The sequence below is a fragment of the Leptodactylus fuscus genome, chromosome 9 (genome assembly GCF_031893055.1).
Source record: "Leptodactylus fuscus isolate aLepFus1 chromosome 9, aLepFus1.hap2, whole genome shotgun sequence".
Classification (NCBI taxonomy): domain Eukaryota; kingdom Metazoa; phylum Chordata; class Amphibia; order Anura; family Leptodactylidae; genus Leptodactylus; species Leptodactylus fuscus.
The window spans coordinates 17,227,121-17,298,655 of record NC_134273.1 but is presented as its reverse complement, the minus strand read 5'-3'; the positions used below and the strand labels follow the sequence as shown (position 1 = coordinate 17,298,655).

At 45.6% G+C, this 71,535-nt stretch overlaps 5 protein-coding genes across 5 annotated transcripts; 2 read left to right on the top strand and 3 right to left on the bottom strand.

Moving 5' to 3' along the window:
* Positions 1–5,679: 5,679 nt before the first annotated feature.
* Positions 5,680–12,594, top strand: SAMD13 (sterile alpha motif domain containing 13). Its single transcript, XM_075287636.1, has 4 exons — positions 5,680–5,760; positions 10,226–10,310; positions 10,746–10,857; positions 12,007–12,594. The coding sequence occupies exons 1-4, from the start codon at positions 5,751–5,753 to the stop codon at positions 12,148–12,150; spliced, it is 351 nt and encodes a 116-aa protein (XP_075143737.1). The 5' UTR covers positions 5,680–5,750; the 3' UTR covers positions 12,151–12,594.
* A 6,318-nt stretch (positions 12,595–18,912) lies between these two features.
* On the bottom strand, positions 18,913–31,564 carry LOC142218359 (uncharacterized). Its single transcript, XM_075287057.1, has 6 exons — positions 30,505–31,564; positions 24,198–24,347; positions 22,308–22,413; positions 20,376–20,527; positions 19,842–20,016; positions 18,913–19,074 (listed from the first exon to the last, which is right to left on the bottom strand). The coding sequence occupies exons 1-5, from the start codon at positions 31,458–31,460 to the stop codon at positions 19,872–19,874; spliced, it is 1,509 nt and encodes a 502-aa protein (XP_075143158.1). The 5' UTR covers positions 31,461–31,564; the 3' UTR covers positions 18,913–19,074; positions 19,842–19,871.
* Positions 31,565–32,883: 1,319 nt separating this feature from the next.
* LOC142218474 (uricase-like) lies at positions 32,884–41,707 on the bottom strand. Its single transcript, XM_075287225.1, has 8 exons — positions 41,678–41,707; positions 38,999–39,217; positions 37,592–37,708; positions 37,130–37,208; positions 36,821–37,007; positions 35,425–35,548; positions 34,465–34,548; positions 32,884–32,958 (listed from the first exon to the last, which is right to left on the bottom strand). The coding sequence occupies exons 1-8, from the start codon at positions 41,705–41,707 to the stop codon at positions 32,884–32,886; spliced, it is 915 nt and encodes a 304-aa protein (XP_075143326.1).
* A 1,632-nt stretch (positions 41,708–43,339) lies between these two features.
* On the top strand, positions 43,340–57,462 carry DNASE2B (deoxyribonuclease 2 beta). Its single transcript, XM_075287058.1, has 6 exons — positions 43,340–43,441; positions 49,856–50,027; positions 51,199–51,280; positions 54,768–54,929; positions 56,022–56,219; positions 57,055–57,462. Exons 1-6 carry the CDS (start codon positions 43,341–43,343, stop codon positions 57,402–57,404), a joined length of 1,065 nt encoding a protein of 354 aa, XP_075143159.1. The 5' UTR covers position 43,340; the 3' UTR covers positions 57,405–57,462.
* PPIL1 (peptidylprolyl isomerase like 1) lies at positions 45,496–46,184 on the bottom strand. Its single transcript, XM_075287065.1, has one exon. The coding sequence runs from the start codon at positions 46,132–46,134 to the stop codon at positions 45,631–45,633; it is 504 nt and encodes a 167-aa protein (XP_075143166.1). The 5' UTR covers positions 46,135–46,184; the 3' UTR covers positions 45,496–45,630.
* Positions 57,463–71,535: the final 14,073 nt, after the last annotated feature.

The window sequence follows — 71,535 nt, the reverse complement described above, 5'->3', positions numbered from 1 at the left end:
AGCCTTAGAATGTTACACTACAAATATACTAACGCTCATCTTTTTTACATCGCACAGAAAATTCTCAGATCTTTGTGACTACAGATGAAGGGGTGCAGGTACTTGTCAGTATATACAGTATACCCGACAGCTGATCTCCAGGAATCCAGCCTGTTCCGAATTCTAACATCCCTGTCGGTATCTAGGCAACAAGCCGTCATGTACAGTCACTGTTGCTCTGTATACTCGGTGCTCATGTAAGACATCGGATATAATAGGACATTTAGATTATAGGGCCGATCCGATCCCTGATAAGAGGACAGGTTACACTTGTCATACACATTCTCCATATAACGTGCTGGCAGATCCCATCCTCCATGACATGTGTAATGTTAGGCAGGATTCACACACTGCAGACTTCTCCGAGGCCAATCTGTGCGGACATCTGTTGCATACAAACTTTGGCTTGGATTTCCCGCTGTTTCGCGAAGAGTAAACTCCATGATAGAATGGGACAGAATATTTTTTTTCTACACAAGGAGGTTTTCTAAATTCCATGTATAGTTTTGTATTATAAATTACTGCTTATTATGGGATGTCAGAGGACATTGCAAGGGGAGCATGAAAGGAGCGAAACCGTACAAGGAGAGAACTACAACTCTCAGCATTGCCTTGGCGCTCAACCTAAGAAGAACAAAACACTGAATTCAGGATCAGTTTTCTCTCCTCCTCCATACATAGCACACACAAGCTCCGCCTCTTCACTGGTCCTTCACTCACATCTCCACCACTTAGCCCCACCCCGTCACTGGTCCTTCACTCACATCTCCACCACTTAGCCCCAACCCCTCACTGGTCCTTCACTCACATCTCCACCACCTAGCCCCACCCCCTCACTGGTCCTTCACACACATCTCCACCACTTAGCCCCACCCTGTCACTGGTCCTTCACTCACATCTCCACCACTTAGCCCCAACCTCTCACTGGTCCTTCACTCACATCTCCACCACTTAGCCCCACCCCCTCACTGGTCCTTCACTCAAAACTCCACCACTTAGCCCCACCCCCTCACTGGTCCTTCACACACATCTCCACCACTTAGCCCCACCCCGTCACTGGTCCTTCACTCACATCTCCACCACTTAGCCCCAACCCCTCACTGGTCCTTCACTCACATCTCCACCACTTAGCCCCACCCCCTCACTGGTCCTTCACTCACATCTCCACCACTTAGCCCCACACCGTCACTGGTCCTTCACTCACATCTCCACCACTTAGCTCCGCCCCCTCACTGGTCCTTCAGCATCCAGTTCACCCCTCCACTGCTTGGCGACCTTCTCACTGGTCCTCCGGCCATGTCTAATTACACTCAGCATACAAGCCAAGAGGTACTGTGCACTGGCCATATATACAGAATAATATAAGATACTGAGAATTACACTCAGCATACAGGCCAAGAGATGTGGTAATGTGCAGCGTCCATACATACAAAATAAGGGAAGATACTGAGAATTACATCAGTTACAATTAATTGTAATTAATGATAACTATGGATAAGGTTGGGAAATATGCAGGGGCGGATCCAGGGCCGGGCGAGCCGGGCAACCGCCCGGGGCCCCGCGGCGCGGCCTGGACCTAACAAAATGGTCCCGGTCGGCATGCCCCGATTTCAACTCATCGGTGTCCGTAGGACGCCGATGAGCTGAAAACATAGGCATTTAAAGCGGGAGCTGTCACAGCTCAGCTCCTGCTTTAACGCTGAGCTCCGGCATTTGTAGCCGCGATGTGATGACATCATCATATCGCGGCTACAATATATGTTAGAGGGAGAGAGAGGAGAGAGCTGCGGGGGAACGAGGAAAGGTGAGCGTGTGTGAGAACAGCATTACACTGGGGCAGATGGAGGAGGAGAGAACAGTATGACTCTGGGGCAGATGAACGGAGGGAGAACGGTGTGACACTAGGGCAAATGAAGGGGGAGAGAACAGCATGACACTGGGGCAGATGGAGGGGGACAGAACAGCATGACACAAGGGCAGATGAAGGGGGAGAGAACAGTATGACGCTGGGGCAGATAGAGGGGGGAGAACAGCATGACACTGGGGCAGATGGAGGGGGAAGAACAACATGACACTGGGGCAGATGAAGGGGGGGAGAACGGCATGACACTGGGGCAAATGAAGAGGGGGAGAACGGTATGACACTGGGGCAAATGAAGGGGGGGGAGAACAGCATGACACTGGGGCAAATGAAGGGGGGGAGAACGGCATGACACTGAGGCAGATGAAGGGGGGAGAATGGCATGATACTGGGGCAGATGAGGGGGGGGATGGCATGACACTGGGGCAGATGAAGGGGGGGAGAACGGTATGACACTGAGGCAGATGAAGGGGGGGAGAACGGCATGATACTGGGGCAGATGAAGGGGGTGGATGGCATGACACTGGGGCAGATGAAGGGGGTGGATGGCATGACACTGGGGCAGATGAAGGGGGGGAGAACGGTATGACACTGAGGCAGATGAAGGGGGGGAGAACGGCATGATACTGGGGCAGATGAAGGGGGGGATGGCATGACACTGAGGCAGATGAAGGAGGGGAGAATGACATGACACTGGGGCAGATGAAGGGGGGAGAACGGTATGACACTCAGGCAGATGAAGGGGGGAGAATGGCATGATACTGGGGCAGATGAAGGGGGGGAGAATGGCATGACACTGGGGCAAATGAAGGGGGAGAGAACGGCATGACACTGGGGCAAAATGAAGGGGGGGAGAACGGCATGACACTGGGGCAGATGAAGGGGGGGAGAACGGCATGACACTGGGGCAGAGATGGGGGGGACATGAAACTGTGGGCAGATAAAGGGGGAGAATGGCATGAAACTGGGGACAGAGATAGAGGGGGGACATGAATCTGGGGGCAGATGAAGGGTGTATGTGAAAATGGGGGAGAGATGTAGGGGGGATATATAATTTACGGGTGACTGTAGGAGGATTATACTGTGTGGAATCACATGAAAAATGAATGAGAATGGGCGGAGTCAACATAAAAGTGGGCGGGGCCTAATTTGCTGCGGCGCGCCGCACGTTTTATTCCCTCTTTCTGGTCTTCAACAGTTGGGAAGTACAGGTTAGAAGTGTGAGACCCCCAGTAAGTAGGGCCCCGCCAAAGTCAATTGCCCAGGGCCCCGCAAACCCTGGATCCGCCACTGGAAATATGGAAAACTGACTGCCCCTGCATTACTTTACTGCAACATCATAACTCCTGGATATGTGTTCATTATTATTACTTATATCCTGTGATGTCACTGTGTGTATTATCTCTGTACTGTGACATCACTGTGTGTATTATCACTGTACTGTGACATCACTGTGTGTATTATCTCTGTACTGTGACATCACTGTGTGTATTATCTCTGTACTGTGACATCACTGTGTGTATTATCCCTGTGCTGTGACATCACTGTGTGTATTATCCTTGTACTGTGACATCACTGTGTGTATTATCTCTGTACTTTGACATCACTGTGTGTATTATCCTGTACTGTGACATCACTATGTGTATTATCCTGTACTGTGACATCACTGTGTGTATTATCCCTGTACTGTGACATCACTGTGTGTATTATCTCTGTACTGTGACATCGCTGTGTGTATTATCCTGTACTGTGACATCACTGTGTGTATTATCCCTGTACTGTGACATCACTGTGTGTATTATCCTTGTACTGTGACATCACTGTGTGTATTATCTCTGTACTGTGACATCACTGTGTGTATTATCCTGTACTGTGACATCACTGTGTGTATTATCCTGTACTGTGACATCACTGTGTGTATTATCCCTGTACTGTGACATCACTGTGTGTATTATCTCTGTACTGTGACATCACTGTGTGTATTATCCCTGTACTGTGACATCACTGTGTGTATTATCCCTGTACTGTGACATCACTGTGTGTATTATCTCTGTACTGTGACATCACTGTGTGTATTATCTCTGTACTGTGACATCACTGTGTTTATTATCTCTGTACTGTGACATCACTGTGTGTATTATCCCTGTACTGTGACATCACTGTGTGTATTATCCTGTACTGTGACATCACTGTGTGTATTATCCCTGTACTGTGACATCACTGTGTGTATTATCTCTGTACTGTGACATCACTGTGTGTATTATCTCTGTACTGTGACATCACTGTGTGTATTATCTCTGTACTGTGACATCACTGTGTGTATTATCTCTGTACTGTGACATCACTGTGTGTATTATCTCTGTACTGTGACATCACTGTGTGTATTATCCTGTACTGTGACATCACTGTGTGTATTATCTCTGTACTGTGACATCACTGTGTGTATTATCCTGTACTGTGACATCACTGTGTGTATTATCCCTGTACTGTGACATCACTATGTGTATTATCCTGTACTGTGACATCACTGTGTGTATTATCCCTGTACTGTGACATCACTGTGTGTATTATCTCTGTAATGTGACATCACTGTGTGTATTATCCCTGTACTGTGACATCACTGTGTGTATTATCCATGTACTGTGACATCACTGTGTGTATTATCCCTGTACTGTGACATCACTGTGTGTATTATCTCTGTACTGTTACATCACTGTGTGTATTATCCTGTACTGTGACATCACTGTGTGTATTATCTCTGTACTGTGACATCACTGTGTGTATTATCCCTGTACTGTGACATCACTGTGTGTATTATCCCTGTACTGTGACATCACTGTGTATTATCTCTGTACTGTGACATCACTGTGTGTATTATCCCTGTACTGTGACATCACTGTGTGTATTATCCCTGTACTGTGACATCACTGTGTGTATTATCTCTGTACTGTGACATCACTGTGTGTATTATCCCTGTACTGTGACATCACTGTGTGTATTATCTCTGTACTGTGACATCACTGTGTGTATTATCCCTGTACTGTGACATCACTGTGTGTATTATCCTGTACTGTGACATCACTGTGTGTATTATCCCTGTACTGTGACATCACTGTGTGTATTATCTCTGTACTGTGACATCACTGTGTGTATTATCTCTGTACTGTGACATCACTGTGTGTATTATCCTGTACTGTGACATCACTGTGTGTATTATCCTGTACTGTGACATCACTGTGTGTATTATCCCTGTACTGTGACATCACTGTGTGTATTATCCCTCCTGTTCCTGGTATAGTGGGGCCCATAGTTACTTGTTATGCCCCTGATATCAGTAACCTATGGCACACTACTATAGTGAGTACAGTGATCTGTAACCTGCAGTGAAACTACAACTCCCAGCATGCTCTGACAGTGTAGTGACCTTGTAATCTGTACAGCTGCTATCACTACATCTCCCAGCATCCCCTGACCCCGCCAGACCTTGCTAGTTGTTGTAGTTTCACAACTGTTGCCTGTGCACATAGTAATGTAGCGCCAGCTGGAGCCCCCAGGTACAGACCCCTGCCCTGTATTATATAATGAGAGCAGACAGTGGTTACAATGTGTCCGGGGCTGCTGGCTATCACCGGGGCTGTATACTGGACTCTGCACCGCTGTGTGAGGGGTCTCAGGTGAAGCTCTGAGCTGGAAATACACAACATTCCTCTAAATCCACCAGAATCCCCCTCCATGGAGAAAACTACAGCTCCCAGCATGCTCTCCGGCTGCGGCCGCTTCTGATTGGTCGGAGAGCTGCTTCTATTTGGACTGTGCATGTGAGGGAGGAAGCCGAGGCTGACATGCAGCTATGAAGAGGGGTGAGTGCCTGTATTGGGGGGCACTGTCCTCTCATGACTGCTCTGTATACTGACTACTGCTATATATACTGTTGTGTATACTGACTACTGCTATATATACTGCTGTGTATACTGACTACTGCTGTGTATACTGACTACTGCTATATATACTGCTATGTATCCTGACTACTGCTATATATACTGCTGTGTATACTGACTACTGCTATATATACTGTTGTGTATACTGACTACTGCTATATATACTGCTGTGTATACTGACTACTGCTGTGTATACTGACTACTGCTATATATACTGCTATGTATCCTGACTACTGCTATATATACTGCTGTGTATACTGACTACTGCTATATATACTGCTGTGTATACTGACTACTGCTATATATACTGCTGTGTATACTGACTACTGCTATGTATACTGCTGTGTATCCTGACTACTGCTATATATACTGCTATGTATCCTGACTACTGCTATATATACTGCTATGTATCCTGACTACTGCTATATATACTGCTATGTATCCTGACTACTGCTATATATACTGCTATGTATCCTGACTACTGCTATATATACTGCTATGTATCCTGACTACTGCTATATATACTGCTGTGTATACTGACTACTGCTATATATACTGCTGTGTATAGTTTCTACTGCTGTGTGTACTGCTGTATATACTGACTACTTCTTTGTATACTGACTACTGCTATATATACTGCTGTGTACAGTGACCGTGCTGCTACGTGTGCTGTGCACTTTATGCTGTGACACTTGTGTGCTATGTGCTGCTCATATACTGGAGGTTCTGCTGACTGGCCCCGAGCAGGGTGCAAATTGGGTGCTGACTATTACTGATGGCATTTCTATCTATCTATCTATCTATCTATCTATCTATCTATCTATCTATCTATCATCTATCAGTCTAGTATATATGTATCTGTTATGTATCAATCATCTATTATATGTCTGTCTTATGTATCTCTTATCTATGTATCTATCTTCCTATGTATTATCTTGTATCTGTCTATCCAACAATAATTTATTGTCTGTCTGATGTATCCCTTATCAAATCTCTACTATCAAAAAGAGGCAGCACTCCAAAATAGTGAAGAAGACCCGATATTAATTTATTCCAAGCACAATAACTTCACATCAGGTCTTCTTCACTATTTTGGAGTGCTGCCTCTTTTTGATTGTTACTGAAGGGATAAACTGGCAGACTCTATGGATTTACACCCACGTTAGAATTTTTACATGGTGCTGCTCCAAATACTATGTGTTTTCTATCTCCTATCTATCTATCTATCTATCTATCTATCTATCTATCTCTCTATTCATTCCACTTTCTTACTGACATATTGTGATCCTCTCATTGTCGATTTGCTTGAGGTCTGATTTGCAATATCTATCTATCTATCTATCTATCTATCTATCTATCTATCTATCTATCTCCTATCTATCTATCTCCTATCTATCTATCTATCTATCTCTCTATCCATTCATTCCACTTTCTTACTGACTGTTTTCCTATCACAGACATATTGTGATCCTCTCATTGTTGATTTGCTTGAGGTCCGACCTCAGGAACCTTCATTTTTGTCTTCAGTAAGCAGTAGTCTTTGCCGGGTCTGTTCACACTTGTGGATTTCAACACAAAATCTGCATCAAATCTATGTCAGGGTACCCTTGTGTGTGAACGAGGTTCTTATAACCCTGTTCAGATGTGGAGAAGAAGAAAAAAAAAAAAAAACTGTTCTATTTTTGATAGCACTGGAAAATATCACCTGCAGCCATGAGTGTCCTGGATTATTATTATTATTTTTCTTTCTTGTATAGCGCCCACATATTCCACAGTGCAGCACACACATTGTCCGTCACTGTCCCATATGGAGGATTAGTCCCTAGTCTTACACTGAACATGTTGCACATCGGTGATAGTTGTTATGCTGAATGTGACCTATTTTTATTTTTTGTGCAAAAAATTTAAACTTTTTTTTATACTTTGCACAAAACTCCACTGCAGAAATCCTGAAAGTCGGTGGAGAGAACAGTCCTGCACGGATGACCTTTCTCGCTGCCAGTTTCAGTTATAGTCTATGGGGTCTATGGAGTCCGCAGGTAACCGCTGTTTTAGTGGATGGGCCCTGCACAGAGGACAAGGACTTTTCTCTCTGCCAATTTTTGGCAACTCCAATGTGAACCTAGCCTTACCCTTATGGATTCATCCCTGAATGTCTTACACAGGACCTATACAGTACCAGCTAAATTGCACCTTATATACCCCGCGATTAACCCTATGTGTATAGAGGCTGTGAAACTAGAGGGGATATCCTTCATATATGGCGGACTTGTCCCATTGTCCACCACTTCTGGCTGTCCAGTCACAGGTTAGTTCACAGACTCCTAGGTCATACAATTCCACTAGGGGCCCCAAGTTTCCATCTGGGCCTCACACCGGCCAGTATCCGTTACACTCCCCATATCGTACCTCAATATGTCCTGCTGTTTGCCAGAATCGGAAGTCATGAAATGCATTGACTCAGATATGCTTCTTGATAAGATTATTGCTACCATATCTGATACTTGGACGCACTTTGATAAGGTGTGGGCTCTTTGGATCTGTCCTAATATCTCGGGTCTGTCCTACTGTCTTCAATGTGAGAGCTTGGCACCCACGGCTTGGGCCCCTATAAGTTACGGAGCCTTCCCCCTTTTTATTTTGTTCAATTTTCTTTTGTTGGGCTCTATTCACATCATGCTTTTTGCATCCGTTTACATAGACTTCATTGTTAAAAAAAAAAAAAAATCCTTTGCTGTCCATTTTTTATTTAATTTTATTTTTTAGACGGACACAAAAGTATAATATACTACATATTTGTGTCATTAAAAATGGCAAAAACGGACAGACATTTTTTTTAAATTCTTTTAAGAGCACAAAAATCTAGAATATCATGTCCAAAAATCCCCACAGAAACAGATCTGATATCTACGTAAGCAATCATCAGTAAAACACGTGATCTGAATAGAGCCTTAATATTATATTACATATTTGATATTCTTACCATATATACTCGAGTATAAGCCGAGTTTTTCAGCACAGTTTTTCCTGCTGAAAAAGCCCCCCTCAGCTTATACTCGAGTCAGCAAAAAAAAAATAAATATATATATATATATATATATATATATATATATATATATATATGTGTGTGTGTTTTTTTGTTTGTTTTTTTTTGGGGGGGAGGGGCACAATAGTAATGTATAGAATCTCCCATAAAATAGTGAAAAAAAGAGCAGCTTTAAAAAAAAATTCATAAAAAAATTAAATAAAAGTTGTAAATCCCTCCTTTCCCTGGAATACATACAAAAGTAGAAAATTACCATGAAATACATACACATTAGTTATCCCTGTGTCTGACAGTGCCCGGTCTACTGACTATAGGGGATCTGCAGTGCTCCTGTTCCATCGGGAAGGGGTTAATAGGAGCACTGCAGATACCCTATAGTCAGCCAGACTGAATTCCAAGTGGGGGAAGAAAAACTCAGTCCTCAAGCTCAGGGAAGGGGCAGACAGACAACCAAAACACCCCCTCCCCTTCCCCAGCAACTACTGCACCCAAAAACTCCGACCATTTTAATTTTTGAAATTTTCCAGTAGCTGCTGCATCCCCCCCCCCCCCCCCCTCGGCTTATACTCGAGTCAATAAGTCTTCCCAGTTTTTTATTGGTAAAATTAGGGGCCTCGGCTTATATTCGGGTCGGCTTATACTCGAGTATGTACGGTATATACTATAATCATATATTCCTGTATACTGTAGTGCTATATACTTTGTATTCCTATGATCCAAAAGAAATATAACGAACCAAGCGTGGCCGCGCTAATTAGGTGAGTGAGACCTTGTATATTTCACAGTTACCTTGTCTTACGCCTGTATGATACGTAATCGGGTATTAGTCACTGAATTTGTAGGGCAGCGTCTTCGGCTTACGACTCTTGGGTCGAACGGTATAAATGCAACTTATTCTGAGGGATATAGCCTCAAAATGGAGGAATCGGTTGCGCGCTCCTTTCGATGGAATGAAATGCTGGTACACTGATGTAACAACAATGTGATTTATTTAAGATAACGCGTTTCGGGGTCCTTTGGTACTCCACAGGCAGTATATACACTTCTGAACGTCGAACACTAAAGATTTGATGAAGGGGTGGTGCCTGTGGAGGACCAAAGGACCCCGAAACGCGTTAACTTAAATAAATCACATTGTTGTTACATCAGCGTACCAGCATTTCATTCCACCGAAAGGAGTGCGCAACTGGTGGGGATTGGTGGCGATCAAAACACTGGAGCCCCCACCTATTACCAGAACAGTGCCCCCTCCCCTCCGGAAAAGGTCACTATCCTGACCATAGATCCAGTGGCTCGATCGCAGCACATCATAGTAATCTTGTGATCTATTCTCTCGATCAGTTATAGAAACCAAAGAACTTGCCAGCCTTCCCCCGGACACGGAGAGTATGGAGAGCAAAGAGAACGGCTCCACGGACTCTAAAAGGTAAAGTCCTCCAGGTACAGGTCATGGTCCTCCACATCAATAGGCGAGGTTATAGAAAACGGAAAAGTGGAGAGGTGGGGGCGGAATCCACAAGATCCAATAACCAATGTTAATAGATAGGTGCTGTTCCTGGTTGGATTTCATGCTGTGTAATTTATTCTTATGGAGATAAGCGGCGACAGGGATGTTTGGCAGCTCCTTATACCCTGCACAATATTGTGTTATGGCTATCCGTGTTACACTGGCAGGCAGCCTATTAGGTCCTGCCATAGGCAGTGTCTAATAGGTGCAGCACATGGCTGACTAATGACATGGAAACCCAATAGCGCCCTGCTATCCTGTCCAGGGGTGCTGGATTATTCAGGTTGTATAACTTTGTTATTGTGATCGTTTCCCTGTAGTCATTTCATTATGTTCCCACCTCGTATCTTTCAGCTCCATAGAGAATGGGCGACCACCAGATCCTGCGCACTGGGCCATCGATGACGTCGTCAATTACTTCAAAGCGGCCGGATTTGAAGAACAAGCCACCGCGTTTAAAGATCAGGTACAATAACATTGCTAAAGGAAAATGTCCATCAAATATTCGTGAGAAATCATCTTTCAGGCTGAGGCCCCACGTTGCGGAAACGCAACAAAATCTGCAACAAAAAAAGCTGCGTTTCTGCAACGTGGGGCTTCAGCCTTATAAGGTATTTCTTTGTATTCCATACGGTTGTGTTCACAAGTACAGGAAAAACTTGTGGATTTTGCTGTTCTCCTCCTTCTCTTCATTCAGACTGTTTATTTATATAGAATCTGTCTCTGTACTCAGCTTGCACAGAAGTCTATGGAGGGGGGAGGGAGGGGGAGGAGTCTGTTAATTAGTTTATTGCCTCTTCTGCAGTGTTATGTAAAAATATATAACCACGAAGGAGTTCTCTTATTAACAGTATAGAATTTAACAGCTGCTGTTACTTGTGCGCCAACTTTCCCTTCCCCTCTCCATAGACTTCTATGTAAAATATAGCTAAACCTCATAAATGGAGAAGGAAGTAGATTTCTTTAATAAGATATATTACAAAGTTTCTTATATTCACCTGCACTAGTCATCCTCAATATGTAAATTAGTTGTATAAATTCAGGGGGTGGAGACTTAGCATTTAAGGTAACCCCGCCTTTATGTCTTCCCCTTTTCTGTGAAGGAGCCTGCCCAGCCTCTATGATGTCAGCTCAATGGCCCTCACACAGTCAGCACAGGCGCGTGGGAGAACGTTCATTGCCAAAGGGCATCCCAGCGCATGCATCGGAGACACGGACGTGGCTTGACTGTATCTAACACTATGTTCACCTCTGCGCTCATTGCGAATCCATTAAAATAAAAATGCATGCCATAATCCGTCTTTTTTGACGGATCCGGCAATGGCTAATGTGAACCCAGCCTAAGTATAAAGCGTATATGCAGATGGGAATTTACATTCTGCTGCCGGATCTAATATAGAAAATAGGTGTGATGTTACATTTTGGTTTGCTGTAACACCATTTAACCTCTAGATGGCGCCGTCACTCCACGCGTTAACCTGTAAGGGACGTCTCCGTAATATTCAACCCCAGTGAAGGACAATACAGAACCGTTTATGATAAGAATTCGCCATTTCTTACATTGTATTTTCGCGCGTCTTCTGAACGTCTTTCTCTCTTTCTGCCTCCGTCTCAGGAAATCGATGGTAAATCTCTCCTCCTCATGACCAGAAACGACGTATTAACCGGACTTTCGCTAAAACTGGGCCCAGCGCTGAAAATCTACGAATATCACGTGAAACCGCTGCAGACGCAGCACCTCAAGAGCGGCTCACCGTAAGACGTGGCCTGTTACGTGGCTGCAATGTCTGCAAACCTGAAGCCAAATATGAACTGTCCCTAAGGATACGTGAACGGGAGATGGACGCGGGAACCTGCAACGTTTTCCTTGATCCTTAGGAAGTAACTGTGTGTTGTGATTCTCCAAAAAAAAAAAAATTCGGGAACTTGTTTAGTAGGTGACACTGCATGGAAAACTCCAATTATTTGTACGGATGTGTCCCCCGTCGTGTCACGTGACTTTCTGCCTGTCGGACGGGATTTCTGTGTGTTTTGGATCGCGTTTTTTATTAATGGCCCTTGTAGTTTTATGGTGCATCTCAAGGGCAAATGAAGGGCAGGGGGTAAGAAAACAGCGCCCCTGCTGCTCAGATTGAGTAAATGAATTTTTATCCACATAGAAAATGAAATGTACATATAGGGATATATAATGGGAATAGGGCCCAGATGAATGCAAGCCCACCCTGATTTATAGATGGGACTTAGCCCATATTTAGTACAAGTGCCTATTGCTCTTGGTATCGCCAGCCCCTGGGGAATCATTCACATGAGTAATTCGGTCCTGACACTGGTTACCGGATCCTAGATGATTCCATAAACCGGTGTTCTCTTAAAGGGGATATCTAGTTTTTCAAAACGGATGTCCTATATATATAAAATAAGTCATTAACATTGGGGGACTGTCAGGACCCACGCTGATCAGATGTTTTGCCCATGATTGTGTAAGCTGCAGTGTTTTTCATAGTACTGCAGCCGTTGTCCTTTGGAGTTGAGTGCAGCTTCCGCACGCACATGGAAAAAGGCTGATCTGTGGGGGTCCTGACAATCATTCCCCCTCTGATCTAAAATTGATAGCCTATCCTATGGATAAGACATCAGTTTTGCAAAAAGTAGATAACCCCTGTATGTCCTAGTGTGCAATAGTAAAGTAGGTATAATCCGGATTGGGACAGATAGGCGATCGACTCATCAGCCTAGGAGGTGGGGTCTAAATTCCCATATTGAGAGTAGGTCCTCAAATCTGCGAGGAACCTGAAACAAAATCTGCTTTATGATTTTGCTTTGTGTGGGTGTCACGTCTGATTCATTAAAAGAAGCAGAAATTGGCATGCTATGGTGTTACCCTTAAAGAGGCCCGGTCACATATCCTAACACATATATTGGCCAATAGTACCATAACCATATTTATAATTCTAATAGCATTCACAATTCTGGAACATCTTTTTTTATGACTATGAGTTGCGTTGTCCCTCGGTTATTCCTCCTGGAAATATAGTAATAAATGTGAAAGCTGGGTGTTCCCATTTATGGGTGCGCCCCTGCCAACTCTGACATTGACCAGTCAGAGCTGACTATGTCAAACTTTGTAGGTCTCAACCCCTTTGACAAGGAGAATGAAAACTCCCATTTACATTTCCAGGAGGAAGGAAAGAGGAACAGCACAGTTATGCGAAACCATGTTCCTTAATTGTTAAGTATTTACTAAGCGAGACGTGTCAGGGAAAATAACAGGTTTAATAAGTGTAATTCCTGACCTATAGGAAGATTCCTCTGCCATATACAATTCATATATTTGTCAATAGGGGGCAGTATTATAATAGCGGTGCTAAGGATATGTAGCTTGGTTACCATAGTAATGGTACAGTGGGCTTCAAAAATTACAAAATGACAATCAGTTGTCTCTTCCATCCCTACAAAATGCAGTGCTCCGCGGGGGAGGGACTATCTGCTGGGGGAGGGACTATCTGCAGGGGAGGGACTATCTGCAGGGGAGGATTTAAAAATGCAAAATGCAGCAGAATTTTTAAAGTATATTTTTATGTTTTGACAAGACCTATGAAATGTGACTGGAATTGCTCTTTGATTTGAGATCTCCGTGGCCAAATCTGGAGAGTCTATCATTCTGACTCCGATTCACAAAAAACTGCACCAGCAATTGCATGTGTGGTTAAATCCTTAAAGTGTACGTCTAGTAATCAGTCCACTTATAAATGAATAGTACATAGGAGTAGAGGAAATTTTGTAATATATCTTAGTAAAGAAATTTGCTTCCTTCTTCACTTACCAGACTGAGTTCCGTTTTACCTAGAAGTCTATGGAGAGGGGAGGGGAAGGAGGACGCTGGTAAAGACATACAAATAGCTGCAGCTGCTACATTCTGCTATACTGTAAGTGAGAATCTTTCAAGATGGAACTCTACCACTTCACTGAAGACAATAATTCAGTGAACAACCTCCTCCCCCCCCCCCCCCCCCTCCATAGACTTGTGTGGATGAGCAAAGTACAGAGACAGATTCTATATAGATACCCAGTCTGGGCGAATATAAGGAGGAGAAGTGGAGAAGGAAACAGATATCTATAATAGGATATATGACAAAGTTTCTTATATTCACCTGTACGATTCATGTATGACAAGTGGTTTTATAATCGGAGGTACACTTTAAGATTAGGTCCTTACTAAAGGAGGGTATATAGAGATCCTCCTACTCCTGTCTGTACAGCAGGCCTGTATAAAGGCCTCCATGGGGATGAAATCTCAGATTTCAGATGTCAGACTGTACTTGAAGCTAGAGCTACACTTTATATCTAAGAACGTTCCATGACAATCGTGTGATGTATATTTCTAGAGTTATAAGGGCAGTGTTACATCCAGCAGATTATCTATCCTTACAGACACTTTATAGAAGAATGTATTGGGAAATTGCAAAATGGCGACCCCCTAGTGTAATGTTACTAGTCTACAGGGTAAGTATTGGGTGGGGGCTCGAGGAGGTGCACAGTTCTGCAAAGTGGTAGGAAAAGTCTCCTATGGCTAGAAGGGGAGATACAGATACATAAGGGAATTGCCTGGTCTATTTTTGTAAAAAATTTCCATGATAGAATTACTTTGGATTTTGACAATCTTGATGTATTCGGAAATTCTATGAAGATTCTCTCAATATTATTTTGGAATGTAAAGGGTAATTTAGGGGTCACTGCCGGCTGCACATAGCCAAGGGGCCAGAACCAAATTATAGGGAGTCTGTCACTAGCTGAATCTTTTAGGCATTTATAACATGCCTTTAAGGGAGCCTGTCATCAGACCCCAGCATATCAATCCAGCCCAGAAGATAGATAGATTAGTGTCACAAGTCCCCAGCATATCACCCCAGCCCTGCAGATAGATAGGTTACTGTCACCAGTTCCCAGCATATCACCGCAGCCCTGCAGATAGATAGGTTAGTGTCACCAGAACCAGCATATCACCCCAGTCCTGCAGATAGATAGGTTAGTGTCACCAGAACCAGCATATCACCCCAGTCCTGCAGATAGATAGGTTAGTGTCACCAGAACCAGCATATCACCCCAGCCCTGCAGATAGATAGGTTAGTGTCACCAGAACCAGCATATCACCCCAGTCCTGCAGACAGATAGGTTAGTGTCACCAGAACCAGCATATCACCCCAGTCCTGCAGATAGATAGGTTAGTGTCACCAGAACCAGCATATCACCGCAGCCCTGCAGATAGATAGGTTAGTGTCACCAGAACCAGCATATCACCCCAGTCCTGCAGATAGATAGGTTAGTGTCACCAGAACCAGCATATCACCCCAGCCCTGCAGATAGATAGGTTAGTGTCATCAGAACCAGCATATCACCCCAGCCCTGCAGATAGATAGGTTAGTGTCACCAGAACCAGCATATCACCCCAGTCCCGCAGATAGATAGGTTAGTGTCACCAGAACCAGCATATCACCCCAGTCCCGCAGATAGATAGGTTAGTGTCACCAGAACCAGCATATCACCCCAGTCCTGCAGATAGATAGGTTAGTGCCACCAGTTCCCAGCATATCAATCCAGCCCTGCAGATAGATAGGTTAGTGTCACCAGTTCCCAGCATATCACCGCAGCCCTGCAGATAGATAGGTTAGTGTCACCAGAACCAGCATATCACCCCAGCCCCGCAGATAGATAGGTTAGTGTCACCAGAACCAGCATATCACCCCAGTCCCGCAGATAGATAGGTTAGTGTCACCAGAACCAGCATATCACCCCAGTCCCGCAGATAGATAGGTTACTGTCACCAGAACCAGCATATCACCCCAGCCCTGCAGATAGATAGGTTACTGTCACCAGAACCAGCATATCACCCCAGCTCTGCAGATAGATAGGTTAGTGTCACCAGAACCAGCATATCACCCCAACCCTGCAGACAGATAGGTTAGTGTCACTAGTCCCCAGCATATCAACCTGACTCAGCAGATGGATAGGTTACTGTCACCTCAAACAGTGTTTGGTTCAGATTGCCCCCATGTGCCCCTAATACCTCTTAGGCACACACTAGTCCATAATATACATGGGCTGTTTACACTTTATCACCGCCATTTTTAATATAATTTAAATTATAGATTTTAAGGGGAGGGGCTGTGACAACCCAGAACTGCTCCTATGCCACATGAATCACATACAGTATTATTGATTTGGAGGGAGTTGTCTTGACTCATTGACTAGTTCATAGGAGGCCATCCGACAATGGGCTGCCTGAGCACTGACAGGAAGAGTTGTCATGAGGACGCACATTTAGAAATTCTTCTTGTGTGTGACCTGTAACCTACTAAATTAATGAAATTAACATTTGTCAGAGCTTTAATATAGATCTTGTACTTCCCCTTTAAGTATATTTTATCATCATCTTTAACCAAAACCATAAACCCATGGAGTCAGCATAAGACGCTAGCCACAAGTTCTTTACTTCCTTCACTCCGAGCTCTATTTTTATAGATAGAGAAAACTTCTGGTGTTATATCGATAAAGCTGGAATCTTAAAGGGGACCTCTACTCTATAAATTATACAGCTGTCAGTGTACAGGTCCATTGCAGCCTTATAAATGATGGGAGTCGTAGTTTGGGACAACTGGAGAGCCACTGGTAGGGGGACATTGTTATATGGGCTCAGATAATATCCATGGTGACAATGGTTATACTAACCACCGCCTGTACTCATTTAAAGGGGAGTGTTACCAGAATCCAGCCTATCACCCAAGTACCACAGCTAGATAGGTTACGGTCACCTGAATCTAATGGCGTTTTCCCCTAGTGAATCCGTGCCTCCATTGCCGAGATATCGCTGTTTTTCTAGTATGCAAATAAGCTCTTTGAAAAAATGGCCACACCCTCATTGCTCCAGAACTCATTTGCATATGAACAAAAACAGCAATATCTTGGCAACGGAGGCACCGATTCACACGGGGAAAACACAGTTACATTCAGGTGACCGTAACCTATCTATCTGTGGGACTGGGTTATATTTTTGGTTCTGATGACTGACCCCTTTAAGGGGGCCTGCCTCATGTGAAATCAAACACATGGTAGTATACATGGGGCTCTGCTCGGCCAGGGGTGACCGTAACATTAGGAATGATGTATTCTGGTGAATTTGCAAGCTACTCTCCACTTTTTTTTTTTTTTTTTTAAATGTAGATTGTGAGCCCCACATAGAGCTCACAATGTACATTTTTTCCCTATCAGTAGGTCTTTGGAATATGGGATGGAAATCCATGCAAACACGGGGAGAACATACAAACTCCATGCAGATGGTTTTTATGCCCTTGGCGGGATTTGAACACCAGGACTCCAGCGCTGCAAGGCTGCAGTGCTAACCACTGAGCCACCGTGTGGCCCCTCTGACTGCACTTTTGTTCCCGCTCTCTTGTCATCCTTCCGCTCGCTCTGATGTTTGTTCCGTTATGTGATGTATATGAAATCAGAATTATTAATTTTATTCTAATTTGATTTGCTTTACTTCTCTTATAGCATGTGCATCAGCCTTGGCTTGTACTATGTGCTTGTACATTGTAGGGTTTATAAGCGCCAGATGAAATTTGTATAGGTTTTTCTATAAGGGTCATGGATGATGTATAATTTTTATGAACGTCTATGGAAATGAGATTAAAAAAAAACAAGAATACCTGGTGACCTGTAGATATGTACATGATACCTGGTCTTCTATAGATGCAGATGGATACAGATATGTGTATAATACCTGGTGACCTATAGATACAGATATCTGTATAATACCTGGTGACCTATAGATACAGATGTCTGTATAATACCTCCATCCTTCAATACATGCCGCTCCACTGATTCTGATACAATTGGAATTTTTTCTCTAGCCCCCATCATTCCAGGGAATTCATTGCTGCTAGTTTCAGCACCAATATACACTCTACAGTCAGGTGGGCGGTCCCTGTCTGTTTGTTCCAGCCCAGGACCGCCCACTTGACAGTAGAGAGCATGATTGCTCTAAAACTAACAGCAATGATTGCTCGCAAATGGTGGTGGCTAGAGAAAAAATTCCAACTGTACTGGAATCAGTGGAGGGCACCTCCCATTTGTTACAATGTTTTGGGGAAGGTCCTTGTTCCAGCATTGCTTTTCCAAAGTGCTCAAAACAGGGTCCATAAAGACAAGAGGCTGCCACAAAGCCCTGACCTCAGCCGGCATTGGGCGACTAGAAGTCTTACTATGACACGTTGTCCAGCACCAGTGACTCCACAAATGCTCCAGCGTCCTCCCATAAGAGGGCTGTTGTTCCAAAATGGGTCCCAGCTCCTTACGATGGTGATGATGTCGTGTGATTGGTCGTCCGCTCCTTCTAGAGGCCGTAACAGAGGTGCGACAGGTCGGGATGACTCCATACATTTTATTTTAATGGGCTATAGGAGAAATGGCGGTATTATCTTGGATCCATGATGATGACGATGCTCGGAGTGAACGCACCATGTGACCAGAACATATATATATATTTATTTAAAAATAAAAGCTTCTCTTTATACTTTGTGTCCTTTCATCAGGACAGAACGGAGGCAAACAGACACCTTGGCAAGTGCACAGGCGGCCTTAAGGTGGCTCTGTCTTCTTGTGTGAAGATCCACGCTCATGAAATCTGCGCATAGAAAAGAAGATGAGATCACGGATTGCTATTATAAGACTCATCGCTTAAGTATAAGGACCCTGGCACATAGATGGGTAATGGAGACTTTAGTGGAAGCTCCAGAAAATGTCGAGTGTGAGTGTGAATTGTGTTTATAGTAACATGGAGTGGACATGAAGTACCGGACCATGGCTGCTAGTCACATGTGGCTGTCACTAATGTCCGGGGCTATTTATAGGCACAATATTTTATAGGTTTTGCAATGTTAAAGGGAAATGACTGCAAAAATTGAGTATTGCACTGAAATGACTCTTACAGGAACCTGTGCAGGCACTGAATGCTCCATGGACGGGTGCATGTGCAAATCTGTGTTTTCAGGGCCACCTCATTCCTTCTCCAGTGCTACACCGGCCCTGGAGCTATGGGACCATCTGTAGTGCTATAGGGGGATGACAACGCCTTGAAACTGACATGCTGGGCAGGGATAAGCTGCATTAGGCAGCAATTCAGACTGATGCTAGGTTCACACTAACGTTCAACTTGCAGGGCTGATATACTGGTTGTGGTGACACTAACCTATCTATCTGCAGGGCTGGGGTGATATGCTGGGTCTGGTGACTATAACCTATCTATCTGCAGGACTGGGATTATTTGCTGGGTTATGGTGACACTCCCTTTAAGTGATTAACCATTAAGTGGAGGAGCTTCATTTTTGTATGTTACATTGTGGAATATAATAAATGCAGTTATATAATGTACTAGAGCAGACATGTCCTTACCGTTTATGTATCTGTACGTCTTTGGTAGACTCAGGCTTTCTTGGTTTTCACTAGACCTTTAGCTACCAGACTGCGATATAACTCTTGCACGTAGGTGTAAACACATTTAGAGTCGGGGACCTTCATTCGAACCATGTCCTCTACATCCAGAAGTGGGGGGCAGTCTGCATACTTCCTGCACGGAAATAAAGCAAAGGGAGTTGTCCAGGATGGAAGAAGGATGCAAGACAAATATCAACGTAAGTAAAGTAACGACAGGTAAGTGCTAATTCACACTAACACACATGGTGCAGAAAATCAGGACAGATACATTTGTATCATTCAATTCAGCTTGACTCCCCGACAATTCATTATAGTTACATGGGGATATTTTATCCTCATAATAAAATATGGAGGGGCCAAACTGTGCACGGCCCGACCTGCCATTGGGGTGCACAACCCCTCAGTCTCATGATCGCTGCTACCGGAATACCCCTTTAAGACATGCAGCATGCTCCTGCTTATCTTCATCTATACAGGCTCTATAACCCTTACTCGGCTGCATTGAACGCCAGCTGAAAGTTCTCTCTTCTGTTCTTTGGGTCGAGAGAGTCGTAATCGAATGCATCAGGGAAGAAGGCCAAGATCAGGGCGCAGAAGGCGAGGCCGCTGCTCCAACTGCTCGAGAAATTCTCAATTTCCACTCCCTTTTATAAAGAAAGACAGAAAAAAAATAGCAAACCATAAATACATCTAGAAGATGGCGACGTCCCCTGGCCCCTCCTCTGACATCTCGCACAGATCTCCAGATCCACTTTGCTTTGCTCTTTTGGCACATCGCCAGATTTCAGAAGGGGGGCTATCAGGGGTGTAGCTATAGGGGGTGCGGAAGTCGTAGGTATAGGTACAGATTTTGCAATGGGGTCCAGGAATTTGACGTTACGTCTCAGGGGCCATGACACTACCCTGGTCGGGATAGTGGGATATCAAAGGCAGATAGACATGTCCTACCATCCACTGAAATGATAGACTCCCTCCAAGCTGTTATAGAGGGTCACCATAGGACGAAACCCCTGGAGTACAATTTTGCAACCTGATCAATTGATAGGATATTTTGGCAAACAGATTATACTGATTATATTCTATAGACAGCAATGTAACGGACACGTGTGATGTGACAGACATTGACCCCTGTAAGCAGCTTATAATACAGTCACCAGGCCAAGGTTTAATGAAAAGACGTTCTTGTTGCTTTATCTCTAAATCACTTCCCGTTCCTGTCCCCGTTTAGTCCCTCATTGCTAAGCCACGTTATATTTAGCTGCCTCCTCCGCTGAATTGTTCTCTCTATCGCTATCTATAGGGGGATTAGGGGGGCACTTTCTTTCTTTCTGGAGTCGGACTACATTTCTAGGCTCCCTGCACCACAAAGAGTCCCCAAAGAATTTAGGATCGACACAAGTCAACAGTCCTTGTCATGGATCAAGTAAATTTTTAAGCCGGTCTTGATAAATTCCCCCTTTTGTCTCTAGTTTGGGCAAAAGGGTCATCTGCAAGTTCCTGTTCATCAAAACTTCAAGGAGTTGGTGAAGGTCTAGAGATCCCCTTAGACCTGAGGCTTCCTTTCCTTTCCATGCAATAAGGTCAGTTTCCATTCCATGACCATGGGTTTCCACAATCTGAAGCTTGCAGGTATCTCAAGGAACAAGCAAAGACACTTGGTGTATTGTTCCTGTACACTTCTACTTTGGCGACCTACGTCAAAGAAGCTTTCGAGAAGCTTTACTTGGGAACCTCCTTCTCGTGCCAGGGCTGGAGTCCTCTATGTCAAAAAGAAGGATGGTTCCTTGAGACTCTACATTCACTTAATAAGATCACTGTGGAAACTAAGTATCCAGGTTTGTTTATCTCTGAGTTATTTATTCGCCCATTTGGTGCAGACCTCTCAACTTCTCAAGCAACGTCTTCAAGCAGGTGTGAATTTCCATCAAGATAACTTGTCCAAGCTGTTATCAGGTGTGGAATATGCCAACAAAATCCAGTAGATCACAATTCAAGATATTCAAGACTATGGGCGAAACCTGAGTGTTCGTCTACCGACCTCTGCACTGCCTCATGTTCTTGCTGTTGTGGATGTTTGCCAAAATGTCCAAGACCTTTAATCCAGGGTCGAACACAGATTTATAGGCACGTTCACAAGAATTTGGAGGTTGTTGCTGCTAAGGCCAAAAGTAGTGCGGAGAGGATCTCGGTGGAGACCACAAGCGTCCGTAGACTCAGCGCCAAATTCTGGTGGCTTAGAGAATCCACTTCTTCATGTCATGACTACGACAGACATTTGGTCACCACACCCTATCAGTAGATAGATCACAAGGAGCCTTGATGGCAGTAAGTGAAGCATTGCAGGACATACAGGCTGCACATACTATATGGCTGCTTTTGCATAAACCTTCTCCATGTATAGACACAAGCCTGGCTAATTCTTACCTCCCGCCCCCGCGTCTTTGCCTGGCACCATTGTAGCAGCATGTTCTTCACAGCACCTGCACCGCAGCTTGTCGACCGCTGAACACGAATCCCTGAAGTGGCAACCCTGCAAGAGAAGTCTTAATACGTAACTTCATACTGTATATATCTGGGCACCAATTCAGCTTTTGCCATATTTAAGCACTTTCCTCCTCTCCTTTGTCAGTACATGACTGGGGTCACATCGCACCCACATAGCAGAGAATCTCTGCTCAAATCAGGCCTGGGCTGTACAGGACCCTAGAAACTAGCACATTCACTCTACCAGGACAGGAAGGACAGTTCACGACTATCTATCTATCTATCTATCTATCTATCTATCTATCTATCTATCTATCTCCTATCTATCTATCTATCTATCTATCTATCTATCTATCTATCTCCTATCTATCTATCTATCTATCTCCTATCTATCTATCTATCTATCTATCTATCTATCTATCTATCTATCTGTTTGTTTGAGAAAGGTCCATTGGCCTGGAATAAACTTCCACTAATACCTTTTCATACTAAACTGGTATGCTGCCAATTTTTGGATTTTTGCATGTTTATGTGGGGTCAAAGCCAGACCTCTGTGGACTTGTGCCCATGTCTTAATATGGATTATAAGGTGCGATGCTGCTCTTTTTCTTTCTTTCTTTCTTTCTTTCTTTCTTTCTTTCTTTCTTTCTTTCTTTCTATTTATCTATCTATCTATTTATCTATCTATCTCCTATCTATCTATCTATCTATCTATCTATCTATCTATCTATCTATCTATCTATCTATCTATCTATCTCCTATCTATCTATCTATCTATCTATCTATCTCCTATCTATCTATTATCTATCTATCTATCTATCTATCTATCTCTCTATCTCCTATCTATCAATCTATCTATCTATCTATCTATCTATCTATCTATCTCTCTATCTCCTATCTATCAATCTATCTATCTATCTATCTATCTATCTATCTATCTATCTATCTATCTATCTATCTATCTATCCATCCATCCATCAAACCTATCTGCTCCAACAGCTGACAATAGCAGGGAGAAAGTAAAGGGCCGCAGTACTATAACTCTACATTATAATCTTAACTTAAAGATTGTATACCCCAAGGCTGTGTGACGGACATCTTCAAGAACAATGGAAGACACATTCACACATCATGTTATTGCACCAGGAATCCTGGCCATGAATGAACAGGACATGTCTTAGTTTTGGCCGTTTTCATGAATCCCTGAACAGACTCCAGACTATGAGGAATTGTGACAATGGGGGCAGCACAGGTGCAACATGGAGGTTAAAAATGGCCCATTTTGTCTGTTTATCACAGCTGTTTTTAGCATGGTCGTGTTCATGTAGCCTGTGAATAACTGGAACTGCCATAGCCACAGATTCTAGAAGATCTTAGATATGTTTGGTATGCATGGCACAAATGCCAAAAATATTCCCCCCCCCAAAAAAAAAAAAAAAAAAAACACATTTGATTCTGTTGTTAATGGCACAAACAACCCTCTGCTGGGCCCATTGACTTAGAATGGGGTCTATTGGGGTACATTATGGTTTCTTCCAAAAAAAAAAGAAAAAAGTGGTTATCAAGACACTCTCCGCTGACGGACATTTGTCTGATATTTTATGGTGGCATTAAGGGCTGGATGTAGCTGCTGACTTGTCATGTTACTATATGATGTAAAATTAGATTCTTCCTTCCCCAGACGTCTTCTATCGGGAGGCCATTATACACTTAAGATGGTCGGTCGCTTCCCCCAAAATTGGCAGATTTGTCAGACCTTGATCTATTGTGTATGGTCAACTCTAAGTTCCTCTTTGATTTCTAGCATTTTGTGACAACTATTATACTCACCCTCCAAACTTTTCAGCAATGTCTTTCTTTGTGGCTCTTCCATATGATTTTGGCATGGTCCTAGCACGGGGGATTTCCGATTTTTTATCCCGTTCTTTGTCATGTGCGGCTTCTTTACTTGTAGTTGCAGCAACACCAGCCTTTGCAGAACTGATGGTAAGGAGACAATGTTAGAGGGTCGTGTAAAGTCAGAATTTTATGGATTATAAAACAGGTCCCTTTAAAAGGGGTTGTCCAAAAATTTCTAAAAAGTCTGCTTTTCTAGCAAGTGCATGGGATCCGGTATTGCAGCTGAGCCCTGTTCGGTTACAAGTGTGATACCCATAGCTGATAGACCAATGTCTGTGCCACAGTCTCTAGGGAAAAAAATCTAATCCTGCAAACCATTATAGTCCCATTCATATGGAGGAATCTGGAACCAAAAATCTGGACTGGATTTCCTGCCCCAAATTCAGTCCGGAGGCCCAAAAGTATAGTGATTTCTGATGCCGGGCGTCCCTGCCTCACCGCTGCTCCACTTGCCGATATACGGACCAAGTTTTCCAGTTCAGATTCCTCTGTGTGTATGGTGACATAAAGGGGGTATCCGGTTTGTAAGATTAATAGCCTATCCTATAGGCCGTCCATATTAGATATGTGGGAGACAGCAGTACCAAGGCTACAGGGGAGAGCTGCCCCATAAACTTCAATACTCTACCTCAGTACTGCTGATCTGCAGGGGGTCCCAGTTGTCGGATCCCCCAGGATCTAATATTGATGGCCTATCCTATACAAACCGGATAGCCCCTTTAATATTCAACCCCTTTAATATTCAATGTACAAGCTTTTCTCTTAATTATGATACCTTCTATATCTGCTCATCATACTCCACATCCAGGGGTGCAGCAGAAGATGTCGCCACCATGCCCTGGACCCTGAAACGACCCTATAGGTCCCACTTCCATATAAAATATTACACAATGTAGTTAAGGGCCCATTTACAAATTTTGCATTGGACCCATAAGCTTCAGATAATCCTTCTGCGTTATCCTATGTTGTCAATGCAAAAATGACAAGGCCCGTGCACACGGAGTTAATGCAAGCGCATATACACGTGTTAAAATAACACTTCCATTGACTTCAATGAAATCTTTTACACGTGTAAAAAACGCAACGTGTTAACTATGCTAAAATGCACTTGCGTTAACTCTGTGTGCTCGGGCCCTCAATGGCGGTAGAATACACTGGAGAGGACCCCTACTTGTTATTGTTTCGTCAACTCGTATGGGGGTATATTGTACTGTGTATTATCCTGTATCTGTATTACTATGCTGCTGTAACATGCTGAAATTTCCCCACTGTGGGACTATTAAAGGATTATCTTATCTTATATTCACACAAAAATCATTACAAAAGTAAACAAACATGACAAAGGAAAGCAACCATCTTTTTTTTCTTTTTTTTTTACATTATAGTCAATGTGAACGGACACCAGGTGCAGAGGGATCCGTCTGCATGTCTTCTACCATTAATGTCCGTTGCTCTCATCCCATACCAGATGACGGCAGCGAACTGTAAAAACAGTAGTGTAAATAGGGAGCCTTCACACAGAGTAAACGCGCGTGTATTTTTGCAAAATACACGTGTAAAAATAAGACTCCCATTGACTTCAATGACATTTTACAGGCGTATTTTTACACGTGTAAAAAATATCATTGAAGTCAATGGGAGTCTTATTTTTACACATGTATTTTGCAAAAATACACGCGTTTACGCCGTGTGAAGGCTCCCTTATAGTTTTCCATCCTACTAAATCCATTCCTGACCAAACCTTCCACAAAAAACCCCGCTTTTCCACAACCTGTGGCCTTCGCTTTAGAGTGAAACTAAAACAAACCCCAAATGTTCTTATCTGAATGTTCTTAAATACGGTGAGCCTCCGAGCCCAAGCACCTACAAGTGAGCTGTCCGCGCCCTGTCCGTAAATCACTCGCACGCTGCAGGCCGCATCCTCTGGGATAAAACAACCCTTTAAAAAATCCCATAAAAAGTGACGTTTATTCCCCCAACGTGCAAACAACAGTTCACAAGACAATAATAAAGTGAAATGTTACAGGACACGGGGTGACTCTATTCCTTATGGGATGTCCTGAGGGCTGCGCCACCTTCTGTACACCTGGCTTAGGCTTGTATTCACACTTACTGGCTCTGACTGCGCTGCTCCATCTTTTCCCCCCGTTTCTTCTCCTGTGAAGGCAAGAGATACTGGCACGGGGCTTGTACGAGGCATCGCTATTAACAGACCGCCCCTATGTCTGCAGACCACAGCTCCGACCCATATAAAGATTTGTTATGAATTAACAAGGAACGTTCACTTAACCCCTTCAGGACCCAGCGATCTGTCTTTAGTTTTTTTCATAGAGCCATAACTCTTTTATGTTTCCATCTATGTCACTGGGATGAGGTCTCTGGCAGAACAATCTGCGATGGCGGACACACAGAATTTATTAGATTATATTAAAGGGTCCCAAACTAATAATAGTGCCATGTAAGGGACCTCGAACAGGAGCAGGGACATATCTATGAGGAAGCAATAGAGAGACAATTATCTTTTTACAGATATGCAAATCAGCCTGTAAGTGCACCGGGGGCGGAGCCTGATTTACTAGATTTGCCTACAGACAATCGTGATGCAGATAGAGGTTAAAACGGTCAATCGCGGCTTAAAGAAAAACACAGGATACCGATTCTGGAAGAGAGCTGTCCGTAAGCAAATCTGCAAATCAGGCTCCGCCCCTGGTGCACTTGCAGACTGATTTGCATATCCATAAAAAAAATTGATAGCTTCATCAGTAGGGGGCCATTAAGATATTTTTCTGCTCCTATTGAACCCCCCCCCCCCCCCCCCCTACGTGGTACTATTATTGGTATGAAAGGCATTTTAGACTCCCTTTAAAGGGTCATGACACCACAGCACTGGTCATTGTTTGGGATCTGACTGCTGGGACCCCCACCAATCCTGAAGATGGGGTCCTGTGAAGACAGTAGCAAGTCTCCACCCCCTGCAGGGAGGGTACAACCACAAGATTTCAGGGTCCACCTCCAGTGCACCAATTGCTTCATTTGCATAAGACGTCAAATTTGTTTTTCTCATAAGAGAGGTATAATGTGTATGTATATATATATATATATATATATATATATATATATATCACTGTAATGTGGTGGTAGGAGCTGTATAGGCCTGGGGGAGGGGGTATGCACTGGGCAAACGTGTGTGTGTGCATATGTGGATATAGCATAGTATATAGGACATATATGAATTTTGTATGTAGAATTATGTATTCCAAAACAGTGTTCCTTTTTGACCTGCATTTTGAGGTATTAAAGGGGTATTCCAACCTCATATAGTATTGGGATGTCTCACTCACCATAGTTCCGGAAACAGCAGAGCGGGCGGTGCTACCCTGTTTCTGTAACTCCTGACTACCTTACATATGATCATCTTGTCTATGACTAGATGAGATGAGAATAACCCTGTAGGGAATGTTCACATGGCAGAATTCAGCACTGAATATTAAGATGGATTCCGTCTCCAAATCAGCTCCAAATTCCACCTGAACCGTCTCCATTGGCTTCATTGGGAGGCAGACGCTGAGTTTATCCGTCTGATTTTTACAGCTAGCGCAAAGAATAAGCGTCATGTTCGATCCCCAGACGGATTCCACTCGATAACTTGCTTTGGCATGAATGAGAGGCGGAAAATCTTTCCTGGCAGGTGCGGAATTTGGTCAAGGGTCAAATTCCTGAGGCTTAATTTTACAGCTAGGAAACATTCCACCGTGTGAACTGACCCTAAAGTGCTTTTACACTGGTCCAATAGCAACACAAAGCAGTCGTGTGTGATAAATCGGAAAGATTATTGCCCGGTGTAAAATAAAAAAAACATAGATTTGTGATAAATCCCCAAAAACATTCACCATTTATTTGTTGCTCGTTGTAACATTTGCACGTGTACAAGATGATGTTATTGCCTGTGTACCAGCCCCACCATCAGTGCACAGCATAGAAGAGTAACAGCCACTGTACCCCACCATCAGTGCATGGCAAGATTAATGTAACAGCCCCTGTACCCCACCATCAGTGCATGGAATAGAAGAACAACAGCCCCTGTACCCCACCATCAGTGCACAGTAGTGGTAGAGTAACAAACCCTGTACCCCCACCATCAGTGAATGGCATAGTACAGTAATAGCCCCTGCATCCCACCATCAGTGCACGGCATAGTAGAGTAACAGCCCCTGTACCCCAACATCAGTGCACGGAATAGAAGAACAACAGACCCTGTACCCCACCATCAGTGAATGGCATAGTACAGTAATAGCCCCTGTACCCCACCATCAGTGCACGACATAGTAGAGTAACAGCCCCTGTACCCCAACATCAGTGCACGGAATAGAAGAATAACAGCCTCTGTACCCCACCATCAGTGCACGGAATAGAAGAACAACAGCCCCTGTACCCCACCATCAGTGCATGGCATAGTACAGTAATAGCCCCTGTACCCCACCATCAGTGCACGGCATAGTAGAGTAACAGCCCCTGTACCCCACCATCAGTGCATGGCATAGAAGAGTAACAGCCCCTGTACCCCACCATCAGTGCATGGCATATTATAGTAACAACCCCTGTACCCCCACCAAAAGTGCATGGCAATATTAATGTAACAGCCCCTGTACCCCACCATCAGTGCATGGCATAATAGAGTAACAGCCCCTGTACCCCACCATCAGTGCACGGCATAATAGAGTAACAGCCCCTGTACCCCACCATCAGTGCATGACATAGTATAGTAACAACCCCTGTACCCCCACCATCAGTGCATGGCATAGTATAGTAACAACCCCTGTACCCCCACCATCAGTGCACAGCAATAGTATAGTAACAACCCCTGTACCCCACCATCAGTGCATGGCATAGTACAGTAATAGCCCCTGTACCCCACCATCAGTGCACGGCATAGTAGAGTAACAGCCCCTGTACCCCACCATCAGTGCATGGCATAGAAGAGTAACAGCCCCTGTACCCCACCATCAGTGCATGGCATAGAAGAGTAACAGCCCCTGTACCCCACCATCAGTGCATGGCATATTATAGTAACAACCCCTGTACCCCCACCAAAAGTGCATGGCAATATTAATGTAACAGCCCCTGTACCCCACCATCAGTGCATGGCATAATAGAGTAACAGCCCCTGTACCCCACCATCAGTGCACGGCATAATAGAGTAACAGCCCCTGTACCCCACCATCAGTGCATGACATAGTATAGTAACAATCCCTGTACCCCCACCATCAGTGCATGGCATAGTATAGTAACAACCCCTGTACCCCCACCATCAGTGCACAGCAATAGTATAGTAACAACCCCTGTACCCCACCATCAGTGTACGGCAGTGGTAGAGTAACAACCCCTGTACCCCCACCATCAGTGCACAGCAATAGTATAGTAACAACCCCTGTACCCCACCATCAGTGCATGACATAGTATAGTAACAACCCCTGTACCCCACCATCAGTGCATGACATAGTATAGTAACAACCCCTGTACCCCACAATCAGTGCACAGCAATGGTATATGAGAATGCAGGGGAGTCAGCAGCTGACTATTTACATAGAGACAGCTAGGCAGCCTGCTTGTTACAGCCGTGGCCACAACTATCACTATTCAGCTGGCCCTGTGACATTTCTGGGCCACCCAGTGTGCGCCCCAGTAGGTGCAATATGTTGACGTCACTTACATCGCATCTGCTGCCCCCTGGAGCCACCAGGAGCAGAGACAGAAGGGAACGACAGCAGGGAACAGGGAGAGGTGAGTATTAATGTTTTATATGTTTGGTTGATACTGTGGGGGCAACTGCATGGGGACATAATACTGTGGAGGCAGCTGGAGGGGGACATTATACCCTGAGGGCAACTGGAGAGGGACCTTAAACTGTTGGGGTAGTTGTATCACATGTAGACTTTACCTCATGCAGAGTACACGATTAGCAAAACGTGACTGCTTTCCTCCAAAAACAACGCCACACTTGTCTTCCGGTTGTGCACGGTATTGCAGCTCATCATTACTGACTTCTGTAAAACTGCGTTGCAATAACAGACACAACCCATGGACAGGTGTGGCGCCATTTTGGAAGAAAGCTGCATGGTTTTCACATCTTGGACAACCATTTTAAAGAATAAGAAGCTGGAAAACCAGAAGTGACATTTTCTGCAGGTCTCCCACTTCTTAGAAAATCATTACCTTAACCATTGATGGTGGACATTACCTGGCGGCAGGCTTGCTTTTGTCTACTTTATCCGTACTGTCTTTGGCACTGGGTTGCGTCCGCTTTTCCTTACTTCTTTTCTCGCCTTCAGTAGCAGCGGGGACCTCCTGGCTATTGGCTACATCTTCAGGTTTGGATTTATGGCTTGACAAGTCATCTCCACCTTCCCCTTGGGTTGAGGAGATTTCCTCTTTGGTTCCTGTACCTGCTTTTTCCCCATCTGAGGTCACTGAAGCTTCTTTTAGGTCACCACTTGATGTTCCTGCATCTCCTCCTTCTCCTTTTTCTTCTTCTTTTACTTTGCTATCTCCTTTTTCTTCTTCTTCTTTCACTTTGCTATCTCCTTTTTCTTCTTCTTTTACTTTGCTATCTCCTTTTTCTTCCTCTTTTACTTTGCTATCTCCTTTTTCTTCTTCTTCTTTCACTTTGCTATCTCCTTTTTCTTCTTCTTTTACTTTGCTATCTCCTTTTTCTTCCTCTTTTACTTTGCTATCTCCTTTTTCTTCTTCTTTCACTTTGCTATCTCCTTTTTCTTCTTCTTTTACTTTGCTATCTCCTTTTTCTTCCTCTTTTACTTTGCTATCTCCTTTTTCTTCTTCTTTCACTTTGGTATCTCCTTCTTCTTCTTTTACTTTGCTATCTCCTTTTTGTTCTTCTTTTACTTTGCTATCTCCTTTTTCTTCTTCTTTTACTTTGCTATCTCCTTTTTCTTCTTCTTTTACTTTGCTATCTCCTTTTTCTTCTTTGTTGGTATCTCCTTTTTCTTCTCCAGTCTGTTCTTCTGTCCGTTGCTCCTCATCCAGGCCATTACCTGGCGTGGTACATTCCTTAGTCTTCTCTTCTTCTGCAGAAGTTTCCTCAGGACTTGTAGGACTTTCTTGTACTTCTGGCTCTGACAATTGTGGACTCTCTTCTTTCGGTGTCTCCTGTAGGACAGGGGGTTGCTCTTCGGCCATCTCGTTGCAATAATGTCCTATACAATAAGTAATAATAGCAGCCTTCCAGCTGGTGTGAGACGAGTGACTTCTCTTGTGAACCCTTTCCCTCCTACATGTCAGTGGGCACCGTGGGTGTCTATTTTTATTCGGGATTAGCTGGCTTTATCCATCCTCCTTAGCCACCCCCACACTGCCAGCTGTCACCTTGATTCTCTATCCCTGGAAAGCTAAAAACAGTTCAGTGTTATGTCACTTGTCACCGTCCCCTCGTTGTCCCCATAAATAATGCCCAAACAAATGCACCTGCTTCTACCTGACATTAGCATGAAGGTGAGGGAGAGGATGGCGCGGCTCCTTTATTATACCCTTCTATTTCTGAAACCATTCTGACTATACAGCATTTTTCCCACGTCAGCCTAAAACTTTTGCACATCACTGTATATAGATAGAGTGGCATGTTTCTGATCATTTCCAAAAAAGTTCATTGTAGTGATTTATGGCAGGCATTGTATTTCTCCTTACTGACGTAAGCCATGTTTAGTCAGATGGCGCAGACTATACTAATATTTAAGGGTGGCGGAGGACGCGTGACGCACCTCTACTGTACAGCTGCAAAGATGCATTACTAACAAGGACACTGCTGTCTGGCGGTACGCTACGTGCCGGAACAATGTGTTGTTATACACGAGCTGGTTGTGATGACTTCTGTAACCAGGAGATAGAAGGATCACTATCCATCTCCCACTTGACTAGAAGGATGTTTAATAGGGTTTGTCAGGTTCCACCAAAGTGTCTGTCGTTTTGACCAGAAGGACATGGCGGGAATCTGATATAAGTGTGAACACAGTCGTATTTGTTGGTAATCTGGTTGTTATGTAGCCAGTATATAGCAGCACAATACACTGACCGCAATATACAATTTCCACTATATCAAGTGTGCGACTTATTTTTATCTGAGCCAAAAGATCATTTGTACTAGTTGAAGGGGGCCCTGTAGTTGTCCTAAGTATGGAAGCACATTAGTTATCTCTTATATGGCGGTATTATAGTTGCTATTACAGTAGTAGTTTGGCTGGCTGTGTTATGGGATGCTGTATGGATGAACTATATGGATGCACAGTCTGAAGGCATCATGTCTGAACGGATACTGTAATGGCACAATGATTGGTCCTGCTGTGAGCCACAAATGGAGTCACTGGCTGGGAGTGTAAGGGGCTTCCCATGGCTGGGGGCCCTACTGCAATGGTACATGAATAATGCCACCTATACCTGCAATGGTTGGCAGTATGGCGGATGGTGCTCATGATCCCGTCTTACTCTACCACATATAGGGACATTGCATCAAGCCACAAAGAACCAGAATCCTTCATATAACAATGACATTATTTATTGCTCCGGATCACTACAAGCACAATAACTACATCACAATCGTCACAGACAATCACAGCTTGGATACAGGTTTCCTCCTCACGGTCCCGGTGATATTCCCGTAAGGTTTGTCAGAGGGCAGTAGGATCTGAGGGAACATTAGATATAAAGATTAGATATTTCCATGATCAATCATACCGCCATAATGCACCTCTGTATAATAGCATAATACACATTCATTACCTTTGTATAATGATAATATTATACTGCCATCACGTTCCCTACCTGTGTACTGTAATATTATTATACTGCCATCATGTTCCCTACCTCTGTACAGTAATATTATTATACTGCCATCACATTCCCTACCTGTGTACTGTAATATTATTATACTGCCATCATGTTCCCTACCTCTGTACAGTAATATTATTATACTGCCATCACGTTCCCTACCTGTGTACTGTAATATTATTATACTGCCATCATGTTCCCTACCTGTGTATAGTAATATTATTATACTGCCATCACATTCCCTACCTGTGTACTGTAATATTATTATACTACCATCATACTCCCTACCTGTGTACTGTAATATTATTATACTACCATCATACTCCCTACCTGTGTATAGTAATATTATTATACTGCCATCACGTTCCCTACCTGTGTACTGTAATATTATTATACTACCATCATACTCCCTACCTGTGTATAGTAATATTATTATACTGCCATCATGTTCGCTACCTCTGTACAGTAATATTATTATACTGCCATCACGTTCCCTACCTGTGTACTGTAATATTATTATACTACCATCATACTCCCTACCTGTGTATGGTAATATTATTATACTACCATCATACTCCCTACCTGTGTACTGTAATATTATTATACTGCCATCATGTTCCCTACCTGTGTACTGTAATATTATGCTACCATCATACTCCCTACCTGTGTACTGTAACATTATTATACTGCCATCATGTTCCATACCTCTGTATAGTAATATTATTATACTGCCATCATGTTCCATACCTCTGTATAGTGATATTATTATACTGCCATCATGTTCCATACCTCTGTATAGTAATATTATTATACTGCCATCACGTTCCATACCTCTGTACAGTAATATTAATATACTGCCATCATGTTCCCTACCTTTGTACAGTAATATTATAATACTGCCATCACGTTCCCTACCTGTGTACTGTAATATTATTATACTACCATCATGTTCCCTACCTGTGTACTGTAATATTATTATACTACCATCATGTTCCCTACCTGTGTACTGTAATATTATTATACTACCATCATGTTCCCTACCTGTGTACTGTAATATTACTATACTGCCATCACGTTCCCTACCTGTATCCTGTAATATTATTATACTGCCATCACGTTCCCTACCTGTGTACTGTAATATTATTATACTACCATCATGTTCCCTACCTGTGTACTGTAACATTATTATACTGCCATCATGTTCCCGACCTGTGTACTGTAATATTATTATACTGCCATCATGTTCCCTACTTGTGTATAATAATATAAGATACAGGATAACTGATCTATGTATAACACCCATCAGGTGAAGTGGACATATGATGTCATTACGACGACGCTCTTCTGGAGATGTTCCCATTACCTCATCGTTGTTGGTCAGGCCAAACTTGCTCATGTCAATGTTAAAATAATGCTTGTTGGGTAAAATAACTTCAATTTCTTCAATCTATAAATGAATACAAGTAGTTCGGTTATTAGGATCAGCATGGAAGACGACAGTAGATATAGTGATCCCCGACTCGACCCTTTCACATCAATTGTCGCTATTCAGCAGGTTCTTAGATACTTAATTTTGTGGGAATCCATTGTAACCTCAGCTCTTTCTATGGTGAGTAGTCCAGGAGGCGGAGCTATCAGTGATTGACAGCGATCTCTGTATGCGCAGTCGTAGAGGGGAGGCTGTCATTCACTGATAGCTCCGCCTCCTGGACTACTCAACTCAGAAAGAGATGAGAAGACAATGTATATACAACGGCTTATACTGAACAAACCTATATATAAGTCTGCTCAGCTCCTCCTGCTCTATAACACCTGCACATTGAACTACATTTTTCACGTGACAGGTTCCCTTTAAGTAAATTCTATTCCGATTCCCTTCTTATATTCAAATATGTAAACTATACCATGTGGAATGCCTGCAGCTACCACTAGAGGGAGCTATACGGTGTTAATAAGAGGGAGGCAGTGAGCTCCCTCTAGTGGCCACAATTTTTTCCATTACATTCTATATATGCAATGAGCTCCCTCTAGTGGCCACAATTTTTCCATTACCTTCCTATATATGCAGTGAGCTCCCTCTAATGGCCACAATTTTTCCATTACATTTATATATATACAGTGAGCTCCCTCTAGTGGCCACAATTTTTCCATTACATTCATGTCTATGCAGTAAGATTGAGCTCTGTATCAGACAAACTGAGCTGTGACCACTGTCGTACTGTTAAAGCTGCCCATTGAGGTCACAAAAGGTAGCAGCAGGAGGTCGGCCATATTTGTATTGAAGAATAAAGACCATGACCCCAGGTACAGGACTCTACAGTACCTCAGGAACGCTGGCCAGGCTCAGCACCTGGATGTCGTACAGCGTCTTCTGGACAGATGGAGAATATTCTCCTTTGTCGTACGGACCAGCAAATTTATCAAGGACAATTTCTTTTACAGTGTTCCTAGACAGACAAGAAAAAACAATTATATCGATTTTTTTTTTTTATAATCGTAAGGTTGTACAGGATTTATATGTAAGTGTGAATACACTCCAATATGATGCAGAGAAGTGAGAGGAAAAGTGATGCCAGAATGGGTCCCATAGATTAGATTCAAGAATGGATCCCATCCAGTGAGTTGTTGTACCAGACGGAGCCCGCCCTGTCTAATAACGGAATCAAAAAACACTACCGATTCTTTGACTGGTCACATGGACTGGAATGGGGTCTGTCAGGTTTCTGTCGATTACCATTGAAGGAATAAGTCCTCTGTGTACGACTTTTTCCTCCACGATTTTCGGCAGACACTACGATGGGGTCTTCAAGGGAGATTCCAGCACAGATGTGAACAAAGTCCGAGCTAATAAAGTGGCAAGTCTCTGCTTTTCAACTTTTTTATATCAGAATGCTGGAGTGCAGGGTGCCCCCCTATATACATACCTCCCAACTGTCCCAGATTCAGCGGGACAGTCCCAGATTCTGGGTCCTGTCCCAGTTGGTGTAAAGTATGTCCCGATCTCAACTCATCTGGAATACAATGGTGAAGCGGGGAGTTGCCTGCTCCCTGCTTCACCATTCTGCCCCTGTCTCGGCTCCGGGAGCTTCAGGCCTGATGTGATGATGTCACCTACATCACGACTGCAGATCCCTGAAGGCTCCGGACCAGCAGGGGAGCGAGAAGAGGTGAGGATTAGGTTTTTTTAAAATGTAGATTGTGAGCCCCATCGAGGGATCACAATGTATATTTTCCCCTATCAGTATGTCTTTGTAGAATGGGAGGATTCGAACCCAGGACTTCAGCACTGCAAGACTGCAGTGCTAACCACTGAGCCACCGTGTTGCCCCCAATTAGGTTTTTTATGTTTGTTGCTACCAGGATCAGGACATAAAATTGTGGGGGCAGCTGGAGGGCGACATTAAACTAGGGCAACTGGAGAGGGACATTAAACTGTGGAGGAGGGCAATTGGAGGGAAACATTATGCTGTGAGGGCAATTGGAGGGGACATTATAATGTGGGGACATACCATGTTAGGGCGACTGTAGGGGTGATATACTGTGTGGGGGCACAATAAGACGTGAATGGGAATGGGTGTGCCCAATGGACTCCATTGACTTACAATGGGTCATGGTGACAGTCATTTTTACGGGAGTCATGATACTGACAGAATCTCATAATGTAACCTCTCCTAAATAAAAGGGGCCATCTCCATCTCACTGGACACAAGGTCACTCACCATGTGGAATCAAAGTTGACCCCATGATAGGAGTTGTACTTCCATCTGCAGTTGACTACGGTTGAGAAGCAGCGATCTCTCACTTCGGGGAGTGTTGTATATTGGTCTTTTATAAAACCTTCGAATCCAGACTGAGTCGTCTTCAGAACTCTGAGATCTTTAATACCAGAGTATATTACAGGTGGACCTGCGGAGAAGATACATGTCCTATACAGGATACAGATTCACCAGACTCTTACAACATAGTGACAACCGTACGTTTTTCCATACATGATGGTGTTCCCCTTTAAGACAACAAAAGGCAAATACCTCCTCGCTTCTGTTCTACTTCACAGTAGTGAGAACCCTCAGAGGAATAGACAAACGCGTGAACGTGCTGGGCTCCATTCTACAATGGAAACAGAAAGATGCCAAGACAAATATGAATTAAAAAAAATAAAAAATTTTTTTAAAGCCCATTAAATCCAGATCCTGTGCATTCATCAGTCCCATCACCTGATCACAGCTCAGTCCCATGCAAGTGAATGTGCTGAGCTGCAATACCAAGCACAAATGGACAGCGCATTGCTTGGTAAGTACTGAAGAAGCTGCAGAACCCACCCGAACGCTGCAGCCTCCTCACACAGCTGATCAGCCTGGGTCCCCTGCCGATCTTTAATCGATAACCTATCCTAAGGATAGGTCATCCATTATAAAGGCTGGATAACCCCTTCAGATCAATGCAGGAGATTTGGAGGTCTGTATCAGAAAAACGGAGCTCTCGACAAATACCTTTTCAAAGCGTCTCCAGGGGGCTTCTTCGATATATGTTTTTGCTTGGGTAACATGGCTGAACGACGTCAGGAAGTGATTACAAATTTCCAAGGAGAAATGTTCAATGGTTTTTATCTATAAAATAAAATGATATAAAATACCTAGATACAAAGATTTAGTGCAACAGATCACATTATCCTCCCGGCCAAGTGTAATGGAAATCTTACAAAGCGGAACCTAATTGCTTTCTAAGATCATTGCTGATATCTTTCCTCCTGTCCTGATACAAAAAAACACAGATTTTAAGGAGGGTGGACTTTGTTTTTCTCACGACAATTGAAGGCAACAGTATAATGGTGGCCTGTTTGCAGCGCAGTCCTATGCAAATTATCGCTCACTACGATCAAATATATGAAATACTAGCTATAACCTGCGACTTCTCCGCTGTCCCCTCACCCTTGCGCGAACCATCTGCAGCGCCGCCCGTGGCCCCCCACAGCCCTTTCCTTGCGGCCGGCATGGGCCCCTCCCACAGCATTGTGGGCCGGGACCCCATGGCCCTGCTACTGCACCTCTGGCCCTCCGTTTTCCCCCCACCTGCGCCTCTGGATCTCCTCTTACACCTCCCACCCGCGTCCCTGGCCCCCTCCCCCCCTTTAGAGATTACAGTCACCTCCTACATGTACATCCTCCCCCCCCTTTCCACATGTGCAATCTGGCCCCCCCTCCCCCTACTTACCTTCTGCCCTTTGTTGCGAAACCCGCACCCCCCGACCCCCTCTGTAACCCGTAGCACCAGCACCCTCCCTTAAGCATCCCGCCGATCCCTGTTCCCGCAGTGCTCACCATTTACATGCTGGGGAGGTGTGTGTCTTGTGGCCGCAGCTTCAGCGAGCATGTGCAGTCCTTCCTGTGGCGTGTGTGTTCCCGGCCGCACAGTTCGGACTGGATGCGCTGCTGCATGCTACGCCGGCCTGAGGCAATGTGTGGCCAGCCGGCATGTCAGCGGCGTTTGGAGCGATGCAGGCGGCCGCCATGTTCAGCGTAGGGTTCCCACGCGTTGGCCACGCCCACAATTCGGTGACAACCTATGGGCCGCTGTGCTGGCTCCCTATCCCGCCCACACACTGGAATGCACCAATAGCAGCTGTGTGTAAGTCTCTGCAGTCACGTCATGCCCGGGCCGACAGCAGAGCAGGAGACAACTTTGGAGGGTCGCGGTGGCGTTTTGGGGTGAGTGAGACACTTTTAAAGTTGCGTATCACCCCTTCCTGGCCAATATGTAGGTGTGTGTGAAATTTCGCGGAGATCCATTCAGCCGTTCGGGTGTGATTGAGGAACAAACATCCAAACACACAAACCCACAAACATCCAAACTTTTCATAATATTAATAGGATGCTGAAGGTATTGGCTAAAGTACTTACCCCTTTCAGTTTGGCCAAGGCATAGACAGTATTTTTTATAGTATCTGTGGGAATGATGTCACCGTTATCCCCGGCCAGATAATCCTTCTTCGTTCTCAAGGTAAGTTGAACCGAGGCTTCAATTTCTTTAATAAAATGTTGCTTGCCTTCCCTTCTAATCTGAAGAACTTTTACTGCATTCTTCCCATAACCGGTCTGGGCAAATTCTACACTCGCGTCCTGAAAATGAAACAGAACACGGCAAGTCAAGTTTACTCAGCAGTCAATAAGTTATCAAATACCTGGAAAATGAAGAACCGCAGCAGTATTAATACTACAACATGTCCTCAGACCCTGATCTAAGACAAAAAGTTCTAGTACATGGGTAGAGAAATAACACCGTATCTGTCTATAGGTTGCGTCCAGTACTGTACTCTAGCTCCATTGAAGTGATGGGTTCTGAGCTGCAGTACCAGACACGACCTGTGTACATGAGTAGCGCTGTTTTTTGGGTGGTGGCTCGCAGGGGAACAAGCTGCTGAATTTCCCAAATTCAAGGCAAACACGCTGTGGTTTGTCACCAGGGAAATTCAGTCACATCTGTTCTTATGTTATGAATACGTGTTCACTTCCCGTTTTTTTTACAATGCATTCAGTGTATGTATTGAAGCGTCCATAGGCTAAATGTTTGCCATGCAGTAACGGATTATAATATGCCAGTCTAGGAATGGGGCCTGAGAAGAAGACATCGGTGAGGTTTGTGATTCGCAGAATGGCAGGGCTCCATCGAGAGCTCAAACTCCTTTGGCACCGCACAGAGATTTCTGTTACTGACAGTCTAGCAGGTACAAATCAATAACCATGGACTTAGAATGCTGCGACTCTTCTGTCCCGGCAGTGTCCCTAAGCCGACCTGTTTACCAGCTGTGGCAGTGAGGTCTGTCCGCTTCTGCTTCACAGACCAGTGATGTCATATGCATTCGCCACGTGGCCTGTTTGCAGCGCAGTCCTATGCAAATTACCCAGAAAGTTGTTCGCTCGCTACGATCAACTATATGAAATACGCTGGAGGTATTGGCTAAAGACCGACCATCGAATGGTCAAAAATAGAACCATAGTCAAAATGCAATTCTGGCCGACCCTGTAGGCACACGGATCGAGGTCAATATGAGCAAAATATATAAAACCGTGGTAGATAAAAATATCAATGCTATATACAGCACCGCGCCCTGGCGTCTGTATAGAATATACTATAACATATGGAAATACATCCAAAGTATCAATCAATATAATATGGAAGCCTGACTCATGGCCAATAAAACAATGTTTCCCAGGTTGTAGGTCGGGACTGGGGTTGAGCCGATCTTGGATTTCAGGATCGATTTTAAAATCTGATCATTTTCCAGACGATCCCAATCGTGAAATTTACTCAATCGCTGATCGGAATCCGATCCCGATCGCTCAACCCTAGTCGGGACCCACTGGGGGTCAAGTAATGATCTCTTGGGGGTTGCAAGGTAATTTGCCATAGTGCTGCAGTGGGCACTGTACCGCGGTCATGTATTACAATATTCCTCTTGCAGGGTTTCTAGACATACACACGTTTTCCTCCGCTGGCCCCTATCTTCCAGTATATGGAGGAGGGGGCAGCTGCTATCTCTTTTTGAGTTGACTGTTTATGAGCCCGGCAACATCTCAGGACATTTTCATTGCCTTTTATAGTAAATTCTAAGCACTCGTGCTAGATATCAGTGCAAAATCCAACTAGAGTCCTGCAAAATGGTTATTGCTGTATATTCTGGGTTTGCATAGAAGCTTGTACTGTTATCTAGGTGTGTGCCACTGAGAATGGGGGCAAAGTTTTGGTGCATGCTGGGGAGAGACTTCTAGTGAGTGGGGTCTTCTCTAAACTCTATAGAGGAGAGGTTGTACTAGGAGGTAGTTGGGTTCCTGAGCAAAAGCCCATTCCTAGTATTGAGGAGAGAGTCTGTCTACCTAGCCGATGAAGATGTACAAAGGTCCCAGAACAATGGCCATGCCTGAGCCACAGGACGGACAGGGCATACTGCTGATACCTTGTTGGGATTGTATTAGAGAGAAAGTGAAAAAGTGACACTTATTAGAGAAGGCTATCCTAGCGAGACGTGAAGGCTGCAATTGGGAGCACCATCTATCAGCTCGAAGTGGTAACAACTACAAGTTCTTTACCTCCATTTGTCTCAAGTCTCCTGAGTCTTATTCCTGCACTAAGATCATGGACACTCCATCTCCCATCAGGCTCAGGAAGGCTGAACACAACCAGGCCAGACTACAAATCCGGTACACAGCAGGCCCCCCAACACCGCACCAGCCCAGGAGACGAACTGGAAGAAACTGATAGAATTCATGGCCACTGTGACAAATTCGATGACTACTAGTTTCATCCTTTGGGCTCCCTCCAATGGGTTGCTCCATTAATCTGACTTTGCCATATACTAACTTTGTGCACATTCACACTGCGCAAACACAGACTGTGAGTAACGTTAGAGAAATAGATCTCAATGATCCACAGGATCTAGTAACAATCTATAAGGGCACCCAGACCCCTCGGGTGGAGTGATGGTGTTTGGCTCCATTTTTTTTCTAGTAGTTAAAAAAGAACCGGCCTACACGTCATCACATGATATTGTTATAATATGCATTTATATTGGTTGGTCCTACCTTCAGCGATCCGCCGTATTTCTGCGCCATCCTTCGATGAGTGACAGTAGCCGTGAAATCAGAGCTAACAGTTCCTGAAAGTAGATGAATATGGAGAAGGCCTGTCCAGGGGGGCTGCTATTGTACATGGACTCTGGGCCAATCAGCCTCTGTTTGCATAGTTGAAATGTAACCTCTACTCGAGGGGTCACAAATATCTGTAAGGGGTCAGTTATTGTTTAACTGGAACTTTGTGTCTCCCTTTATACAGCATTTTCGGCTAAAAAAATATCTACAAATGTTCAGGTTTTACCTCTTTGATCGAGGAGGTCGTGGTTTTAATAGTTAGTTTTGGTCATAGGGGGAACGGGTTGGGTAGGCTGGAACGTTATCTAATTTTGGACCTCCCATGAAAGATAACCAGTAGAGATGAGCGAGTAGGTATTCGATCGCATACTACGGTATTCGAAATATTCATACTTGATCAAATACTACTAGCTATTCACAGTAATTATTCGATTCAGAACCAGCGTTGATTGGCCAAATGCTATACACTATATAGCATTCGGCCAATCAATGCTGGTTCTGCAGCAGGCTCATCCTTGCTAGTCAGGAGAGCTGGCAGCTTGCTGTTATGAGGGAGCTTATTTTTTCTCATAGGAATGCATTGACCAGTGTTGATTGGCCAGTGTACAGCATTCGGCCAATCAACGCTGGTTCTGCTGGAGGCTCGTCTATGAGGAGGCGGAGTCTAAGATCGGACCACAGCAGTCTCCATTTTGGACCAATCTTAGACTCCGCCTCCTCACAGACGAGCCTCCGGCAGAACCAGCGTTGATTGGCTGAATGCTGTACTCTGGCCAATCAACGCTGGTCAATGCATTCCTATGACAAAAAAGTAAGCTCCCTCGTAACCGCAAGCTGCCAGCTCTCCCGACTAGCAAGGATGAGCCTGCTGCAGAACCAGCGTGGATTTGCCACAGGCTTGTCTTTGCTAGTCTGGAGAGCTGGCAGCTTGCATTACGAGGGAGCTGCCTTTTTATCAGCGCAACTGCAAGCGCTGTGCAGTGAAAGCACACGGACCTCATAGACTATAATGGGGTCCGTGCGCTTTAACTGCACAGCGCTCCTCCTAAACACTCTCCTCATGCTACTCGTGGACTTGGTGACTCTCCTTTAGTCGAAAAGTGGTTTCCCCTGAAACGAGCATTTTTTCCCATAGACTATAATGGGATTCAATCGAGTAGTCGAATATTGAGGCTCTACTCGAAACGAATATCGAATTGTTCACTGTTCATAAAATGGGTAGGGTCAGGATTATGGCCGCGACATTGAGAATGTTGGGTACTGGTAACACATTAGCCGTGACATCACCAGTACCCAATATGTGACCGCTGAAGCCAAGTTATCAGTGGGATGCTCTATACCGTCAGGTCAACAGCAGGGGGACCTATATTTTCAAGTCAACAGTGGGGGAGCCTATACTGTCATGTCAGCAATGGGGGGGACAATGGTTGGTGGAAGTAGGACACTTAGCTTGTCCAGCAACAGGATACATCTGGAATATTTCCAGCGTAAACATGGTCAACGAGACTGATCATATGATGTAACTTCCTACTTTGGAACCGGATCAGAAAGAATGGAACTTCTCCTTTACAGCAATTTTTAATCATTAGGAGAGAACATGTCTGGGCTGCGGGTGTTGTCGGCGCTCTGTATGTTTGGTGTTGCTCTTGTTACATGTGAAATCTCCTGCCGCAATGAAGATGGAGATCCCGTAGACTGGTAGGTGACAAACACTGGACTGATCATATCGTTGTATACTCACAAGTTATTTAAAGGGATTTTCTGACCACAGATATGACATACTGATCATATATACTATGACTGTCTGACCACTGGGACGCCAATGATCACCGATCACCACTCCATAACACAATGTCAAGAATTACAGTACCCGTACCCTGCCCCAAACCATGGGCACTGCTAATCAGTAAGCCACCAGTGTCATGGTGGGAATACCCCCTTCTATATGGGAATTCAGCCTTATTCCAAGAGCCATAATAAAGGTGCTAACATAGGGCGTATTTTAGACTCCAATGCTTATCTCAGCTGCAATGGTCCTATATACAGTTTCAGGGGACTCGTGTGGTCTACCAATACTAATATTATTTGGGGCAGATGTTTATGACTAGAAGTTACATGTCAGTCTTCTATCGATGCTGCAGGAACGCCTTGGGTGTCCAATGTTCGTACCTGCCCTTAGAACAGAACCATCGGTAGTGTCTGGCAAACCGCTCATCCCACCTCTGTAGGGATTAACTTTACCAGTCAGATGAGAAATTACATTTGCTTTAGTAAACCTGGGAGCAAATATACACAAGAGAGCTGATGTCTCTCAGAAGAAATTTATTTAAAGGGTTTGTACCATGAAGACTTATCTCCCCCCAAATAGGGGATACGTCTCTGTTAGAAGTCTGACCAATGGAAACCTTACCAATCACCAGGGTCTAAGTCCCCACTTGTGAACGGTGCGGTAGTCACTAGTCACACAAGATCTGACCTGTTATATCCAGCAATCTAATAGAAATGAATGAAGCAGCAGGCTGCACTACTGACCATTGCTACATTCATAGAGGGGGGTCACAGGCCCCACGTCCTGATGGGAGTCTCAGGGGTCCAACACTCACAGCTCTCAGATTTGTGGCATCACCAGTGACTAACCAATGACAATGTGACATACGTATAATGCATTTCAGTAGTTTCCAAATAGATGCCCCTTGAACAAATATATGCAATAACATGGCAGTGTCTGCATCTTTACATAGTGCACTCGAGCACCAGGCAAGTTGTATACATGTATCTAATATAGTGGACATTGATGCATTCATCTTCATGGAACTTATTCACACAACTGTCCAGTTTTCACTGACTTACGCTGGGTTCACACCTGCGTCTGGGGTCTCCGTTCTATGGTTTCCGTCTTCTGCATGGCAGAAGACGGAAACCATAGACCGGGTCCGGCCGTGCGCGGCGGTGAGCGTTTTAGGCTCTCCGCCGCAAAACCGGATTTTTTTATCCGGACACAGAGTAGTGCATGTCCGACTCTGTGTCCGGATTATAAAACCCGGTTTTGCGGCGGAGAGCGCAAAACGCTCACTGCCGCGCACGGCCGGACAGGTTTCTCACCCATTCAAATGAATGGGTGAGAAAGTCTCCTGCAGACTTCCGTCTCCTGCATCTGTTTTATGCAGGAAACGGAAACCTGCAATAAGGACCCATGAACGCAGATGTGAACGAGCCCTTAATGATAGCAAAAAACTGATGTGTTGTTCTGTTTTTCACCTTATTCATATCACTGTGAAAAACCGCCATGCGGCAGCCATTTTATAACGAAGGTCTATGGGTGTAGTCCAAGTCTGGTATTGGATCCATCAGAACAGACAAAATATAATAAAGCATGTCAATTTTTCTTTATAGATGTGTAAAATGGACATGTGAACAGAACCATTCCCTCTTGTTTTTAAGAACAGACTTATGACAGTAGTTCACAAAAAACATGCCACGTGTCCGTTTTTCATGTGTCCTTAGCCAAACACTGTGCTGAGCCATTTCCAGGTCTTATAGAAAGAAATAGAGTGACACTGTATCTGTGCAAGCAGCTGCTCCAGTCATACAGCAAGGAGAGGGGCCCCGCTCTTGTGACTGCTGGGGGCCACTGTCAGACGCCCACCTGACACTTCTCATTGATGTTCTGGAGGTTACAGGTTGTCAGCTCAGCATTAGCTCTATAAGATACCGGTCTCTGACAATAATGAGGTGTCACACAATGATAGAACAGAGAAGGTTTTTGGGGGGTTTTTTGCTGAAATTTTAATTAGAAAATACAATGACAAAATAAAAAAAGAAAAGGCTAAATCCGTCCCCAAGGTGGTGCAGACAGTCCATAGATCCTACAGGTCCCCGCACACCCGTCAGCCCTGCGGATAAGCCCGGAGGATCTTCACCTCATCCAGCGGCCGGTCTTGGCTGTCGGTCTCCACCATGCCCAGCCTGTTCAGGGTCCCAATGCCCTGGCACACTCGCCCGAATATGGTGTGCTTGCTGTCCAGCCACTGGGAGGGGCCCAGGGTGAGGAAGAACTGGCTGCCATTGGTGTCCGGCCCCGCATTGGCCATGGCGAGGATACCGGCCCCGGTGAACTTCAGCTCCGGGTGCAGCTCATCAGCAAAATGCTTCCCGTCATATATGGAGCCTCCCCCGCGCCCGGTGCCTGTAGGATCCCCGCCCTGGACCATAAAGTCCTTGATGATGCGGTGGAACTTGGTGCCGTTGTAGTAGCCGCGCCGGGCGAGCTCCGCGAAGTTCTTACACGTCCGGGGGGCATGGTCCCAGTACAGCTCCACCGTGATAGCGCCCATGCTGGTGTCCAGGCAGATGGTGGCGGGCCGCCAATTGTCCGGTGGGATCCCCGCCATTATACACACGTGTGCCGGGGAGACACTGCAGCGGGAAGGAGCACTTCCGCATCCCAAGCCTCGTTCTCAGGTTCGCAGTTTCCTTTATAAATAAAGTTATATTTGAATACATTGCTAGATACAAAAGTTAGGCGTCGGTGTTAGTGTTATCCATAGCAACCAATCAGAACGTTGCTCTCGGTTTCAAACTTCCTATGGAACCATTCTGATTGGCTGCTATGGACCGCCTCTGTTACTATGGGAATAAATCCCAGGGCTTACATATATATATATGTCATACTTCCCAACTTTGGAAGAACCGAAAGAGGGATAAAATGGGCAAATTTAGCCCCACCCACTTTTGTTTTGACTCCGCCCACTCATTAATTTTTCATGTGCCCGCACACAGTATAATCCTCCTACAGTCACCCGTAAATTATATGTCCCCCCTCTATCTCTCCCCCAGTTTCATATACACCCTTCATCTGCCCCCAGTTTCATGTCCCTCTTCCATCTCTGCCCCCAGATTCATGTCCTCCATCTCTGCCCCCAGATGCATGTCCCCCCATCTCTGCCCCCAGATTCATGTCCCCCCATCTCTGCCCTCAGATTCATGTCCCCCATCTCTGCCCCCAGATTCATGTCCCCCCATCTCTGCCCCCAGATTCATGTCCCCCCATCTCTGCCCTCAGATTCATGTCCCCCCATCTCTGCCCCCAGATTCATGTCCCCCCATCTCTGCCCTCAGATTCATGTCCCCCATCTCTGCCCCCAGATTCATGTCCCCCCATCTCTGCCCCCAGATTCATGTCCCCCCATCTCTGCCCCCAGATGCATGTCCCCCCATCTCTGCCCCCAGATTCATGTCCCCCCATCTCTGCCCTCAGATTCATGTCCCCCATCTCTGCCCCCAGATTCATGTCCCCCCATCTCTGCCCCCAGATTCATGTCCCCCCATCTCTGCCCTCAGATTCATGTCCCCCCATCTCTGCCCCCAGATTCATGTCCCCCCATCTCTGCCCTCAGATTCATGTCCCCCATCTCTGCCCCCAGATTCATGTCCCCCCATCTCTGCCCCCAGATTCATGTCCCCCCATCTCTGCCCCCAGATGCATGTCCCCCCATCTCTGCCCCCAGATTCATGTCCCCCCATCTCTGCCCTCAGATTCATGTCCCCCATCTCTGCCCCCAGATTCATGTCCCCCCATCTCTGCCCCCAGATTCATGTCCCCCCATCTCTGCCCTCAGATTCATGTCCCCCATCTCTGCCCCCAGATTCATGTCCCCCCATCTCTGCCCCCAGATTCATGTCCCCCCATCTCTGCCCTCAGATTCATGTCCCCCATCTCTGCCCCCAGATTCATGTCCTCTCCATCTCTGCCCCCAGATTCATGTCCCCCATCTCTGCCCCCAAATTCATGTCCCTCCATCTCTGCCCCCAAATTCATGTCCCCACATCTCTGCCCCCAGATTCATGTCCCCACATCTCTGCCCCCAGATTCATGTCCCCACATCTCTGCCCCCAGATTCATGTCCCCACATCTCTGCCCCCAGATTCATGTCCCTCCATCTCTGCTCCCAAATTCATGTCCTCTACATCTCTGCCCCCAGATTCATGTCCCTACATCTCTGCCCCCAGATTCATGTCCCTCCATCTCTGCCCCCAAATTCATGTCCTCTACATCTCTGCCCCCAGATTCATGTCCCCACATCTCTGCCCCCAGATTCATGTCCCTCCATCTCTGCCCCCAAATTCATGTCCCTCCATCTCTTCCCCCAGATTCATGTCCCCACATCTCTGCCCCCAGATTCATGTCCTCTCCATCTCTGCCCCCAGATTCATGTCCTCTACATCTCTGCCCCCAGATTCATGTCCCTCCATCTCTGCCCCCAGATTCATGTCCTCTACATCTCTGCCCCCAGATTCATGTCCCCCATCTCTGCCCCCAGATTCATGTCCTCTCCATCTCTGCCCCCAGATTCATGTCCCCCATCTCTGCCCCCAGATTCATGTCCCCCCATCTCTGCCCCCAGATTCATGTCCCTCCATATCTGCCCCCAGATTCATGTCCACTCCATCTCTGCCCCCAGATTCATGTCCCCCATCTCTGCCCCCAGATTCATGTCCCCACATCTCTGCCCCCAGATTCATGTCCCACATCTCTGCCCCCAGTGTCATGCCGTCCTCTCCTTCATCTGCCCCCAGATTCACGTTCCACCTCCACATTAAACTTACCTTCATCTCCGCTCCCTCGCCGCTCTCTGCCCGCCTCTCTCACTGACACATGCGGCTGAAGGAAGGAGCTTACACAGGTCAGCTCCTCGCTTCGCCGCTGCCCGCCTCTCTCCCTGACACATGCAGCTGAAGCGAGGAGCTGACCTGTGTCAGCTCCTCGCTTCGCCGCTGCTGGCTCCTGGCTTGAACATCTTCGGCTCCTGGCTTGAACATCGCGTCTACAAGCCAGGAGCCGGCGGCAGCAGCGAAGCGAGGAGCTGTCACCTGTGTCAGCTCCTTGCTTCAGCCGCATATGTGTTCAACTCAGATCTGCGTCCTCTGGACGCAGATCTGAGTTGAAATCGAGACATACCTCCCTCCAACCGGGACCGCGGGACATGTCACCCAAATCGTGACTGTCCCGCGGAAATCGGGACGGTTGGGAGGTATGATATATATATATATATATATATATATATATATATATATATATATATATATAAATATTTACTATATGCGCCATATTCTGGAGAAAATTGCGTTAATATAATTTATTCTGAGGAGTTTCCGGGCAGACTGGGGCAGAACTTAACTAAACTTTCGGACAATTTTTTATTTTCCAGCAGTATTTGTGTCGTTAATAAATTTTGCAATATACTATATAAACACATTATGTCTCCTTTCTATGAGATCCTGCATTTTTCTCACTCTTTCCCTTGCTTCTGTATTGAGAGCTGTTTTCGCAGCTCAGGGCTCGTTCACATCTGCGCCCGGTCTCCGTTCTGCAGGTTTCCGTTTCCTGCACAAAACAGGGGCAGGAGACGGAAACCTGCCGGCATCTTTCGTACCCATTTATTTGAATGGGTTTGGAAAGTGTCCGGCCGTGAGCGCCGATGAGCGTTTTATGCTCTCCATGGCGAAACCGTTTTTTGGGTTTTTTTATTAACCGTACACAGAGTTGGACATGCAGTACTCTGTGTCCGGTTTAAAAAATTGGTTTCGCCGCGGAGAGCATAAAACGCTCACCGGCGCTCACAGCCGGACTCGGCATAACAGGTTTCCATCTTCTGCCGGTAGAAGACGGAAACCTAATAAGGAGTGCCGAACGCTGGTGTGAGAAGTCTGAGAAAACCTGAAACCCTTTCTGCTTAAAAAGTGGTTATCCATGGATACCCTTGAACCTCATAGACTATAATGGGGTGCGCCAGTTTCCACCCGAAATCAGCAGAGAGAAAAGTCCTAGGCTAGGTTCACATCTGTGTCAGACTCTCCATTCGCAGTGTCTACTAAAATGGCCAGACGAAAAAGTCCGGCAAGCACGCTTTTTATTTCAGTTTCAGTTAAAAATAACAGAAACCCAATGGCCCCCATTATAGTCAATGGGGTTCTTCGGGCTCCTTATTTGTCCCCTCTTTTTGTAGTCTGTTATGGCCCATTCACATGGGCACAGAGGGGGCGGATTATGGCGCGTAATCCACGTCATAATCCGCCCCCTCACAATGATGGTCTAATCTCAAATTTTTATAGGTTTGTGGTTTATAAATTACCGATGCGTTTGATCAATGAGACGTATGGACCAGGGCTGGATTATTTGTATCTTGACTCAAAGTCAAAGGGATGGCAAGTGAGCAAATTCCTCATCAACATGACCCAGGGTGCAACAGCGCATGTCCTGCAGCAGCTCTATCAGTCACATAACGTAAGTACAGGCATCATTGTGTGCGTAAATTTTTATTTTTTTTTTAAATGTAGATTGTAAGCCCACATAGAGCTCACAATGTACATTTTCCCCTATCAGTATGTCTTTGGAATATGGGATGGAAATCCATGCAAACACGGGGAGAACATACAAACTCCTTGCAGATGGTTTTTTGTCCTTGGCGGGATTTGAACACCAGGACTCCAGCGCTGCAAGGCTGCAGTGCTAACCACTGAGCCACCGTGTGGCCCCTTATTGTGTGCGTAAATATTTTGTCATGTATTCATAGCTTTTTTTTCCCGCAATATATGGATGAAAACAATTCTCATTAATTTTGCTAGTATCATAAAACACAGCTACATTTCTGCAACGTGGGGCCTTAGCCTTAAGGCTGGTCTTACACGACCATATTGAATGTACGGTCCACAAGTTGCTGATCGGCAACATAGACTCCGCAGACGTCCGTGTCCTGACGCACTCGCCCATAGAGTTCTATGGGCTACTCCTTGCAGTGCCGCAATTCACGGCCATTACGGACATGTTCTATAAATTGCGGACCACGGTTGCGGCCCGGCCACACCACGGATAAAATATCCGGTGGTGTAATTGAATATAATACATTGAATATAATGTGTCCGCAATTGAAAACCCTCAATTGCAGACCATTTGAGGACTTACATTACGGCCGTGTAAGACCAGCCTAAAGGGGAACCCTACAACTCCTCTTTTATAAATTGTTGGGCGGTCCTTCATAGTTTATAGGCAGAACTTGCTCAAATCTGTAGGATTCTCTATACCACAAGATTTTTCACTAAATGACGTGCAGATACACAATAATCTTGAACCAGGTAGCGGTACATTAAAGGGATTGTCCAGGAAATACTTTTTTTTGTCTGGAGAAGAAATAAAATTTTTTAAAAAAACATTCATCTTCCCCAGCCTCCAGGAAAAAAATCTATATTTCCCGGACAACCCTTTTAAGGAACTGTAATCTTGGATTCAGTCTATATAGGAACCTTTTCTTGTACCTCCACATCTGGCCTAAAGAACATAATGTAAATTGAGCCATTTGGTGTAATTGATCCCAATTATGAAGAAAATATGTGAAATATTTTATTAGCTGTATCATAACATCTTTTGTGTGAATTGTATTGTATGCTCATTCCTGCAGAGAAACGACACGGCGTACATGTTATATAATGATTCTCCCCCGGGCATTAATAGCACGTTTACTAAAAAAGGCCATTCCAAGGGTAAGTCACAAGCTTCCTTTATGTGCAATACTTTTTACTGAATTTAAAGGGATTCTACCATTAAAAATCTTTTTTCTGTGGCTAACACTTCGGAATAGCCTTTAGAAAGGCTATTCGTCTCTTACCTTTAGATGGGATCTCCGCCGCGCCGTTCTTTAGTAATACCGTTTTTTACCGGTATGTAAATTAGTTCTCTGGCAGCGATGGGGGCGGGCCCCAGCGCTGAAAATGCGATGAGGGCGTCCCCACCGCTGCCTGAGAACAGGATCCTGCGCCGCCTCTATCTTCTGCTGGATCCTCCCCTTCTTTCTTCGTCTTTCTCCTGCGCAGTTGGTTCTGCCACTGAGACACTAGTAGAGCCAACTGCGCATGCGCGCAATTGCGGCCTCGGAATTGTGGCCGCGCATGCACAGTCGGCTCTACTAGAGTCAGAGCTGACAGAGGTGAAGCCGCCGAAGAAAGAAGGGGAGGATCCATCAGAAGATAGAGGCGGCGCAGGATCCTGTTCTCAGGCAGCGGTGGGGACGCCCTCATCGCATTTTCAGTGCTGGGGCCCGCCCCCATCGCTGCCAGAGAACTAATTTACATACCGGTAAAAAACGGTATTACTAAGGAACGGCGCGGCGGAGATTCCATCTAAAGGTAGGAGACGAATAGCCTTTCTAAAGGCTATTCCGACGTGTTAGCCACAGAAAAAAGATTTTTAATGGTAGAATCCCTTTAAGGTATTGACAGGTAGATGCACACTGTGTAGACACAGGAGGGGTATACCGTATAGTGATATATTCTGTTATTACATAAGCCACCAAATGATAGGGCTGGTATAGTCAAATGACTTTAGATCCAAGACCCCATCATCGGGCCATCAGCCTCGCCAATTTTACCAGAAATCTGGTGTAAGTGATGCAGTAAATGTATGCCAGCTATTACATATGATGTTCACCCTCCTGCCTTAGGCTAGGTTCACGCCTGCGTTCCATTCGGGGTTTCTGACCCCGAACCTGCTTAAAAGCAGAGAGAAAAGTCCTGCAAGCATTATAGTTTATGGGGTCTGCGGGTTTTCGTGAACAACCACTTTTTAAGCAGGTTAGGTTTCTTGCTTGGGGAACAGAAACCCAGGCGCAGGTGTGAACCAAGTGTCACTTTTTCTGTAACTTCAGAAAGTACAAGAACTCACTGTTACGCTGTTTCTGTAACCTCCATAGGAATTACAGAGAAATACCGAATTCAGCTGTTTCCATATCTTCCAATCACCTTAGGGAGGCGGAGAGAGGGCTATTCCCATCTCAGCCTTACACATATGGCCTCTATAGACATATAACCCTACTGACTGGTGTATGTGCACCAGTGGTGTAACTAGGAATGACGGGGCCCCGTGGCGAACTTTTGACATGGCCCCCCCCCAACCGACACCGACGCCAAAGACCTTGACCGACCCTTCCTCCGCACTCTATTATGTCCCTTAGTAAGCCCTGCACACAGCATTATACCCCATAGTGGCCCCTGCACACAGTATTATGTCCCTTAGTGGCCCCTGCACACAGTATTATGTCCTTTAGTGGCCCCTGCACACAGTATTATGTCCTTTAGTGGCCCCTGCACACAGTATTATGTCCTTTAGTGGCCCTGCACACAGTATTATCCCCCATAGTGGCCCCTGCACACAGTATTATGTCCCTTAGTGGCCCTGCACACAGTATTATCCCCCATAGTGGCCCCTGCACACAGTATTATGTCCCTTAGTGGCCCCTGCACACAGTATTATGTCCTTTAGTGGCCCTGCACACAGTATTATCCCCCATAGTGGCCCCTGCACACAGTATTATGTCCTTTAGTGGCCCTGCACACAGTATTATCCCCCATAGTGGCCCCTGCACACAGTATTATGTCCCTTAGTGGCCCCTGCACACAGTATTATGTCCTTTAGTGGCCCTGCACACAGTATTATCCCCCATAGTGGCCCCTGCACACAGTATTATGTCCCTTAGTGGCCCCTGCACACAGCATTATACCCCATAGTGGCCCCTGCACACAGCATTATACCCCATAGTGGCCCCTGCACACAGTATTATAGCCCATAGTGGACACCCATAAACAATTATTATACTCTGCGGTAGCGGCTGTCACCAGGCCCCCTAATGGCCCGGGCCCTGTGGCAGCTGCCTCCGCTGCCTCTGCGGTAGTTACGCCACTGATGTGCACGTTCTTTATGTGTGATCAAGCTGGTTCCTTTAGTAGGCCAATATTCGGTCATGACCAAAGGTTTGTAAACCCATTACATACATTATGTAATGGGTCAAGTAGGTGGTTAATAATTATCTGTATTTAGTGACTGAACGTATAGAGCTTGGTATAGAGTAACATTGGCTCGTGCTTTACTCACCAGGGATCTCACGCGGTGGTTCACTAATTCTAGGCACAAACATTCACCACTGTACTTTGAACGATAAAAAGTTGACAACGCAGAAAAAATATTTGCTTAGAAATTGTATATTGTACAACTAGCAGCTCTTGGATTTCTGGGAAAATAAACACAAAGGCCCGTTATTAGTTTTTTTTTTAATTGTCTTTATTTCAATTCCTGGAACAGAAGTCTTGAAAAGTTAATAGAGAATTTGGGACATCAGTCTTCACCTCTGTGCATGTGTTTTGTAAGACAAGACAAGAGTTGGCGTAATAAAGGCTATAGCCATAAAATATGCTTTGAAGTGCTGGAGTCCTAGGTTCGAATCCATCCAAGGAGAACATCAGCAGCCATTCACGTCAATGGGAGTACTGAAGATAACCCGAGTGCTGTACGTTGGCTTTCCCATTCATTCAAGTGAACGGGAGTTATGTCCAGCACCAGTCATGTCTACTTTCAGGATGAATGTTCAACAGGGGGAAAGGAACCTCAGTTTTTCTTGGGATCAGTGGGGGTCTCAGCAGTCAGACCCCCACTACTCAGGTATTTATCCCCCCCTTTAAAAGCTAGATATCAATGGTAATTTTTAAGTTGAGAATAAGCCAGGTTCTTACCTTCTAAAGCCTTTTTTTGGGTCAACCAGCCAATTATTTTAGGTGTGTGGGGGCCTTCGTTCTCCCCCTAAACAGATGATGCCAGGGAAAGAATGTTTGGGCATATTGCATTTCAGTGCCCAGTTTTTTTCAGGGTAGATAAGTCTCCACCAGATGTGCCTGGCATTGACTTATTCCCTTCTTCCCATTAAAAACACGTTCACACTTGGTAGAGCCAAGCATGTATGTGTATGACGGTATCTGAAGGAATAGCCATTGGCCAAATGAGCGTGCAGGTGACAGCCATTGAACGTGTATGGCCGCCTTTATTCCTCTGGTCATAAGATGGATGGTTCTTGGTATTTTGGGGCACTAGCTGCTTTCACACCATTAGTGTATAGAGATAGAACTGGGATTTGCCCAAAGCATTGACTAAAGTGACGGAGCATAACAACCCGATTGAAAAAACACCCATTTGTTTTCCTTTCAGGAGCTCTGTTTTTTGACAAATATCAGGGATTCTGGCTTGTTCACTCCGTACCACATTTCCCCCCATTTCCTGAAGACGGTTTTGGGTATCCTAAAACAGGTAGAAAATATGGCCAGGTGGTCTTGTGCGTGACTTACAAATATAACCAGTTTAAACAGATTGGTGAGTATTCTGATATTCATGTCTTGTTTCATGTCCATATACTATATGCCATGTTATATAGCCTATAGGGGTATTTTACAGGGTAACTATCTTTAGCAATGAAAATTTAAGGGTTATTTCAGTTCATTTTTATTGATGACCTATGCTCAGGATTGGTTATCAATAAAAGATCTGTGGGGGTTCAACACATGGATCCCTGGTGATCAGCTGCTTGAAGGGGATACAACGCTTGTGCAAGTGCTGTGACCTCTTCACTGTATACATTGCATGCCATGTGCTGTGACCTCTTCACTGTATACATCGCATGCCATCTGAATACAGAAGGGGAGCACATGAGGAGCTCAGTAACACTTCGGACCCTTGTTCTGCTGATCAATAGGAGTGCCAGTGGTTGAATCCTCAGCAATGCTTATCTCCTAACTTGTGGTGGATAGGAGATGTGTCCATAGTGGGAAATCCCTTTTCAAAGGGGTCTGCATAGGAACAATATGGAATTTGATACAGGAGGAACGTTAAACTAAAACTAAAGTCTCATGCAAACGACCATGTGCATTCCTGTGTATTGGGTTGTGAGCAAAACTCAGGATCCTATACCTGTCTGTGTTATGGGTCGTACTCACTGAACTCAGTGGATGGGGCTGTGGAAATACAAGCAGGACATGGATGACATCCATGTGCTGTGCAGTTTATTCATGGCCCAGTGACATGATGTGGCCGTGTGCATGTCACCTAGGATTGGTAAGGTAGAGTCCAATTTTCAAAAAAAAACCAGTCCTGATTCTTGAAGGCGTCTTTTAGACTAAAGCCCCACGTAGCATCCCAAAGCAAAAAGCGCTTTGGGAAAAATCACCCATCGTGGTTTATCTTGCAGAGGTTTCCGCTGCAAACTGTCTGCTTCAATTATGCCTATTGAAAAAACAGCAGTATTTCCATAGGTATAAATGACATGCTGTGATTTCCAAAATCATGACGGTTTGCCGTTTTTTCCCGCAGCGTTTACCCCACATAAGGCCCCAGCATTAAGCAGAATTATTGCATGGAGTTGAATATTTTGTGTAAAACTCACATACTGTCTTCTGTTTGTTGACACAGCCACCCAGTTGTTGTATTACAATCCAAATGTCTATAACTGTTCCATTCCTGACACCTATCAAAAAGATTTATGGGGTCTGCATAGAATTTGTCGTGGTTTGCAGTTCCCTTGGATAGATACTACAAGACTGGCTGTTCTGCAATCGGCCCAAGGAGAATCCTTTCTGAACTTTGCAAAATCCAGATTCTTTCATGATGGTAAGAATTGAATGCCTTTTCCAAACACTGTATTTATAAGCGCACATTTTAGATGTACAATAGTTGGACACCAGAAGCCCAGGGGTGAACCATGGCTTTCTGCCGCCTGAGGCGGACGTCAGAAAGCCCCCTCCCCCTGGAGGAGGGGGCAGAGCGGAGGGGGCGGGGCCGAGCGGAAGGGGGGCAGGGCCGAGCGGACGGGGCGGGGCCGAGCGGAGCGAATGTCTTTAGCAGGCAGAGAGCAGGCAGGGAGAGGACCTGCTCTCTGCCTGAGCGTGAGGGGCGGCCGCTGGAGCAGCGCTACTCCAGCGGCCTCCCCAATCCACCGCTCAGTGACGGTGACCCTAAGCCAGTCCAGGACAGCTTGTCCTGGACTGGCTTAGGTCAGCAAAAATGCCGCCCTCCCCGTGGCCCTGGCATAGCGCCGCATGAAGCGGTCGCTTCAGGTCGCCTCATGGGAGGTGCGGCGCTGAGAAGCCATTAATCTAAGGAGGCATTCACATATACACACCGCCTCCATTGTAGTTCCCATTTGACATCGTACAGAAATATGTATAGAAATAAGAACAATGATTATAGTGGCTTAAGTACAAGACAAATATGAACCAATTCAAGACAAGAAAGAGAGGAGATGAAGGAATAAAATAAGTTACTAGTATCACTGCTAACAGGGAGGGGCTCAAGGGGAGCATACCTCCATGAGATAGAGTGTCCCAGGATTGTGAGATGGCCTGGAAACTTTTCTCTTCATTATTCAAGAGGGTGGTCGGGACTCTCTAGTTCTAGTGTAGAGCTCCTCCAATGATCTTTTTCTAATATATTCTTCTTGCTTCAGACATCTTAACAGCCTGGATTGCTCAGAAACTGCAGACGCATTTATTAACGGAAACATGGCGACCAACAGGCATAGAGGTTCTATCAAACTGTAGTCTACCCTGGCACGTATATACCATCAAAAGAATCAAACTCCTGAACCACTCCTTCTATTCTCGCAATGATCACTCGAAATGGTGTGTCTCTGGATGGAGTAAAGATGTGTGGACGTGCATCGGAGACTTGAATCGATATCCTGAGCAGATATGGAGAAGTGGAGGATTCATCTGCACTCAGAATAAGCTCATTTACACCGCATTTAGGGATATGGTGGCGTATTATAGTGACTGCGGAAAAGACGGTCTCCGTTGAAAATTTGATGGGGGTTAAATCTGATGTTGGCCATGTATAACTGTATACATCAGGATACTTAAAGGGAATGTGTCACCCATATATATCTTTTTTGCTAATTAAAATTTTTACTAATCCATTTGTATTTTCTGATTGTGGTGTCTTAATTTTCTTCAGTACATGATTAAAGGAGCAGCCATTTGTCTGAGTTGTTGTGAAGCATTCAGAGATAACCTACCATCACCCACCTACCCAGGGCCGCACCTCTAATGAGGCGACGTGAGGCAGCCGCCCCAGGCGGCAGTTTGGGAGGGGGCTGCAGCCATGGGACTTTTTTTTTTTTTTTTTTTACTTAAACAGTATTAAAGTTAAAGGACCTTTGATGATGTCAGTGATGATGTTATCAAAGGTCCTTTTGCAATTCGGCATCTATCCAGGGTCCGCGTTAGGAGAGGGGGGGACAAACATCCTCAGGGGCCCCATACTTTCTCTTCCATCAGGACTAGATCGGCAGCAGATAAATCTCTGCCATTTGCAGGGGCTGCCGATCGCTGTTTGTAAAAGTTTCCCTGCACACATCAGCTTGCTGTGCCGCCCTTCTCCCTCAGCATCGGAGTGTGAGGGGAGAAGTCTCTTGCGATGTCACAGCTTACTCCACTGCCAGGCAGAGCTGCACAGGAATTTCCTCCATGTCCTGTGCACCCAGCAATTCAGCCAAAGGTAAGTATATATTCTTGGGTAAAATATGTGTATATGTGTTTACATTATGTGCCTTATATACTGTGTGAGTCCTGTATGTGTGTAGATAGGTGTGTGTGTGTATGTTCTATATGACTGTATGTGTGTGTGTAGATGGGTATATGTGTAAGTATATATAACTATCTATCTCCTATCTCCTATCTATCTACAGTCCTATGAAAAAGTTTGGGCACCCCTATTAATCTTAATCATTTTTAGTTCTAAATATTTTGGTGTTTGCAACAGCCATTTCAGTTTGATATATCTAATAACTGATGGACACAGTAATATTTCAGGATTGAAATGAGGTTTATTGTACTAACAGAAAATGTGCAATATGCATTAAACCAAAATTTGACCGGTGCAAAAGTATGGGCACCTCAACAGAAAAGTGACATTAATATTTAGTAGAGCCTCCTTTGGCAAAGATAACAGCCTCTAGTCGCTTCCTGGAGCTTTTAATCAGTTCCTGGATCCTGGATGAAGGTATTTTGGACCATTCCTCTTTACAAAACAATTCAAGTTCAGTTAAGTTTGATGGTCGCCGAGCATGGACAACCCGCTTCAAATCATCCCACAGATGTTCAATGATATTCAGGTCTGGGGACTGGGATGGCCATTCCAGAACATTGTAATTGTTCCTCTGCATGAATGCCTGAGTCGATTTGGAGCGGTATTTTGGATCATTGTCTTGCTGAAATATCCATCCCCGGCGTAACTTCAACTTCGTCACTGATTCTTGAACATTATTCTCAAGAATCTGCTGATACTGAGTGGAATCCATGCGACCCTCAACTTTAACAAGATTCCCGGTGCCGGCATTGGCCACACAGCCACAAAGCATGATGGAACCTCCACCAAATTTTACAGTGGGTAGCAAGTGTTTTTCTTGGAATGCTGTTTTTTTGGACGCCATGCATAATGCCTTTTTGTATGACCAAACAACTCAATCTTTGTTTCATCAGTCCACAGGACCTTCTTCCAGAATGAAGCTGGCTTGTCCCAATGTGCTTTTGCATACCTCAGGCGACTCTGTTTGTGGCGTGCTTGCAGAAACGGCTTCTTTCTCATCACTCTCCCATACAGCTTCTCCTTGTGCAAAGTGCGCTGTATTGTTGACCGATGCACAGTGACACCATCTGCAGCAAGATGATGCTGCAGCTCTTTGGAGGTGGTCTGTGGATTGTCCTTGGCTGCTCTCACCATTCTTCTCTGTCTTTCTGATATTTTTCTTGGCCTGCCACTTCTGGGCTTAACAAGAACTGTCCCTGTGGTCTTCCATTTCCTTACTATGTTCCTCACAGTGGAAACTGACAGGTTAAATCTCTGAGACAACTTTTTGTATCCTTCCCCTGAACAATTATGTTGAACAATCTTTGTTTTCAGATCATTTGAGAGTGGGCTGTCCATGCTCGGCGACCATCAAACTTAACTGAACTCGAATTGTTTTGTAAAGAGGAATGGTCCAAAATCCCTTCATCCAGGATCCAGGAACTGATTAAAAGCTACAGGAAGCGACTAGAGACTGTTATCTTTGCAAAAGGAGGATCTACTAAATATTAATGTCACTTTTCTGTTGAGGTGCCCATACTTTTGCACCGGTCAAATTTTGGTTTAATGCATATTGCACATTTTCTGTTAGTACAATAAACCTCATTTCAATCCTGAAATATTACTGTGTCCATCAGTTATTAGATATATCAAACTGAAATGGCTGCTGCAAACACCAAAATATTTAGAACTAAAAATGATTAAGATTAATAGGGGTGCCCAAACTTTTTCATAGGACTGTATCTATCTATCTATCTATCTATCTATCGAAGAAAATTCAGACAGCACCTCCCAATGTGAACAGGTGCAAGCTACCGTGGCAAAATACATAAAAACAGAAAAATATAGCAGCACTCTGACACAGCACAAAGGCTATAAGGAACAAAAAAAAACTATAAAAAATACTATAAACTAAATATATAAATAAATTTGAGGTTCTTCGTTGTACATATTTGATCAAACAGTAGGAAGCCCTTTACCTGCCCCGACAAGTCGATTTCATTAAGGTAGGACCCTACACTAATTTTTTTTTTATAACTCAAATTTTTATTGAAAATGTTTTTAAACAATAAGAAAAGAAAAAACAATTACAAGTTACAAGGCGAACACCCGCCCTGCGAACAGAAAAAGCACACAGTGCAACACAAAATACAATCAGAAGAATAAAATAAAAATAAAAAATAAATAAAAAAATAAAAAAAAAATTAAAGACAAAGAAAGCAACATAGAAAAAAAAGAAAAAGGAAAAAAAGGGGGGGGGAGGGAGGGGTTAGTGGGACAGATGAGTGGGGGAGAGGACTAAATGTGGGGGGTGAAAGGGTAGGTAGGGGTGAGTGTGAGCAGTCAGGAAACCAGTGAGAGCGCTCGCCAGGTCATCCATACCACAGCCAGTTGGGAAGGGCTCGGGAGCAACCACTGGTCAAATACCTGAGACGAACAACAAGAGTATCAATCAGAGGAGGGGTCAGAGCCCAGGAGCGTCCGGTACTCTGCAGACTGTTGAAACCTGAACCAGTAGAACCAGGTTTTGATGTACGCCTCAGTCGTGCCATGCAGGAAAGACGTGAGATTTTCCATGCGCATTATCTTGTTGACCTTCGAAATCCAGAGGGAGAGAGGAGGAGGATCCACTCGTTTCCAAAAAAGGGGGATACAAGCCCGGGCAGCGAGGATCAGGAATCTAAGTAGGGAACGCTTAAAGACCTTTACAGAAGACTCACAATGATTAAGGAGGAACAGGGCAGGGCCCAAATGGTGAGAAGTTTCAGTAAGCTGAAGGGTTATCCGCTTGACCCCCTCCCAGAAGGACGAAAGGGCAGGACAGGACCAAAAAATGTGTAGCAGCGTGCCTTCCTCGTCGCCACAGCGCCAACATAATGGGGAGACCTGAGGAAACATAGCATGGAGTCTCGTAGGAACCCTATACCATCGGGACAAGATTTTGTAGCTGGCCTCCTGGTGGCGAGAGCTGATGGAAGCAGTATGAGAAAGGCGAAAAATGCGCTTACGCTGCTCCTGAGAGAGGGAAAGGGACAAATCAGATTCCCATTTCAACAAGAACGGCGGAACAAAGTCCTCCGGAGGTTCAACCAGGATCCGGTAAGTGAGCGAGAGGGAGTGGCGAAGGGGGCCAGCACCAACAAAAATCTTCTCCAAGGGGGTAGGTTCGACGCGGAACTCTGCAGGAGCAGGGAGAGAATGTAAAAAGTGACAAAGTTGCATCCCCCGCCAAGCATCCAAAGGGGGCAGCTCAGGAGGGGCCTGGGAATTCAGAAGTGTAGTCCATCCCCCAGCGTCCTGGAAGTGACAGGCACGGAAAATCCCATGACGGCGCCAATTACGAAAAACTCGGTCAAACATTCCAGGTGGAAAGGCAGGATTGCCCAGCACTGGGAAAAGAGCGGAATCCTTAGGGAGGAGAGTGGAGCGAACAAGGCCCCTGGAGCAAATCCGAAGCGTGGGACCAAGGGTAGGGTGAGAAAAGAGAGACGACAATGAGGAGGATTCCAACCAAGGGGCAACCTGCAAAGGGATCGGAGAGAATGCCTGTTCGATGTAGACCCAAGGTTTAGAAACAGCATGCCTACACCAGTCCACGACACGAGTCAGGTGGGTAGCCAAGTAATAGGACTTCAGGTCCGGAAGCGATAAACCACCGCAACTCTTGGGACGAAAGAGAAAAGCCTTGCTCACTCGGGCGGGTCTGCCCGACCAGATGAACTTCAATTGGACGGAAGTGAGGGATCTAAGAAAAGACAGAGGGATGTGAATGGGAAGCGCCTGCATCAAGTAGAGAAGACGAGGGAGAATGTTCATTTTAAAAATCGCGCATCTCCCGAACCAAGTAAAGGCTCCAGCGGACCATCGAGTACAATCAGCCCTGATAGACGCCAGAAGTGGGGGGAAGTTGCAACGAAAGAGATCTTTCGGGTCCGGAGTAAGATAAACCCCCAAATATTTGAGAGAAGTGGGGGCCCAATGAAAAGGGAAAGATTGACTCAAGGAGGTGGCCGCCGAGGAGGAAAGGGTCACATTAAGGGCTTCTGATTTCGAAAAGTTGATTTTAAAATTCGAAAGGGTCGAGTAAACCTGAAAGGCAGACATCAGAGCTGGAAGAGAAACATGAGGGGAGGAAAGAAAAAATAGCAAGTCGTCTGCATAAGCCGCCACTTTGTATAAACAGGAAGAATGAGCAGCGCCTGAGATGTTCGGGTCGGCTCGAACCTGGCGGAGGAAGGGTTCAAGAGTCAGGACGAAAATGAGAGGCGAGAGGGGGCATCCTTGCCTAGTGCCATTTCGGATAGGGAAGGACTGGGACAATAAACCGTTCACCCTAACCATCGCTGTAGGGAGAGAGTATAGAGCCATGATCCAACTCATCATGCGATTTCCAAGACCAATATGTAACAGGGTCTCTTCCATGAACCGCCAGTTGACCCTGTCGAAGGCTTTCTCAGCGTCAGTTGAAAGAAGCATGAGAGGAGAGCCCGATTGTTTAGCCCCATACATGAGGTTGATAGCTTTGGTAGTATTATCTCGAGCCTCACGGCCGGGTAAAAATCCAGCTTGATCCGCGTGAACAATATTTCCTAACAAGGGCGATAAACGCGTCGCAAGGATCTTGGCTAAAATTTTTAGGTCAACATTGATTAGCGAAATGGGGCGGTAGTTAGAGCACAGAAGAGGGTCCTTTCCGGGTTTGGGGATAACCGCTATGTGAGCACACAGGGAGTCACGACAAAGGGCCGAGCCATCGGTGAGAGAATTGAAAACTTTCAACAGTCTGGGGCGGAGTTCAGGGCCAAGTTTCTTATAGTATACCAAGGTAAGGCCGTCTGGGCCTGGGGCCTTACCCGTTGCCATACTGGAGATAGCTAAAGAAATTTCCTCTTCAACAATAGGAGATTCCAAGGCCGTCAATTCCTCTAGAGACAACGACGGGAGACCAGAGGAGGAGAGATAAGAACGAATGCGATCTCGGAACTCCGCTTCAGGGAGAGGAGAAGGGCCAGAGTTTACAGAATACAAAGAGGCATAGTAGTCCCGAAAGGCAGCTGCAATATCAAGGGGCATGTGTAATCGAGTACCCTGGGTGGAATTGATGCATGGAACGTAGGTGGAGGACTGCTGAACCCGAAGGGCCCTAGCTAGTGAACGCCCGCTCTTATTTCCAAACTCATAAAAATGACGTCTGCATTTAGCTAGAGTACCCTTCACCCTATCAGTGACGAGCGTACGCAATTCCTCTCGGGCGCTGGCAAGCTGGGAATAAACATCAGGAGTGATTTGGCGTTTATGAAGAAGTTCCAATGAGCGGATCCGCTGCAGCAGAGATTCAATACAAGCCCGGCGTTCCTTGTTTAAGCGGGAACCATGTTGCAACAGGATACCCCGGATAAAACATTTGTGAGCCTCCCACACCATTGGAGGAGCAATCCCCGACAATTCCTCCCTCTCAAAGTATTCCCCCAAACGGGTCTTAATGTCATCCAGGATGGTTACGTCATCAAGAAGTGATGCGTTAAGTTTCCACTGACGCTGGAAGGGAATAGGAGAGGACAAGGAAACAGACAAAGTAACCAAAGCATGGTCGGAGAAAGTAATGTTATCGACTTCCGCAGCCAACAAAGAGTGGAGATGTTGGTGACGGATAAAGAGGTAGTCGATACGAGAATATCGGTGATGGACCGGAGAGTAATAGGAGTAATCCCTATCCAATGGGTGGAGTAACCTCCAGGAGTCCACAAGCTGGTGGGAATGAAGGTCCCTCTTAATCCTCCTGATGAGCGAGTAAGGGTGAGAAGAGACGCCAGCAGAAGAGTCCAATGAAGGGTCTAGGACCAGATTAAGATCACCCCCCGCCACCAGGAAGCCCTCCACAAAGCCGTCCAACAGCCCTAAGTAAGAACTAAGGGCACGACCCTTTCCCGAGTTAGGCAAATACAAAGAGGCAAAAGTAAAAAGCTGAGAAGAGATACGACCCTTGACCATAACAAGTCTCCCCTCAGAATCAGTGCGAGTCTCCAAATGTTCCCAAGGAAGGGAGCGAGAAATCAAGATACTAGTCCCTCTGGATTTCGGGTCAGGAGAAGAGCTATGATATGCATGAGGAAACCAAGCATTAGTCAACTTGTATGGCTTGGTAGAGCAATGGTGAGTTTCCTGCAAAAACACAACATGAAGGCGCTTACCTTTGAGCAGATTGAAGAGTACGGAGCGCTTCTCTGGACTATGAAGGCCTCTCACATTGAGGGAGCCCACAGCGATGGAGGAAAGGCGATCAAGCGGAGGCATGGAGGGAGACGGGCTTTCCCAGCTCACACCCTAGGAGCAGAGAGAGAAAAAAAAAAAAAAAAAAAGGGGGGGGGGAGGAAGGGGAGAGGGCGAAGAATTGAAGAGGGTAAAGGGGAGGGAAAGAAAGAAAAAAAAAAAGAGAGAAAAGTAACAGAGTAGAGGAAGGAGAGCAGTAAAGAATGGGGGGGGGGGGAGAAAGGAAAGGGAAAAAGAACCAAGAGTAGAACAAATCTAACTACTCCTAGACAAATGGGCCAGGGGCACAACAACAGACAGGAAGGAGTGAGGGAGTAAGAAAAGATGGGGGGAGAAGTGGGCCCGCAAGCACCACGAGTGTACCTGGTAAGGAAGACCCTATGCCCCCACCCCCAACAAAGTGTAAAGGGATAGGAAGCACAGGGCTACAAACTGACTCTAAGGTCCAAATAACAACATTGTATAAAAACACAGCAATACCAACAACAAGGGCCATCTATAAAGCCCAGCAGGAACAGGATCAAGAGGAACAGAGTAGTCACAGAACAAAATAAACATAGTGAAAATGTCCACCAACCGCGAAACAAGTCCAAGACCACTCAACATAAAAGGATATTAACACTGTCCTGTGGGCAGATCAAAGACCGGCGGTATGAGGGCTCATGCTTCAATGGGAAGCTGAGCTGAGAGATCTGGTTGGCGGAGCGGAGACCCAGGCGGATCCGGTATTGGAAGACGTCGTGGAGATGAGTTTCGCCGAGGTCTCTCTCTGGAAGCAGCCGAAGAAGAACGCCTGGAACCGCGGCCGCGCCTGGGTATAGTAGGGCGGGAGGAATCCAGAGCAAGCCAGTTCGGGACTGAGACAGGGCGCACATCCAGGGAGGCAAACAAATCAGGCAAGTCCGCCGGGGAACGGACAACAATCGAAGACGAGCCAACACGAACAATCAAATGGAAGGGATGACCCCACCTATAGGAACCTCCACAGTCCTTAATCAGAGTCAACACCGGCTGAAGGGCACGGCGCATAGCCAATGTGCGGGATGAGACGTCTGGGTAGAGCTTGACAGAGGCATTCTCAAAAGGCACCGATCCCATATCCCAGGCACACCTCAGGATGTGTTCCTTGTCCGTGAAGTAATGTAGTCTACACAGAACGTCTCTAGGATTAGCAGGGTCAAGCGGGCCAGAACGTTGGACTCTATGCACACGGTCCATCATGAAGGTAGCATCCAGCGGGCGTTGAGTCGCCATATTGAAAATGGTATTAATACGGCTGATCAGATCATCCTGAGGGCCTTTTTCTGGCACTCCTTGTAATCGAATATTATTTCTGCGACCCCGGTTCTCCTGGTCATCCAGGAGCAAGGCAATTTGTTGAAGGCGGGCCTCAGAGTGGGTTTGATTGCTCTCCACTGCAGACAGGCGTTGTTCCAAAGAGGACAGTGTTTGATCAGTAGCGTCAGCCCTAGTAGTAAGTTGAGACACATCAGACTGGATCGCACCGAGGGCCTGTGCCTGGGATTGTTCCATTCGGGAAACTACAGCATCCAGGTCCTGTTTAGTGGGCAGAGCTTGAATAAGGTCCCGAAGTAGCTGAAAGTCCGCAGAGGCAATATGGGCTGCCGAGCAGGGCAGGGAGGCCGAATCCATGGATTGCACGTCATGTCCAGGGAGGGTGGCAGACAGTGAAGGAGGTGGCTGCGATTGGCGAAGCGGAGGAGATGGAGGAGCTATGTCATCAGTGCCAGACCCAGTAGCCGAGGTTCCAGATCGGGACAGGAAGGTAGAGATTGACGGTGAGTGAGTAAGAGAGCGACTCGGCGTGCGAGAAGGAGCAGTAGAGGTGTTAGGACGTCTTCTGGACATATCACAATGAGAAGCGACCATAGAAGGTAAGGAAGGTACACTCGCAGTATCACCAGGCCTTACATGAGGCGGTCACACAGTTCCATAATCAAACCTGGTACCCATGAGGTGCAAAAGGAGCAATGGGAGAAGTGCTAGTTCCGTGGGGATATACTGCAGAACGTGGAACACACAGCAAGTGGAGGAAGGTGAGGAGCCCCCCCTGATGGTGGAGTAGGGGCTCAGCACTCCCTTCACACCACTGCAGTGCACGACAACAAAAAAAAAAAAAAAATTTCCCTGCTAGAAAGGTCTCTGAAGAGGGTAAGAAAGTCCAAAAAACAGTAGGGAGTACTCACAGAGTTAGCAGAATGTCCCAGCAGAAAGTGTCAGGATGGGAGCCAAAACAGCAGGGGGGGGTGAGGTGTCTCCACTTCAGGCAATGCAGGGAGGCCAGGCAGCAGGTAGAGCAAGGGGTTCAGAGAGCAGAAGAGTTCCCTTACACACTGCATTAACCCCTTCACCAGTGGAAGTGTTGTCAGTTAGTCCCAAGGGACACTGTCTAAGTGTGCCAGATGTAAAGGGAGGGGGAGGGAGGCTCACATCAATAGTGCAGACAGAGCAAGGGTTCTCAGACCTTCAGCTATGGCCCTCTAGTATAGCAAGTTTACTGTTGTCCTGAGTGGAGAAGTATCAGTCCGTACATCCAGGTTCCCCTCCCCCCTTAGGCTGTAGGACCCTACACTAATACCTCTCCTGTACCCAAGTATTGGTCTGCAGTGTGAACACAGGGCAATGACATACCTCTCCCGGACCACAATAAGTCTACAGTGTGAACACAAGGGAAGTAAGATCCAGAGAATACTCACCTTAAATGGCCTTGGGGAAATGGGTTCTCTGTTCCAAATAAATAGGCCTGTGAAATTGAATGGAAGTGCAAGTCCAACTAAAGTGTTCATAGCGAAATAGCCTGCATGCGCCGTAGTACAACAGCATATGTCGGCAAGGGGTTAAGTGACCAGGAAGTGAGGGAAAGTGCAGGAGATGATGAATTTGGCAGCAGAGCAGGAGGTGATTTTTTTTGGCAGCGGAGCAGGAGATGATAAATTTGGCCGCGGAGCAGGAGATGATGAATTTGGCCGCGGAGCAGGAGATGATGAATTTGGCAGCGGAGCAGGAGATGATGATTTTGGCAGCGGAGCAGGAGGTGATGAATTTGGCAGCGGAGCAGGAGATGATGAATTTGGTAGCGGAGAAGAAGATGATGAATTTGGCAGCGGAGCAGGAGATGATGAATTTGGCAGCGGAGCAGGAGATGATGAATTTGGCAGCGGAGCAGGAGATGATGATTTTGGCAGCGGAGCAGGAGATGATGAATTTGGCAGCGGAGCAGGAGATGATGAATTTGGCCGCGGAGCAGGAGATGATGGATTTGGCAGCGGAGCAGGAGATGATGATTTTGGCAGCGGAGCAGGAGGTGATGAATTTGGCAGCGGAGCAGGAGATGATGAATTTGGTAGCGGAGAAGAAGATGATGAATTTGGCAGCGGAGCAGGAGATGATGAATTTGGCAGCGGAGCAGGAGATGATGAATTTGGCAGCGGAGCAGGAGATGATGATTTTGGCAGCGGAGCAGGAGATGATGAATTTGGCAGCGGAGCAGGAGATGATGAATTTGGCAGCATAATGGTCGTAGCAGCAAAAATTGTCTGGGAGCAGCAGCAGGACGTGGCATTGATATTAGGTCTTCATGTTTTTGGCAGCGGAGAAGATTGTGATTTTTTTGGCAGCGGAGCAGGAGATGATGAATTTGGCAGCGGAGCAGGAGATGATGAATTTGGCAGCGGAGCAGGAGGTGATGAATTTGGCCGCAGAGCAGGAGATGATGAATTTGGCAGCGGAGCAGGAGGTGATGAATTTGGCAGCGGAGCAGGAGATGATGAATTTGGTAGCGGAGAAGAAGATGATGAATTTGGCAGCGGAGCAGGAGATGATGAATTTGGCAGCGGAGCAGGAGATGATGAATTTGGCAGCGGAGCAGGAGATGATGATTTTGGCAGCGGAGCAGGAGATGATGAATTTGGCAGCGGAGCAGGAGATGATGAATTTGGCCGCGGAGCAGGAGATGATGGATTTGGCAGCGGAGCAGGAGATGATGGATTTGGCAGCGGAGCAGGAGATGATGATTTTGGCAGCGGAGCAGGAGGTGATGAATTTGGCAGCGGAGCAGGAGATGATGAATTTGGTAGCGGAGAAGAAGATGATGAATTTGGCAGCGGAGCAGGAGATGATGAATTTGGCAGCGGAGCAGGAGATGATGAATTTGGCAGCGGAGCAGGAGATGATGATTTTGGCAGCGGAGCAGGAGATGATGAATTTGGCAGCGGAGCAGGAGATGATGAATTTGGCAGCATAATGGTCGTAGCAGCAAAAATTGTCTGGGAGCAGCAGCAGGACGTGGCATTGATATTAGGTCTTCATGTTTTTGGCAGCGGAGAAGATTGTGATTTTTTTGGCAGCGGAGCAGGAGATGATGAATTTGGCAGCGGAGCAGGAGATGATGAATTTGGCAGCGGAGCAGGAGGTGATGAATTTGGCCGCAGAGCAGGAGATGATGAATTTGGCAGCGGAGCAGGAGATGATGAATTTGGCCGCGGAGCAGGAGATGATGAATTTGGCAGCATAATGGTCGTAGCAGCAAAAATTGTCTGGGAGCAGCAGCAGGACGTGGCATTGATATTAGGTATTAATGTCTTTGGCAGCGGAGCAGGTTGTGATTATTTTGGCAGCGGAGCAGGAGGTGATTTTTTGGCAGCGGAGCAGGAGGCGATATTTTTGGCAGCGGAGCAGGAGATGATGAATTTGGCAGCGGAGCAGGAGGTGATGAATTTGGCAGCGGAGCAGGAGATGATGAATTTGGCAGCGGAGCAGGAGATGATGATTTTGGCAGCGGAGCAGGAGGTGATTTTTTTGGCAGCGAAGCAGGAGATGATTAATTTGGCAGCGGAGCAGGAGGTGATGAATTTGGCAGCGAAGCAGGAGATGATGAATTTGGCAGCGGAGCAGGAGATGATGAATTTGGCAGCATAATGGTCGTAGCAGCAAAAATCGTCCGGGAGCAGCAGCAGGACGTGGCATTGATATTAGGTCTTCATGTTTTTGGTAGCGGAGCAGGTTGTGATTTTTTTGGCAGCGGAGCAGGAGGTGATTTTTTTGGCAGCGGAGCAGGAGGTGTTTTTTTTGGCAGTGAAGCAGGAGATGAATTTGGCAGTGGAGCAGGAGATGATGAATTTGGCAGCGGAGAAGGAGATGATGAATTTGGCAGTGGAGCAGGAGATGATGAATTTGGCCGCGGAGCAGGAGATGATGAATTTGGCAGCGGAGCAGGAGGTAATGAATTTGGCAGCAGAGTAGGAGATGATGATTTTGGCAGCAGAGCAGGAGGTGATTTTTTTTGGCAGCGGAGCAGGAGGTGATGAATTTGGCAGCGGAGCAGGAGGTGATGAATTTGGCAGCGGAGCAGGAGATGATGAATTTGGCAGCGGAGCAGGAGATGATGAATTTGGCAGCGGAGCAGGAGATGATGATTTTGGCAGCGGAGCAGGAGGTGATTTTTTTGGCAGCGAAGCAGGAGATGATTAATTTGGCAGCGGAGCAGGAGGTGATGAATTTGGCAGCGGAGCAGGAGATGATGAATTTCGCAGCAAAATGGTCGTAGCAACAAAAATCGTCTGGGAGCAGCAGCAGGACGTGGCATTGATATTAGGTCTTCATGTTTTTGGTAGCGGAGCAGGTTGTGATTTTTTTGGCAGTGGAGCAGGAGGTGGTTTTTTTGGCAGCGAAGCAGGAGATGAATTTGGCAGCGGAGCAGGAGATGATGAATTTGGCAGCGGAGCAGGAGATGATGAATTTGGCAGTGGAGCAGGAGATGATGAATTTGGCAGTGGAGCAGGAGATGATGAATTTGGCCACGGAGCAGGAGATGATGAATTTGGCAACAGAGCAGGAAATGATGAATTTGGCCGCGGAGCAGGAGATGATGAATTTGGCACCGGAGCAGGAGGTGATGAATTTGGTAGCAGAGTAGGAGATGATGAATTTGGCACCGGAGTAGGAGATGATGAATTTGGCAGCGGAGCAGGAGATGATGAATTTGGCAGCGGAGCAGGAGTTGATGAATTTGGCAGTGGAGCAGGAGGTGATTAATTTGGCACCGGAGTAGGAGATGATGAATTTGGCAGCGGAGCAGGAGATGATGAATTTGGCAGTGGAGCAGGAGGTAATGAATTTGGCAGCAGAGTAGGAGATGATTTTGGCAGCAGAGCAGGAGGTGATTTTTTTGGCAGCAAAGAAGGAGGTGATTTTTTTGGCAGAGGAGCAGCAGGTGATCTTTTTGGCAGCAGAGCAGGAGATGATATTTTTTGCAGCGGAGCAGGTCGTGATCTATTTGGTATCAGCAGAGCAGGTTGCAATGTACAGTCCTATGAAAAAGTTTGGGCACCCCTATTAATCTTAATCATTTTTAGTTCTAAATATTTTGGTGTTTGCAACAGCCATTTCAGTTTGATATATCTAATAACTGATGGACACAGTAATATTTCAGGATTGAAATGAGGTTTATTGTACTAACAGAAAATGCGCAATATGCATTAAACCAAAATTTGACCGGTGCAAAAATATGGGCACCTCAACAGAAAAGTGACATTAATATTTAGTACATCCTCCTTTTGCAAAGATAACAGCCTCTAGTCGCTTCCTGTAGCTTTTAATCAGTTCCTGGATCCTGGATGAAGGTATTTTGGACCATTTCTTTCTACAAAACAATTCAAGTTCAGTTAAGTTTGATGGTCGCCGAACATGGACAGCCCGCTCTCAAATGATCTGAAAACAAAGATTGTTCAACATAGTTGTTCAGGGGAAGGATACAAAACGTTGTCTCAGAGATTTAACCTGTCAGTTTCCACTGTGAGGAACATAGTAAGGAAATGGAAGACCACAGGGACAGTTCTTGTTAAGCCCAGAAGTGGCAGGCCAAGAAAAATATCAGAAAGGCAGAGAAGAAGAATGGTGAGAACAGTCAAGGACAATCCACAGACCACCTCCAAAGAGCTGCAGCATCATCTTGCTGCAGATGGTGTCACTGTGCATCAGTCAACTATACAGCGCACTTTGCACAAATAGAAGCTGTATGGGAGAGTGATGAGAAAGAAGCCGTTTCTGCACGTACGCCACAAATAGAGTTGCC

What these genes read in the sequence shown, in the direction of transcription:
- SAMD13 (XM_075287636.1), top strand. An exon ending in GGCTCCACGGACTCTAAAAG is followed by an intron (nt 10,311 to 10,745) that starts GTAAAGTCCTCC and finishes CGTATCTTTCAG; the next exon opens with CTCCATAGAGAATGGGCGAC. An exon ending in CCACCGCGTTTAAAGATCAG is followed by an intron (nt 10,858 to 12,006) that starts GTACAATAACAT and finishes CCTCCGTCTCAG; the next exon opens with GAAATCGATGGTAAATCTCT.
- LOC142218359 (XM_075287057.1), bottom strand. Translation starts at nt 31,460, where the DNA reads ATGGCCGAAGAGCAACCCCCTGTCCTACAGGAGACACCGAAAGAAGAG. An exon ending in AAAAGCAAGCCTGCCGCCAG is followed by an intron (nt 24,348 to 30,504) that starts GTAATGTCCACC and finishes CCTTACCATCAG; the next exon opens with TTCTGCAAAGGCTGGTGTTG. An exon ending in CTGGCGTTCAATGCAGCCGA is followed by an intron (nt 20,017 to 20,375) that starts GTAAGGGTTATA and finishes ATTTCCGTGCAG; the next exon opens with GAAGTATGCAGACTGCCCCC.
- LOC142218474 (XM_075287225.1), bottom strand. Translation starts at nt 41,707, where the DNA reads ATGGCGCAGAAATACGGCGGATCGCTGAAG. An exon ending in AGTAGAACAGAAGCGAGGAG is followed by an intron (nt 37,008 to 37,129) that starts GTATTTGCCTTT and finishes TCTTCTCCGCAG; the next exon opens with GTCCACCTGTAATATACTCT. An exon ending in GCCTGGCCAGCGTTCCTGAG is followed by an intron (nt 34,549 to 35,424) that starts GTACTGTAGAGT and finishes ATTCATTTATAG; the next exon opens with ATTGAAGAAATTGAAGTTAT.
- DNASE2B (XM_075287058.1), top strand. Translation starts at nt 43,341, where the DNA reads ATGTCTGGGCTGCGGGTGTTGTCGGCGCTCTGTATGTTTGGTGTTGCT. An exon ending in AGCTCTATCAGTCACATAAC is followed by an intron (nt 50,028 to 51,198) that starts GTAAGTACAGGC and finishes TCATTCCTGCAG; the next exon opens with AGAAACGACACGGCGTACAT. An exon ending in ATCCAGATTCTTTCATGATG is followed by an intron (nt 56,220 to 57,054) that starts GTAAGAATTGAA and finishes TTCTTGCTTCAG; the next exon opens with ACATCTTAACAGCCTGGATT.
- PPIL1 (XM_075287065.1), bottom strand. Translation starts at nt 46,134, where the DNA reads ATGGCGGGGATCCCACCGGACAATTGGCGGCCCGCCACCATCTGCCTG.